The following is a 72,089-nucleotide window of genomic DNA, read 5'->3' on the forward strand; positions in this document are numbered from 1 at the left end:
GGTAGGGGAATTAAGGGTAGTCGGGATAGTGCAGGTTGGTGGAGCTGTGATCTTAATGAATGACGGAGCAGGCTTGACCAAATGGTCTACTCCTGCTTCTGTTACTTTGAATCTGTAACACTGCATTTCCCGCGGCCGGAGTTTTCCCACGGCACAAAGGAGGTTTTATATAGTATATTTAAACCCCTTGCTTTGCTTGAACACAAACTGCATTGACTTGGAGGAGAGTGGGATGTGCAAAGTGCCCTCCCCTCCACACGTGCCTTAACTGCAGGACAGCTGTCCGGCCCGCCCTCCATTGTTGACGTCACAATGCGGATGCAGCCCTGTCAGTTTCAGAGTGAAACTCCCTCCCTCTGGGCAACATCTGGGAGTAAAGCAATGTCTCCCCCTTTCCATATACCATCCTCCAGCAGCGAGGGGGAAGGGGAGGTAGGGGTGGGTGAAACACTGTTCACTTGTAGCAACTGGAGTGAATCCTGGGAGGGAGCAGACACTCCAAAGGTGCTCAAATACTTTCTATCTCTCTTAAAGCTATTTTCATAGAACATAGAACATAGAACATAGAAGAATACAGCGCAGTACAGGCCCTTTGGCCCTCGATGTTGCGCCGATCCAAGCCCACCTAACCTATACTAACCCACTATCCTCCATATACCTATCCAATGCCCGCTTAAATGCCCATAAAGAGGGAGAGTCCACCACTGCTACTGGCAGGGCATTCCATGAACTTACGACTCGCTGAGTGAAGAACCTACCCCTAACTTCAGTCCTATATCTACCCCCCCTTAATTTAAAGCTATGCCCCCTTGTAATACCCGACTCCATACGCGGGAAAAGGTTCACACTGTCAACCCTATCTAACCCCCTAATCATCTTGTACACCTCAGTCAAGTCACCCCTAAACCTTCTTTTCTCTAATGAAAACAGCCCCAAGTGTCTCAGTCTTTCCTCATACGATCTTCCTTCCATACCAGGCAACATCCTGGTAAACCTCCTCTGCACCCGTTCCAGTGCCTCCACATCCTTCCTATAGTATGGCGACCAAAACTGCACACAATATTCCAGATGCGGCCGCACCAGAGTCTTATACAACTGCATCATGACCTCAGGACTCCGGAACTCAATTCCTCTACCAATAAAAGCCAGTACGCCATATGCCTTCCTCACCGCACTATTTACCTGGGTGGCAACTTTCAGAGATCTGTGTACATGGACACCAAGATCCCTCTGCTCATCCACACTACCAAGTATCCGACCATTAGCCCAGTACCCCATCTTTTTGTTATTCTTCCCAAAGTGAATCACCTCACACTTAGCTACATTGAATTCCATTTGCCACCTTTCTGCCCAGCTCTGCAGCTTCTCTATATCCTGCTGTAACCTGCCACATCCTTCCTCACTGTCAACAACTCCTCCGACTTTCGTATCATCCGCAAACTTGCTCACCCAACCTTCTAACTCCTCTTCCAGGTCATTTATAAAAATGACAAACAGCAATGGTCCCAAAACAGATCCTTGCGGAACACCGCTAGTGACGGCACTCCATGAAGAAACTTTGCCATCAACTACTACCCTCTGTCTTCTTCCATCCAGCCAATTCCTAATCCAAACCTCCAACTCACCCTCAATGCCATATCTCCGTATTTTCTGCAGTAGCCTACCATGGGGAACCTTATCAAACGCCTTACTAAAATCCATATATACCACATCTACCGCTTTCCCCTCATCAACCTCCTTCGTCACCTTTCCTTGTGTATTCCCTCAGTTTGGCACGTATACAGTTTGCACCCTAGAAAAGGATTGCTCCTTTCCTCATGTTCACAACTAAAAGGTTAGATTCTCAAGGAACTGAGCAGCATTTAAGGGATTGGCACATTGCTCAAAAAAAGGTAGGTCGCATGGGGCCTGTGGTTCGTTGGTCTTGGGGTATGATTCGTGCTTCGGGCCTTCTGGTGCGTGGGCATGCGAGAGATCCCACGCTTATGAACGCGGCAAGGGCAGCACTTATTCAAAAAGAATACGTGCTTTACTTCACACAGAGGGTGGTGGGCGTTTGGAACGCGTTGCCAGCAGACGTAGTCGAGGCAGGCACGGTAGATTCATTTAAAATGCGTCTGGGTAAATGCATGAGTGGGTGGGGAGTAGAGGGATACAGATGCTTAGGAATTGACCGACAGGTTTAGACAGTACATTTGGATCGGCTCAAGCTTGAAGGGCCTGTTCCTGAGCTGTAAACTTTCTTTGTTCTATATGGTGTATATCTGATATTGTTGACTGTTGTAAAAGTTTCTTCGTAATTATTATTCACCTTCTGATGTAGTAATGGAGTTACGTCCTTTTTTGTCATAATTTTTAATTTAATAGGTCAGCAGGAAGTCATTCAGCAATTTTACTGCCTTCCTTTTCTCAAGCAGCCTTAACATTTCATTTTCATATCCTTGATTCAGCTCCATTTCCAGCATCTTTGTAAGCAGTTTGTTCCATGTTATTGTCACTGAAATGAAGTTTTCCTCCATGCACAGCTAAGCCTATCTGGCTGCATGAGGGTTGTCAGGTTTCTGTGGCCTGGATAATATGTGATCAGCAGACATCTCGCAACCTACAGGAATTGCCACCAATGTTATGTTCATTAACTGTACTGACAGTTTTGTGATTTTTCTTTGCAAGAAGACGTGCAGAAAGAAATCTGAAAACAAATGATACATCAACTTCTGACAGAGCCACTTGATTCATTGGGACTTGAATATCAGCAGCCATTCCAATCAAGAAGGTATGTTTGCTTTTGTTTGTTTGAGAGATTTTGGACAGTCCTGTGGCAGGAAGAATACTGAGACATCGAGTGAGGGAGATTCAGTGCGCTGACTGTGAAAAGTGCTTCAAACCATTTACTCAGCTTGGGGGAATCAAAGTCTCATCCCTCAAGGTGGGAAAGGCTATGTACCCGTTCTGATTGTAATTTCAATCCCAGAGCAACACAAGGAAAGCTCCCTCCAAAGGAGAAGCCTTGGAAATGTGGGGTCTTTGGGAAAGGATTCCCTTTCCCATCCCTGCTGGAAACCCACAGACGCATTCACGCCGGGAGAGGCCATTCACCTGCTCAGTGTGTGGGAAGGGCTTCAGTCGGATCAGCCATCTGCAGACGCATGAGTGAGTCCACAAGGGAGAGAAGCCATTCACGTGCCCCATGTGCGGGAGGGGTCTCACTCAGTCAGCTGCACTGCTGACCCACCAGCGGGTCCACCCTGGAGAGAGGCCATTCACCTGCTGTATGTGCCGGAAGGGATTCACCTGCTCCTCCCACCTGCGGAGGCACCAGCGAGTTCACGCGCCATCACAGGGGGATTGAAGGAGCGATGGCCGAGTGCCAAGTGTCGATGCACGAAACGTCGATTCTCCTGCTCCTTGGATGCTGCCGGACCTGCTGTGCTTTTCCAACACCACACTCTCGACTCTGATCTCCAGCATCTGCATTTTTCATTTTTTCCTCGAGGGCAAGGTTGGACTTGTCTTTTATTCACTCATTCACCCCTTACAGCCTGTCCTTTGTTGTGGCCTAACTGCACATACATCAATGCAAGTTTCAGAAAGATTTGTGCAGCTTTTGTTTTGAAAAAAATAACATTCTTCCCGACTGTAACGAAGTTTCTGAATATTTGATTTTAGTTATTCTCAATTTTAAAAATCAGCTATTTCTCACATGCCGTGTTTCCCAGGTAAAGACATCACCATCCATTCTCTCTCTTCGCTGAGAAAGACTTCATACAGCGATCAAAGAGGGCTGAGGCACGAGAAAGGACGATTGTGGGGGTGGAGGGGGTGAAGGGGTCGCTGGTGGTGGTGGAGAAGGGAGGGAAAAGGACAGGGGAACAGACTGGGCTTCAGAGGGTTGGGGGAGAGAATAGAGGGTGCAGTGTGAGGAGAGAGAATAGGCAGGGGGCAGTGGATGGGGAGAAAATGGACAGGGGTCCAGAATGTGAAGAGAGAGACAGCACAAATGCCACCTTCTCCAGGACTCGTGTCAGTGTCCGACGAACTGGAACCCACTCCTCTCACATTTCTCAATATACGCGTGGCTAAGGCAGTGGAACCATATCATCCCTACAGGCCATTCACACCGACTTTCTCAACAGCATTCCACTTAGACTCACTCGTTTACGCTACAGCCCTGCAGTTCCCCATGGCTATTTCCTGACGAAGGGTTTTGCCCGAAACGTCCAGTCTCCTGCTCCTCGGATGCTCCCTGACCTGCTGTGCTTTTCCAGCACCACACTCTCGACCCTAATCTCCAGCATCTGCAGTCCTCACTTTCGCCCAGTAAGGGGTGAATGTTCTATTCCTAGTCTTTTAGATCTTTTAAAATCTTTCCCCCACATCCTAAACCTTTATCATCTAGTTTTGGAATACCTCTACCCTGGGGAAAAGACAGAAACGTTGAGCAGCCTGACAAAATGCAAAAGAAATAAAATGTGGAGGCACAGGGGCAAAAAAATCGGCAAAATAAAATAGCTTCGGCATTTTTCTCTCGTATTCGCATTTGGACGCTTAATATTTGTCATGATCGGGAGGTGCCCGTGTTGGACTAAGGTCTATGAAGTTAGAAATCACACAACACCAGGTTACAGTCCAATAGTCTTGTTTGGAAGCACTCGCTTTCGGAGCGCCGCTCCTTCATCAGGTGGTTGTGGAATATAAGATCGTAAGATCATAAATTCTGAGTCTTACGATGTTATACTCTACAATCAGCTGATGAAGGAGCAGGGCTCCGAAAGCTAGTTCTTCCAAATAAGTCTGTTGGACGATCACCAGGTGCTTTGTGATTTTTAACTTTAAAATTTGTTACAAATTCCTGCACACTGAGCATGCTCTGCGGTGTCAGCAAGTACTGCGCATGACCGCCAGTGTCAGCAAAGCACTGCGTATACTCTTGGGTGTCTGCAGAAATGGCGCGCGAGCTGCTTTCCATGGAGCAGTGGAGAACGTTGGAGGACCGGAAGGAGTCTGGTCCTCCTGCCAATCAGAGCCGGCCATTGTGGAAATGCAGAGGTTGGACCGTGAGCTCTGAAGCTGCTGCTGCTCTTTTCTCCCTGCAAAAGGTTAAACTTCACCCCAGACTGTAACTTCCTTCCTCTGTCTAACATTTGTGAGCACAACAGTGTTTTTCTCACCACGTTTTCATTCTGGGGTTCAAGAGTGAACCGAGGGAGGGGCCAGACTCTGGAAAAGTTGATCCAGGTCTGTGTGTCAACTTGCAAACACATGGCAAATGCAGTACCACAATGTGAAGTTCTAGCCTTTGCAGTGTAAACAAAATAGCAGAAAGGAGGTGCATTATTTAAATGGTGATATGTTGAGATGTGGCGAAAGTGAGATGCTGGAGTTCAGAGTTGAATATTGTGGCGCTGGAAAACCACAATCGGTCAGGCAGCAACTGAGGAGGAGGAGAGTCGACGTTTCGGGCACGAGCACTTCATCAGAAGTGATGTGTGGATAGACAAAGGCCCTCAGTGTCCTTCTACACCAGTCACTGCCAGTTGTCAGAAAGTGTAGCAAGCAATGAACAAAGCATGTGGTATATCACCAAGAGGAATTGAGTTCAGAAGTGGGGATGTCTTCCTGCAGTTAGGTCGGTTATTGAATGTATTCAAGGCTGAGTTCATGTGACTTTGAAGAACAAAGAAGTTATGGGAGAAGGCAAGAAAATGGTTTTAAAACCAGTACAGAACAGTTACAGAGTCGTACAGCACAGAAACAGACCATTCAGTCGAACTAGTCCATGCTGGCGGTGTTCTGAAAGTAAACTGGTCCCACCTGCCAATGATTGGCCTATATCCCTCCGAACCTTTCCTATTCATGTACTTATCCAAATGTCTTTTAAATATTGTAACTGTACCTGCATCCAGCAACTCCTCTGGACATTGATTCCTCACACAAACTACTCTTTATCTTAAAAAAAAGGTGCCCCTCATGTCTTTTTAAAATATTTCTTTCTTCACCTTCAAAATTTGCTCCCTCATCTTGAACCACCCACACTAGGGAAAGAATACCTGCCGTTCACCTCATCTATACCTCTCATGATTTTATAATCCTCTCTAAGGTCACCTCTCAACCTCTGATGCTCCAGTGAAAAAAGTCCTAGCTATCCATCTAGATGCAGGTATATTTATATCCAGTTATGAACTGTTCAATACTGGTGCCAGCTGGAAAGACAAATGACCTATTCCTGCTTCAAATTCTCTCACTGTGTCCAGGACAGCAAGAGACCAAACGACATAGGCGCAGAAATTAAGCCATTTAGCCCATCAGATCTGCTCCACCATTCAATCACGGCTTATACGTTTCTTGACCCCATTTTGAAATATGGATTTTTGAAAGGCAGATCAGGGAAGGATCTGCACATTTAATGGGGAGTGTTGTTGAATAAACATACCATTGAGTGCTGGTTCATAGTGGAGTCGCGGGTTGACAGGATAGCAAAGAAGGTGTTTGGTATATTTGCTTTTATCGGTCAGTGCATTTCAATACAGATGTTGGGAGGTCATGTTGCGGCTGTACCGGACATTGATTAGGGCACTTTTGGAATACTGTATTCGGTTCTGGTTTCCCTGCTACAGGAAAAGTGTTACAAACCTTTGTAAGGATTTGGAAAAGATTTACAAGGCTATTGCCAGAGTTGGAGGGTTTGATCTTTCTGGAGAGGCTGAATAGGCTGCGGCTGTTTTCTCTGGATCATTGGGGGCTGAGGGGTGACTTTATAGAAATTCATAAGGAGCATGGATAGGGTGAATAGCCAAAATCTTTTCCCCAGAGTAGTGGAGTCCAAAACTAGTGGTCATAGGTCTGAGGTGAGAGGGGAAATATTTAAAAGAAACTTTACAGGCACCTTTCTCACGCAGAGGGTGTTGTGTGTGTGGAATGAGCTGCCAGAGGAAGTGGTGGAGGCTGGTATAATTAAAGCATTTTAAAAGGCATCTGGTAATAGGGAGAATTGAGAGGGGTGTGGGTTATGTGCTGACAAATGAGACTATGTTAATTTGAGACATCTGGTCAGCATGGACAATTTGGACTGAAGGAAAGCAGAAGTGTCATTGTGAAGACTGGACTTTCAGAGCAGTTTTCAAAGAAGTTTTGTCCTTACTGGGAGCAGCAGCTACAATGAAATCTTTCATTTGTGAGACAGCGACTGAGTGAGTGAGGACATTCAGGATATTGGTGGAAAGTGGGAATTTGTTGCAATGTGGAGTTGAAGTGATTTAAGTAAAGTGTGCTGAGCAGGGAGCCTAGTGAAGGGTTAGATGAGTTTTTGTTTTAAACTGCTCATTTCTTTCAGCCTCCAACATTGTATTTCCAATGCTGTCCATCAGTGGGAGTGGTGAATCAGTGACTGGTATCGTTAGAAGCCTTACGATTTTCAGTACTGCAGGTATAGCATTGTCTCATTAGCTTTGTAAAGGTTACTGGCAGCAGCGGGAGGTGTGGGCTGGGATTCACTAGAAATGATTAAGCAGTTAGATAACACACGTACAAGAGGGCAGGGTGGGACTTGTCTTTCGATTTGCAGAAGGTGGGAGGTACTGGTGCTGCGGTCCATGGCAAACACAACTGCGGTAAATCATAGAATCACTACAGCGTGGAAGCAGGCCATTGATCCCATCAAGTCCACACTGACCCATCCAATGAGCATGCCACCCAGACCCACCCTATCTAGTCGTTTCTGCCGGTGAGTGAGACTAGGTCACAAGATTTGGTGGCGTAGGTTTAAGACAGAGGAGAAGGAACTGCTTTTCCCAGAGAGTGGTGAATCTATGGAATTCTCTGCCCAAGGAAGCAGTAGAAGCAGCCATATTCAAGACACAGTTCGATGAGATTTTGTATGGTAGGTGAATTTAGGATAGTCAGAATAATGCAGGTAAGAGGAGCTGAGACGATGGATAGATGAGCCATGATCTTAATGAATGGTGGAGTAGCTCAATGGACCAAATGGCCTATTCCTGCTTCTAATACTGCGAATGTATGAACATGCATTTTTCATGGCCAATCCGTATCAAGGCAGGTGAGCAATGTAGTGATGTGGAAATGAACATCACAGAATGATAGAAAGGGACACGGAAAGTAAAAGTCCAAAGATGTGCAGGTCAAATGACCATGCTAAATTTTCCCTAGTGTCAGGTTCATTAATCAGAAAGAAATGGGTCTGGGTGGGTTACTCTTCAGGGTGTCGATGTGGACTTGTTGGGCCGAAGGGCCTGTTTCCACACTGTAGGGAATCGAATCTAATCAATCAAAACTGGATTCTACAGAACACAAGAATTGAAACTGAAGACTGTATGGCTGAAAGTGTGCTGCAATGTAACAAAACTGAATGAATTGGCTGCACACATTGAAGAGAATAATTATGATCTGAGACTGCTTACAGGGACATGGCTTCCGGATGACAAGGATTGGATCTGAATATTGAGGGGGTACGTGGCATTCAAGTTGAATAGGAAGCGAGGTAAAGGTAGAGGGTGGGCACTGCTGATCAAAGCACTAATAACATGGTACTCTGGTGTCAGCTCGGATTTCAGGTCCTGATTTCTCTGTCCTCTTCTCCCTGTTCCCACAGAGTAAGATGTTGTTTGTTCTCAGCTCAGCTGGTTTTCTGCTGAAACCTTGAGCCCCTTTTACACCTTCCAGAGCAATAAAACATTCAGTCGATCAAGGCCCAATCCACAATATTCTCAGCCTGACAACCATCCAGACTGAGAGAGTCATCGGAGCAGGGAATAAAACAAGAAAAATGAAACAAAATTAGACATAAATGCACATTTGGTGCTTAAAGTGTGTTCATTAGATAGTAAACCAGAATTAGGGGTGTCCCAGGATTCTTATCATCCCCTACTTGAGGAATTCTCTCTCCCTAACAATATTTACATCAACAGCAATAAAGCATCGGTTATCAAATAGACATAGAGATATATAGCACGGAAATAGACTTTTTGATCCAACACATCCATGCTGACAAGATGTCCTATATAAATCTAGTGTCCCATTTGCCAGCATTTAGCCCATATCCCTCCAAACCTTTCCTATTCACACATCCATCCAGATGCCTTTTAAATGTTGTAATTGTACCAGCATCCACCACTTCCTCTAGCCTATTTACCCTATCCATGCCCCTCATGATTTTATAAATGTCCATAAGATCACCCCTCAGCCTCCGACACTCCAGGGAAGCAGCCCCATCCTATTCAGGCTCTCCTTATACCACAAACCCTCCAACCCTGGCGACATCCTTATCAATCTTTTCTGCACACTTTCAAGTTTCACAACATCGTTCCTATCCTATAGTAGGGAGACCAGAATCGAATGCAATACTCCAAAAGTGGCCGAACCAATGTGCTGTACAGCTACAACATGACCTCCCAACTGCTATACCCAATGCATTCAATGAGACAAATGGCCTCTTTCTGCACTGCAGCAATTTAATGATTTGATTTTGTATCAGAGTCAATTTCAGTCACTATCTCTGGTTTATGGTGTGTGAGGTTGGGATTGCTGGTACCAGAATTGCATGCATTAATCCAAACGTAGCCTAACCAATGTCTTCTACAGTCCCAACATGACTTCCCGACTCCTGCACTCAGTGCACTGACCAATAAAGGCAGGCATATCAAACACCTTCTTCAATATGCTGTCTATGAACATAGTTTCCCCTTTCAAGGAACTATGAACTTACCATCGAGTCATACAGCATGGTCATGGACCTTTGATCCAACCAGTCCATGCCAACCATAATCCCAAACTAAATCAGTCTCTCCTGCCTGCTGTTGGCCTGTATCCCTCCAAACCTTTCCTATTTATGTACTAAAACAAATGTCTTTTTATTGTACCCGCATTCACAGCTTCCTGAGGTGGTTCATTCCACACATCAACCACCCTCTGTGTAAAATTAGTATTTGAATGGTAAGCATGAGGTTGAATTGAAATGGTTCATTAAAACAAACAGCTTCTACCAAACCCCCAACAGCAGGTATGGTAGCAACTCCAACTCTGGAGTCTCTCAAATCGGTATTTCCATGGAGTGGAGGGGGGAGTAAAGTGTTGGATTCACAGAGGTGGGCGTCTTCTGAGACTGTAAAGCTAAAATTAAACCCCATGCTTTGCTTGAACTCAAACCGCATTGACGTGGAGAAGAGTGAAAGGAGTTTGCAAAGTGTCCTCCCCTCCCCATGTGCCTCAGCTGCAGGGCAGCGCAGGCGCAGTGCGCTCCCCCACCCCATTGTGGATGTCACAATGTGGAGGTAGCCCTGTCAATTTCAGAGTGAAACTCCCTCCCTCTGGGTAACATCTGGGAGCAAAGCAATGTCTCCCCCTTTCCATTCCTCATCCTGGGAGGGGGGAGAGAGAGGCGTGGCGGGGTGTGCTGGGGGTGGACACTGTTCACTTGTAGCAACTGGAGTGACTCCATGGAGGGAGCAGGCTCTCCAAAGCTGCTCAGATGCTCTTTGTCCCTCTCAAAGATATTTTCCTTGTGTATTCCCTCAGTTTGGCACGTATAGAGTTTGCACCCTGGAAAAGGTTTACTTCTTTCCTCATGTTCAGAATTATAAGAGTAGTTTCTCATGGAACTGAGCAGTATTTAAGGGATTGGCACATTGATTTCAAATGTAGACATCTGTTGCTTCATATGGTGTATATCTGATATTGTTGGCTGTTATAAAAACTTTGTGGCTATGATTCTTCACCTTCTAATGCAGTAATAGAGTTACGTTCTGTATGTCTTGTCTCTTTTCTATTTACTAGGACAGCAGGAAATCATGCAGTAACTTCGCTGGCTTTATTTTCCGAAGCAGTCTTGACATTTCATTATCATATTCGTGATTCAGCTCCATTTCCAGCACCTTTGTCAACAGCTTGTTCCAGGTTATTGCGATCTAAATTACGTTTTCCTCCATACACACTTAAGGCTATCTTGTTGCATGAGGGTTTTCTGCATAATATATGGTCGGCACTCATCTAGCAATATACAGGAATTGCCACCGATGTTATGTTCATTTAACAGTACTGACAGTGATCACTCAATTTGTGATTTTTTTTGAAGGAAGACATGCAGAAAGAAATCTGAAAACAAATGATACATCATCTTCTGACAGAGCCACTTGAATCAATGGGCCTTGAATATCAGCAGCCATTCAATTCGAGAAGAAATGTTTGCTTTTGTCTGTGTGAGAGATTTTGAACACTGGTATGGCAGGAATAATACTGAGACACCCGAGTGAGGGAGATTCAGTATGCTGTCTGTGAAACATGCGTCAAACAATTTACTCAGCTTGGGGGATCAAAATCTCACCCCTCACAGTGGGGAGAGAATATGTATCCATTCTGTTTTGAATTTCAAACCCAGCGCGACACAAAGAATGCTCCCCTCATGGGGAAACCATGGAAATGTGGGGACTGTGGGAAAGGGTTTCCTTCCCCATTGGGGCTACAGACGCGTTCTCACTGGGGAGACGCCGTTCTCCTGCTCAGTGTGTGGGAAGGGATTCAGTTGGCTGTGCAGCCTGCAGACACACCAGCGAGTTCACACCAGGGAGAGACCGTTCATCTGCCACCATTGTGGGAGATGATTCATTCAGTCGTCCCACCTGCAGACACACCAGCAGGTTCACAGTAGGGAGAGGTGGTTCTCCTGCTCTCTGTCTGGGCAGCGATTCATCGATGCATCCCACGTCCTGAAACACCAGCGGGTTCACCTGAGGGAGAGACCGTTCACCTGCTCTGAGTGCAGGAAGGGATTTGTCGATTCTTACACCCTGCTGACCCACCAGCAGGTCCACATCGGAGAGGCCGTTCACATGCTCTGTGTGCGGGAAGGGGTTCACTCAGACATCTACACTGTAATCTACCAAAGGGTCCATCTCATGGAGAGGGCGTTCATCTGCTCTCAGTGTGGAAAGGGCTTCACCCGCTCCTCCCACCTGCAGAGCCACCAGCGAGTTCTGGAATTTTTTGAGGATGTAACTCTGAAGATGGACAAGGGAGATCCAGTGGATGTAGTGTACCTGGACTTTCAGAAAGCCTTTGATAAAGTCCCACATAGGAGGTTAGTGAGCAAAATTAGGGCGCATGGTATTGGGGGCAAACTACTGACTTGGATTGAAAATTAGTTGGCTGACAGGAAACAAAGACTAGTGATAAACGGCTCCCTTTCAGAACGGCAGGCGGTGACCAGTGGGCTACTGCAGGGATCAGTGCTGGGACTGCAGCTTTTTACAATATATATTAATGATATAGAAGATGGTATTAATAGTCACATTAGCAAATTTGCTGATGATACAAAGCTGGGTGGCAGGGTGAAATGTGAGGAGGATGTTAGGAGATTACAGGGTGACCTGGACAGGTTAGGTGAGTGGACAGATGCATGGCAGATGCAGTTTAATGTATGGTTATCCACTTTGGTGGCAAGAACAGGAAGGCAGATTACTACCTAAATGGAGTCAAGTTAGGTAAAGGGACAGTACAAAGAAATCTGGGTGTTCTTGTACACCAGTCAATGAAGGCAAGCATGCAGGTACAGCAGGTACAAGAAAGCTAATAGCATGCTGGCCTTCGTAACAAGAGGGATTGAGTATAGAAGCAGAGTTTCTTCTGCAGCTGAACAGGGCCCTGGTGAGACCGCAACTGGAATATTGTGTGCAGTTCAGGTCTCCAAATTTGAGGAAAGAGATTCTGCCGATTGAGGGAGTGCAGCGTAGGTTCACGAGGTCAATTCCTTGAATGGCAGGACTATCTTATGTTGAAAGATTGGAGCGACTGGGCTTGTATATCCTTGAGTTTAGAAGACCGAGAGGAGATCTGATTGAGACATATAAGATTATTAAAGGATTGGACACTATGGAGGCAGGAAACATGTTTCCGCTGATGGGTGAGTCCCGAACCAGAGGACGCAGCTTAAAAATAAGGGGGAGACCATTTAGGACAGAGATGAGGAGAAATTTCTTCATCCAGAGAGTGGTGGGTGTGTGGAATGCTGTGTTCCAGAAGGCAGTGGAGGCCCAGTCTCTGGATTCGTTTAAGAAAGAGTTGGATAGAGCTCTCAAGGATAGTGGAATCAAGGGTTAAGGAGATAAGGCAGGAACAGGATACTGATTGAGGATGATTAGCCATGATCATAACGAATGGTGGTGCAGGCTCGAAGGGCAGAGAGGCCTACTCCTGCACCTATTGTCTATTGAGTTCATGTGCCATGCAGGGGGATTGAAGGAGCGACGGCCGAGTGCCATAATCGACTGGATTATCAACCCAGTTCCGGGGATTCCCGGGGTTTGAATCCCGCCGAGGCAGTTGGTGGGATTGGAATTCGGTCAGAAATTTGGAGTCCTGAATCTAATAATGAAACCATTTTTGGGGGGACAAACTGCCATCTAATTCATTCATGTCCCTTTTAGGAAAGGAAACTGTCATTGTGGGAAAGGGTTCACTCAGTCATCTCAACTGCATTCTTTATCCGGTCTGACCTACACCTGACTCTAGACCCACAGCAGCATGGTTGACTCTTGACTGCTCTACCCATGTGAAATGAGTGGGAGTAACTTAAATGGATACAGTGTGCGGGTTGAAATTGCTGAGTGAGGCAATACTTCCTTTAGCTTAAGGCTGTACCAAGGATCCAATTATAAAGGGACAACTCAGCGCTGACCAACAGTAAAGGAAGTGGAGTCGGGAGGAGTGTGTGAGCTTTGAGCTGTTTTAAAAAAAAGCTTCTTTTCATACACTTTTTTTTGCTGGGGAGATCTGAAGCTGTAACAAAGTTGGGTTGCAATTAAGGTTACTTGAACTTAACCCCAGTCTCAGACTGTCAATGAAAGCTATGAGATCCAATAGGTTTTTGTTTTAAAGCTGCTCATTCCTTTCAACCTCTTGGACTAAGTTTCCAATATCATGTATCAGAAGGAGCAGTGAATGAGTAGCTAATATCGTTAGAAATTGTAAATTTTTCATCTCTGCAGGTATTGCATCATTTCATCGACATTGTAACGTTTACTGGCAGCACCGGGAGGTGTGGGATGTATTCATGAGAAACAAAGTTAAAAATCATACAACACCAGGTTATAGTCCAACATGTTTATTTGGAAGCACTAACTTTCGGAACACTGCTCCTTCATCAGGTGTTTGTGGAGCAGGGTCATAGGAGAATTTATAGCAAAAGATCGCAGTTTCATGCAACAGAAATGATATAGAACAAACATAGATTGTTGTGAAGTCTTTCGTCTTTTAGAATGGGTTGCAGGTTTTGGTTCATTAATATGTAAATCCCAGAACTTGTTTGAAGACACATTCTCGAGACAACTTAAGGTCTGGATCCCAATCTTGATTGAGACTGGTTCTATTTCCAAAGTAGGAATTTATAAAATCTCACATGGATTGACTGCCTGTAGATTGTATTTTGCTCAAAAAGCGCACAATGTATCTGCAAATATAATTCTGCAAATTCAAAATCACACAAAAGACTTATATGTAAGTGTGTGAGTGATAGAGTATCAGCCTGTGAGAGGGTGTATATGTGTGTGTGTCTGAGAGAGTGATCTGTGTGAATGTGAGCGTGTGTGAGAGTGTGTGCTTTGTGTGGGTGTGAGAGCGCGTGACAGTGAAGTGGGGTTACCTGTCATGTGACATGAACCCAAGATCCTGGTTGAGGCCATCCTCATGTGTTCTAAACTTGGCTACCAGCCTCTGCTGGGCCACTAAAACTGAATAAGCAGTTACATAGCACACATTGGAGAGGGCAGGGTGGGATTTGTCTTTCGATTTGCAGAAGGTGGGAGGTTCTGGGTGCTGGAAACTAGGGAAAACACATGCTGGAGGACCTTCGGCTCAAAGAGATGCAGCTGGAAGCCAGGCTGCAGACACGTTGGGGGAATCATCAAACCCCCTACACTGTGGAAACAGGCCCTTTGGCCCAACAATCCACACTGACCCCCCCTCAGAGCATCCCACCTAATAACCTCCACAGCTAATCCCTGAATTTAGAACGCCCAATCCACTCTAAGCTGCACATCTTGGGACCTTGGGAGGCAACCAGAGCACCCAGAGATGGGAGGGGGGAGGGTAGAAAAGTGCAAACTCCACACAATCACCATGAGGGTGGGATCGAACTCAAGTCCCTGGCACTGTGAGCCAGCGGCACTAACCACTGAGCTGCTGCCACACCGCCCACACTCTTGGATTGAAGGAATCGATTGACTTCATTCCAGGATTGAAGGAATCGATTGGCTTCATTCCAGTCCTGGTGACACTCCGGCCCGTTTGGGGAATTGAATTTGCTTCCACACAGTTTCCACGGTGCAGGGGTCATTGCGTCTCAGCAGCTTCGACGATCCAAAGAAGGGCTCGTCTACAGCGAGAACACTAGTCCACATTTCGCTACAGAGTTAAAGTTCTCTGCACAGTCAGAACCCTGAACACTCCCACGCAGGCTTCGTGTAATCACGGGGCTTCTCAAGTCACGTTGATGTTTGAAATAACTTCACCTCCTGGATTTAAACGCTGCTGACATTCAGGCCCTGAGTAAATTTCTTGTGCACGCCTGAACAGCAAATCCTCCTCTGCTAATACCTTGAGAAAACAGATCATTGCTGTCAGTGCAGGGCAGGAGATAGGATAAGAGAATTCTAGTTTGTACCGAACAGCCTTCCCTATCTCCTACCCGAAATCTATGTCTCCCATTTCCTCCACCTTTCAATGGATTCCAACTCGAATTCATCCATCCATCCTCCTGTTTTTCCCCAGCTCCCCTCATCGGAAAGCGTTGACTCTCGGTTCAGTTTCTTAGTCACTTCTTGCCATTCCCAGTATATTGCCCACATCGTTATTTTGTTTTTAAAACAGAAAGGCAGTGATTTGCTGATGCCAGGATCTGAGGGTAATTGCACTCACGCTCCAGATTCTCTCTTGCGTCATTCACAAAAATCTGCACTGCACATGTGCAAAGAAGGGGATTCTGGGAGTGGGTGGGACGCATTCACCAACTCCCCTTTCAATCAAGATCCAATCATGCCCACAGCGCCCCCTGTCTATTCTCTCTCGCTATCCCGAGCTTCCGCCCTCTCACACACATGCCATCCTCTCCGTCCATTCAATCTCCATACCCTCTTCCCCCTGTCTGGTCCAGTCTCTCGTCCACCCTCTGCTCCCCTCCATTCTCTCTCTTTCCCCACCCTCTGCTCTCCATCCATTCCCTCTCTCTTCCCCCACCCTCTCCTAACATTCATTGTTGCTCTCTTTCTCCCCCACCCTCTGCCCCCTTGCATTCTTTCCCCACGCACTGACCCACGTCCATTCTCTCTCCCCACACTCTGCACCCCCATTCTCTCTCTCTGTCAAACGCTCTTCCCCCACCCTATGCACCCCCTGTGTTTGTCTAACTCCAATGCTCTGTCCCCGGGTCGATTTCTCTCTCTCTCTACCCCCAGCCTCTGTTTCCCGTCCAATATTTCTACCTGCACTCCATTCTCATCCTTTCTTGTGCGTCGAGCCCTCTTTGATCACTGTATCAGCCCTTCTAAGGATAGAGAGAGCGTGGATGGTGATGACTCTACCTGGGAGATGGGAGGGTGTGGTGTGAGAAATGGCTGATCTTTAACATTGAGAATCGCTAAAATCATATTTTCAAAAACATAAGTAAAGTTTGAAAGCAAATTCAATTTTTTTTAAAAGCTGCATTTTTCTGAAACTTGCATTGAAATCTGTGCAATTAGGCCACAGTTGAGGACAGGCTGTAAGGATGGAATGGTCAATTCCACGTCTTGCGAAGTTGGTTCAGATTAATTAGAAATAGAGTCATAGAGTTGCAGAGCAGGGAAACAAACCTTTCGGTGCATGCCAGCCACATATTCTAAATTAATCTGGTGATCCATTTGCCACCATTTGGCCCATATCTCTCTCAACCCTTCCTATTCATATACCCATCCAGATGCCTTTTAAATGTCGTAATTGTTCCAGCCTCGACCACTGTCTCTGGCAGCTCATTCCATACATATACCACGCTCTGCATGAAAATGTTACCAGTTCGGTCCCATTTAAACCCCCTCTCACCCTAAACCTATGCCCCTCCAGTTTTGGCTTTCCTCTACCCTGGGGAAAACACATTCAAAAATTGAGCAGCCAGACAAAAGGCAAAAGGAATAAACTGTTGAGCCCCCGGAAAACAAACAAGTCTGACTCCAGCTTTTTTCTCTCTCTGATTGGCAGTTGGACCAGCATCTCCACTGGGCATACTTCGCATGCTTCTCGATGTCAGGAAGCATTGCACATGTACGCTGGTGTCAGCAAAATACTACGCATGCTCTTTTCTGTCAGCGGAAACGGCACGCAACATTCTTGATCGACCAATGGGAAGCCCTGAAGGACGGGAAGGAGTGTGGTCCTCTTGCCATTGAGAGCCGCCCCACTATTGTCAGAATGCGGAAGTTGGACCATGCGCTTGTGAAGGTGTTGCTGCTCCTCTCTCTATGAATGAAGATTGAACTTCATCCCAGACTGCAACTTCTTTCCTCTGTCCAACATCTGTGAGTACAACACATTCTTTCACCCCCTTTTCCATTTTATTTTTTCACTCTGGTGTTCAGTTCTTGACTTGCAGCAAAGTTGGTTCAGGTATGTGTCTTAATTGGCAAACACATGGTAAATGTAGTAACGCAGTGTGAAGTTATAGCCTTTCCTATGAAATAAAAACAGAAAGGAGGTACATTGTTTAAATGGTGATATATTGGGATGTGGAGAAAGTGAGGACTGCAGATAACGGAAATCAGAGTCGAAAATTGTGGCGCTGGAAAAGCACAGCTGGTCAGACAGCATCCGAGGTGCAGAACAGTTAACGTTTTGGGCAAACGCCCTTCATCAGGAATGATGTGTGGATGTACAAACATGCCTCAGCTACCTTCTGCTCAGGCTTTCTACTCCAGTCAATGCCAGTTGTCACATAGGTGCAGCAAGCAATCAGCAAGGCAAGTGGTATATTAGCAAGAGGAACTGAGTTCAAAGTGGGGATGCCTTCCTGTAGTTAGGGAGATATTGAATATATTCAAAGCTGAGTTCATCTGACCTTTGAATGTCAAAAATAGTTATGGGGGAAGGCAAGAAATTTAAAAAAATATATACTGTTCTTAGAAACTTTTTCAAATCTCCCACAGCACCTCCATATACAAAAAAGAACAATACCAAAATACAGAAACATAGCAGTACAACAACGTCATATTATGATACTATTAATAATGAGCTACCTATTATTCTACTGGAACAAACTTAGCTTAAACTAAACTATAATCAAATTGAATAAAAATAAAATTAAACATAATTTAAATTAATTTGAATTCTATCACATAACTTTATTCTATTTCACTCACGACACCTCCATTAAGGCTCCCATCCATGGGAGCACCAGTTATTGCACCCGTATTCCTTTCACCCAGCCTTGCCCTCCCATGGCCCCATGAGCGCCCAGACTGATTCCCACAGCTATACCACGGCTCTAATTAATATTGCTGATCAGTCTGCATCAATATAATTTAGAAAGGGCTGCCACGTATTGTAAAACTACTGTTTTGTGGTGCACCATATTTGTGAGGTCATCTTGGGGGGTGGGGGGGGGGGGATGCTCCATCACCAGCATATGCCACCCCATAAGCCCTGGGGGTTTTCCAACGTCCAATTAATTAAAATGTTCTTCCTTGCACAGTGAATGAGAATGTTACAATCTGTTCCCGTGTTCTCCGAGAGAAGGCAAATTTGGCAACCCCAGAAGAAGAAATACCGGATTCACTTTAACTTTAATCCCCCAGGATGTCCTTCAGCTCCCTTACTATAGCACTCCAGTATCTCTGGATCTTACAACATGACCAATAGCAGTGTGTGAGTGCCTATACTAATTTTACATTTGGGACACCCTGGTGATGTGCCTATCTTGAACTTAGCTAGCCTCTCTGGCACCACATAAACCCTATGTAAAATCTTCAATTGCATGCCCTGTGCTTTGTTACATATTGAAATTTTCCTTACATTTTCCCATATATCTTGCCATGCTTCAAATGAAATATCCTATCCTAGCTCCCGATTCCACATCCTAGAGAGTCCCTCCACATCCCCTAAGGTACGTCCCTTCTGTAAATGATACAACGTACTAACTGAAAGAGCACTTGAACACCAGAGTACTCTTTATTCCACATTTGACCTGTCATGCTGAGCCAGGAGCGTGGTATTCCTCTGTATATAATCCGTTGGCTGAAAGGACCGGAAAAGGTCCCTATTAGACAATACATATTTCTGACTTAGCTGGCGAAATGACATCAAGACCTAACCCTCGAATAAATCTCCCAGACAGAAGATTCCTTTATTCTCCCATGACTTAAAGCCAGAGTCCATTGCCCCATGTTTAAATCCTTGGGCTGCCACCAGTGGGGTAATCAGTGAGGTCTTCAACCAATTGCCCTTGTCTTGCTTCATTATCCTCCAGGCTTTCACTGGATTTAGAATGATTGTACCCTTACACTGCTCAGTCTCGGATTTCATCTGATCAATGAATAATAGATTAACTAGGGGACATCTCGACTGCAATGCTTCAACGTCAAGCAAAATCGACCCGAGTCCCCTCGTGCCCAGTCACACACACATGCTAAGAAAGCGCTTATTTGATATCTCTTCAAGTCCAAAAGGTCCACTCCTCCTCACCCTGTGAGAGCTGCAATTTGGTAAACTTAATTAGGGGGCGGCTGCGACATCAAATAAAAGAGCCTAGCCAACCATTGAGCCTCAGTAATACTCATCTGGGTAGCAACAACAGGAGCATTCTCATGGGGAACAACAGGCGAGGAAGAACATTCATTTTAATCAGAGCTATTCGGCCTAACCATGATAACGGTAATCCGTCCCACCGCTGCAAATCCTGCTTTATCCTCTCGAGTAATTGTACATAGTTAGCTTTATACAGCTGGTGGAATGCAGGGGTAATAAAATTCCCAAATACAAAAACCCTTTTGACGACCATCTAAACAGGAACTGCATTCCATCCTTCAGATCAGGGACCTCCACTAATTCTTCCCCTACCCCATTGGCATAGCTTCTGATTTTGTAAATTTGATCTTGCATCCCGAAAAACTGCCAAATAAATTAATTATTTGAATCAATCGAGGAACGGACTCCTTCAGATTGGCCAAGAACAAAAGGACATCATCAGCATATAGGGTAATCTTATGTTCCCCCATTCCCACTCCTGGCGCCACTATTTCAGGGTCTCTCCAGATAGCCTCAGCCAATGGCTCAATTGCCAAGGAAAATAGCAGCGGTGAAAGAGGACACCCTTGGCGACTACCTCTCCCAGGTTTTAATTTATCTGACTTATTGCCGTTGGTGATGACTGCTGCCTGAGGATCATTATACAACACCACCACCCATCTAGCAAAGGTTGACCCCAGACCAAAGCGCTTGAGGACCCCAAACAGGTACAGCCATTCTATCTGGTCAAATGCCTTTTCTGCATCTAGGGAGGCCACCGAACCCAGGATCAACCTTTGCTGGCATACCTGCACCATGTTCAGTACCCTCCTGATATTGTTGGAGGAGCTATGGCCCTTAACAAAACTCATCTGATCTTCTTTCACAATACAGAACAACACCTTTTACAACCTCAGGGCCAGCGTCTTGGGTCGAATATTAAATTCTACATTCAACAGTGAAATGGGTCTGTATGAAGCACATTCTTCGGGCTCTTTCTCCTTCTTTAAAATGTGGGAGATATTAGCCTCCCTAAGAGAGGGCGGAAGATAATCCTGTGCATATGAATAGCTATACATTCTCAGAGGTGGCTCCACCAACACATTAATGAATTCCTTATAGAATTCACTTGGGAATCCATCTGACCCCAGTGTTTGCCACCTTGGAGATGCTTTATTGCTTCCTGCACCTCCTGTATTGTCATAGGCCCATTCAACAGGAAACCTGTTCCGCGTTTATACTAGGGAGGTGCAGGATCTCAAAGAAGGCCTGCATTCTCGCTGCACTGTGTTCATCTCCCTCCGACCGATATAACTCTGCAAAGTACTCCCTAAATCTAACATTAATCTTCGTTAACTCACGGGTAACTGTGCCAACCTTCTATCTAACAGAGATAATAGATTGGGAAGCATTTTTCTTTCTATCCAGATATCTACGTGGCTGATCTCCAAATTCAAACAATCTTTGTTGAGCAAAGCAGACCTTTTCTTTCCCAGTGAGTGCAATGAGTTGGGAGCAGCCCGGAGAGCTGCAGCTTGACCAGTGAAGGCTTATTATAATATATTTCCTCAGCTATCTGCAGCTGGGTCTCCAACATCTGTTGTTGCTCCTTCCTCTCCGTCCTTCTGGTCGTTGAATGAAAAATAATCAGGCCTCATAAATATGCCTTAGTGGCCTCCTACAGTATTTCTGGATTACTGGCCGTACCCGAGTTGATATCCCAGATGGCTCTGAACTCTTGTGATGTACTCAACAAATTTGCTGTCCCTTAACAGGAATGGGTCCATGCACCAGTGCTGTGCATCCATTCCACCACTCTTGATTTTACCATCTAAATACACTGGCACATGGTCCAAGACAGCTATATTGCCAATTTCACAAGCCAATGTTCTGTCCAAGCAATCCAATGGCATTAAAAAGTGTCAGTTCCCATGTGGTACTTGTGTGGGTTGGCAGAGAAAATAAAGTCTCTTCCATTAGGGTGGAGATGCCTGCACACATACACTAATCCCAACTCCTCGCCCACGCCCACCAAGTGCTTAGATTGCGCAGGTGTACCTGCCTGGCCCCTTGGCACCCTGTCTACCTCGGGATCTATTAGGCGATTAAAATCCCTTCCAATGACCATTTGGCGAACCCCAAGACTCATTAATTTAGCAACTGCATCAATTAGAAATTTAAGAGGGTGCACCGGGGGGACAATACAGATTCAGGACGCCATACTCTTCTCCATGTATTCGTGCTTTAAGAATGACGGACAGTCCATGTTTGTCCTTAATTTGCTCAATTATCTGCAAAGGGAGGTTCCTTCTTACCAGGAAAGCCACTCCTCTACACTTGGAGCTAAAGGAGGAGAAGAATACCCTATCATAACCTCCTTGCTGCAGTTTCAGATGTTCCTTATCAGTTAAATGTGTCACCTGCAGCAGGGCGATGTCCACCTTTTCCTTCCTGAGGCTTGACAGCACTTTCTTTCTTTTTAACGGGGGAATGGCTCCCTTTTACATTGCAGGTGCACCATCTGAACGAATCAGTAGCCATGGTCATCCAGGGCAGCCCGTGGTTTCCCAAGAGGAGGAAGCTTATCCGAGGTGCAGTGAGCAACAAAGACATTAACTCTATAAAGTCTAAAAACTGCTCCTATTAAAAACTACGATAAATAAAAATCTAACCACCACATATAACTTAAGCAAACGCTCAAATAACCCCCAATTATGTAGAGATCTCTTAACCCCCTCCCCAAACCCCACCATTGCCACCATCCTGGCTCCTTTCCACTGAGGCTGTGCCCCAAACGCCAGGCAATTCACAGATTGAAAAAAACATGTTATTTACATTCTGAGAGTTAACAATGGTTGCCCATCTCCCCACACCCCTTTCTCCATACATCTTAAGCACAGGTGTGGCCACCCCCCAATCCAAAAACAAAAGGACAGCAGTCAAAGAAAAGGCCCCACACAAAACGTAACTGACCGATATACTAAATAATTCCATTTTTTTGTCAAGGCAGTACGTATAAAGCCGATAACCACAAAAAAGGGGCAAAAAAGTAGCATTGTCTGTAATGATGTCCCTCCCTCCTTCACCCCGACTCGATTTCTTTAATTCAGAGAATTCGCAAAGTCCTTTGCCTTTTCTGCTGAATCAAAACTATATACCGTCCCTCCATGAGTGAAACGCAATACGGTCAGGGACCTCAAGGAATATTGTATATTCAGATCCTTAATTTTCTCTTAACTTCATCAAATGCCCTTTTCTTAATCCAGGCTCCTGAGAAGTCCTGAAAATATATTATTCTTGAGCCTTTGTCCATTAAAGCCTGTGGATCTCTTCCCAGTCTTCTTGCTGTTTCAATCACTAACTGTTTTTCTTTATAATGCAGGAGGTGCACTTGGACCACGCAGGGCTGCGGGTCCGATCCGGACCTACGCATTTCGATCCGGTGGGCCCGCTCCGCACTCAACAGGCCCGACTCCAACTCCAGCCCCAGGAATCCAATAAGGTCTTCGCCTTCCTCGCATTCCGGAAGACCCACGGGCTGCAAGATTTTTCTTCTACTTTAGTTTTCCAGGTCGTCCACTTGCTCCTGAAGGACCCGAACCTGGTCTTCCAGCGTTTGGATCCTCCCTCCTGGGACCTCCGCCGCGGTCTCCGATGCCACGGTCCTCTCCTCCGCTGCCTGTTCTCTTCGGGCCAACATTTGAATTTCCTGCTCCATTCTTTTCCAGCGTGGCAGATAGTGGTTCCACCGCTGCTTCAATCTTATCTCAGAGTTTCGCAAACTCCGAGAGTAACTGCTGTTGTCCCATTAAACCTAAAGGGTCTGCCCTGGGTGGTTGAGCAATGGCTCCAGGCACCCCTGATGCAGTAGGGGAGTGCCCTGCCTGCTGCACCCCTGTCGGCCCCTTTCCTTCATTTGCTTTCATTCTGGTCCTTAAGCTGTCAAACCACAATTATAGCAGCTCCAGACGTTCAGTAAGTTTATATTAGCAATTGTTTTCTCCTACGGATGGTTAATGAGGTGGGGGGAGGGGGTAAAAGTCCACCTTGCTGGGGGTATGGCACAGAGCCCAGCACAGCAGACCACTCAAACCACCGCCATCTTGGATTTCCAAGAAAATGGTTTTAAGACCAGTACAGAACAGCTATAGGGTCATACAGCACACAAACAGACCCTTCGGTCCAACTAGTCTATGCTGACTATGTTCTCAAACCCAACTAGTCCCATCTGCCAGTGATTGGCCCATATCCCTCTGAACCTTTCCTATTCATGTACATTTCCAAATGTCTTTTAAACATTGTCACTGTACATGCATCCACTACTTCCTTTGGACACCCATTCCACACACAAACCAGAGAAAGAAATGGAGCTCTTCATGTCTTTTTAAAATCTTTCTCCTCTCCCCTTCAAAATTTGCTCCCTAATCTTGAACCCCCCACCCGAGGGAAAGGACACCTGCCTTTCACCTCATCTGTACCCTTCATGATATTATAATCCTCGATAAGGTCACCTCTCAATCTCCTCTGTTCCAGTGAAAGAAAACTCAATCTATCCACCTGGCTGTAGGTATATTCATATTCAGTTATGATGTGTTCAGTGTTGGTGCAGGCTCAAATGGCCAACTCCTGCCCCCAATTCTCTCACTCTGTGTCCAGGACAGCATTGGGAGATTGGGAAAGGGGAGGGATAGATATCTTGTTTGTTTTTATTTTTAAAATGCACTTGATTCCCACAAATAAAATCAACAGGTACAAGTACAGCACATGCAGTATTCCTCATTGCAGCTTCAAGGTTTTGTGTCCTCTTCTTCCGCGTTGGCTCCAGCACATTCGGCTTCCTTCCCCCACCCCTCTCCCCATCCCCGCCCTGAGCCGTTGATGCTTCCATTGTTTATAAAATCAAGAGAGGAATGGATAGGGTAAATAGACAAGGGCTTTTCTCTGGGAGTGTAGAACTATAGAGTAATAGGTTTAGGGTGAGGTGGCCCGGGGAGGGGGCGAGGAATTTAAAAGGAACCTAAGGGTCAATTCATGCAGTAGATGGCGGGTGTAACGAAAGAGCTGTCAGAGGAAGTAGTAGATGCTGGTATAATTATGACACATTTAAAAGGCATCTGGATAGGTTTATGAATAGGAAGGGTTTAGAGGGATAAGGGCCAAATGCTGGCAAATGAGACCAGATTCAGTGAGGATATCTGGTCAGCATAGACCAGTGGACCAAAGGACCTGTTTCTCTGCTGTATATCTAGATGACTCTGGTTTGCCACGCCAGTCTGTTCAATTTCTCTCTGGTGTCATAGCCTTGATGTCTCATTCTGAAACTCCCCCACCCCTGTGGGGGCACGTTAACCATTTTGTGTCTGATTGGTTGCCAAGAAGTTGCATTGCATGTTCATCCTGAATTTACACACTATATTTTTACTTCCAAAAATCAGACCTGCTCACTCTCAACAGTATCCCAATGTCGTGGAAGTTATTAATTTTCAGGTGGAGATATCCAAAATTCAGAGAGGTGTCAGTTGTGACTGTTTTGCTCTTCTGTCCCTGTCAGATCCTGAATCAGCACTTTCAGGAGAATTAGAATGGAGTGAGAACGGAGGGAGAGAGAGAGAGAGAGATGGTGCTTTCAGTTTTGTGGAATAACAAATGAAAAGAATATTCTGCAGAAAGTAGAATTGCTTGTTCTGAATTTCTACCCTGGACTGACAGTGATGACTTCTGTAATCTCTTTTCAGAGTATTTGATCTGAAGATGAAGTTTCAAAATCAACAGATGAAGGGCTTATGCCTGAACCATTGACTCTCCTGCTCCTCAGATGCTGTCTGACCTGCAGTTTTCTACTCTGATTCTCCAGCATTTGTGAGTCACTCAATCCACCGGGACTGCAACAATTTTCAACTCTGATCCAAATGGTTCCTGTTTCAGTACGCATCAGTGGGACTGTAAGAGAGACCCTACTGTTGCAGCATCGCACTAAGTGTGGAGCCTGAAACAGTTATCTGGCCTGGAAAGAGGAATTCAAGGCAGGGAGGGAACATACACGCGTTTGTGTGCAACTGTAGCTTCGGCCATGGAGAAACCATGGAAGTATGACGACTGCGGGAAAGGCTTCCGTGTCCCGTCTGCCCTGGAGACACATCGGCGCAGTCACACCAGGGAGAAGCCATTCTCCTGTCCTGAGTGTGGGAAGGCCTTCAGTGATTCCTCCGCCCGGCTGAGGCACTTGCGGGTTCACACAAGGGAGAGGCTCTTCAGCTGCCTCAAGTGTGGGAAGGCCTTCAGTGATTCCTCCGCCCTGATGAGGCACCAGCGGGTGCACACAGGGGAGAGGCCCTTCCGCTGCCCCGATTGTGGGAAGGTGTTCACTCGCTCCTCCCACCTCGTGATTCACCGGCGGGTCCACACCGGTGAGAAGCCCTTCCCCTGCCCAAAATGTGGGAAGGCCTTCAGCGATTCCTCTGACTTGGCTCACCAGCGGGTCCACACCTAGCGAGAGGCCATTCACCTGCTCTGTCTGCGGCAAGTGCTTTACACACTCTTCCGACCTGCTGAAGCACCAGCGGGTCCACACTGGGGAAAGGACCTTCAGCTGCTCTGTGTGCGGGAAAGGCTTTACCCAGGCCTCCCACCTGCTGACACACCGGTGGGTCCACACTGGGGAGAGGCCATTCACCTGCCTCGAGTGCGGGAAGGGCTTTGCTGTCTCCTCCACTCTACTGACGCACCAGCAGGTCCACATTGGGGAGAGGCCGTTTGCCTGCCCCGAGTGTGGGCAGAGGTTCACAATGTCCTGCAGCTTGGACAAGCACCAGCGGAGGCAACAATGCTCCCAACAATCAGATTCTGCCGGTAACGCTGCTGAGGGTCACCCCCAGGACTGCACCTCCTGCCCTATCTGACAGTGGGGGTAGTAGGAGAGTTGGTAGGCTTTTTTGTTTTCTACTGGGGGAGTGGGGGGGAAGGGATGGTCGTGGCTCAGTGGTTAGCACTGTTGCCTCATAGCGCCAGGAACCCAGATTTAATTCCATCCTCATGGTGACTGTCTGTGTGGCGTTTGCATATAATTCCCCGCTGTCTGCATGGGTTTCCTCTGCGTGTTGCAGTGTCTTCCCAAAGTCCAAACGTGCGCATATTTGGGCGAATTGGCCAAGCTGAATAGTCCCATAGTGTTCATGAATGTGTAGGTGTGGTGCATTAGTTAGGGGTAAGTGCAGAGTGATAGGATAGGAAAATGTGTCTGGGTGAGTTACTCTTCAAAGGGTCGCTCTGAACTTGTTGGGCAGAAGGGCCCGTTTCCACATTGTAGTGGCTCTATGTTTCTATGAACCTTGCTTCCAGTGGGCGCTGCTGCTCATTGAGCCCAAGACCCGCACAAACCTACGACCACAAGGCCATTGGAGCAGAAGTTAGGATATTTTGACCCATCGAATCTGCTCCACCATTTATTCGAGACAAAATAAAAAACTGCAGATACTGGAATCTAAAATAGACAAGCAGGAAGCTGGGCACAATAAGGCAGGCAGCACCAGGAGGTGGAGAAGTCAGCATTTCAGGTATTATCCCTCAGGACTGAAGAAGGGTTCTACCCGAAACGTTGACATCTCCATCAGAAATGATTTATCAGGATGTTGTTAGAACTAGACGGCATAGGTTTAGAGTGAGAGGGGAAGGATTTAAAAGGGACCTAAAGGGAAAACTTTTCATGCAGAGTGTGGTGCGTGTATGGAATAAGCTGCCAGAGGAAGTGGAGGAGGCTGGTAGAATTACAGAATTTAAAAGACATTTGGTTGGGGACATGAAGAGAAATGGTTAGAGGGATTTGGGCCAAGTGCTGGCAAATGGGACTAGATTAATTTAGAATATCTGGTCCGCGTGGACGAGTTGGACTGAAGGATCTGTTTCCGTGCTGTACCTCTCTATGACTACCGGTCCTGATGTAAGTTTAGAATTGAGTAACTTTGAATAATTCAATCTTGTTGAATTCACCTCCTGAAAGGTTTCAAATGAACCCCTCCAAGCGATATGAGTTAAATACGCCGAGTTGGATCAAGTATCCCATCAAGTTCAACACGAATGCGCAGTTGAAGAAGTCAGAAGTCATACAACACCAGGTTACAGTCCAACAGGTTTATTTGAAATCCCAAGCTTTGGGAGCATTGCTCCTTCATCAGTGCTGCTCCTTCATCACTTCACCTGATGAAGGAACAGTGCTTCGAAAGCTCATGAGTTCGAATCAATCTATTGGGATTGTCACCTGGTGTTGTGTGACTTCTGACCTGTCCACCCCCCGCACCTCCACATCAGAGTTGACGAATGAGATTAGATTTTATTCAGCATGATTTAGTGAGATATTCATCTGTATGTCCTTATGCCTGAAACATCGATTCTCCTGCTCCTCGGGTGCTGCCTGACCTGCTGTGCTTTTCCAGCACCACACTCTCAACTCTGATCTCCAGCATTTGCAGTCCTCACTTTTTCCTGGTTCATGTGGAAACTCAACAGTGTCAAAGTTGCAAAGAGATGCCAGTCATAGAGTACTATAGCACAGAGACAGGCCCTTCAGCCCAAACTGGTCCATGCTGACCAAAATGTTTGTCAACACTAACCTCATTTCCCTGCACTTGGCCCATATCCTTCTAAAGCTTTCCTATCCATGTATTTGTTGAAACGCCTTTTCAATGTTGTTAATGTACCAGCTTCAACCACTTCCACTGACAGCTGTTTCCCCAGGCGAACTACACTCTGTAAATATTTTGCCCCACATGTTTTCTTCCATCTTTTTCCTCTCACCATAAAAACGCATCCTTGCTCTTGAAATCCTCCCCCTAGAGAAGAGACAGCTACAATTAAGCCAAACGCTACCCCTCATGGTTTGAAAATATTGCCTCTTAACTTCCTCTGCTGCAGTGTAAAAACATCCCAGCCTATCCAGCCTAAATTCTAATTTGATAATAATGGCAGTGATGATTTTGGCTGTGTGTAGTCAATGATCTCTCATTTCTAAGCTAATGCTGTGCCTCTTAAGTTCACCTGATCTTAAAACGAATGGCACCCCATTCATTTAAAATGTCCATGTTTTCTGTGTAAAGTCGGTCCTGGTCGGGAAATAGGCAGTGGTGTCTTATATTCCCGTAGACTTCTTGCGACCGGGTTCATATGCTCTGTTTTGAGATGTATGAGTAAATCTTCAGAACAAAAGATTAATGGAACCTTTATTCATGTCTCATTATTAAAAACACTTTCTCCATTTACAGATGTGATTGAGAAGCTTCTCCCAATGAATCTTTGACTGATAACCACATTTGTCAGGCTTTTGAAAGTCACTGCAGCTCTGTCATAGCACAGGGGAGGGCTCTTTCAGACACAACGCGTCATGCAGAAAATTCTCTCACATTAGTCGAGCAAAGTAGACGTCTTTTTAAGACATTGTGAAATTTGGAAGGGTTCAGAAAAGGTTTGGAAGGATGTTGCCAGGGTTGCAAGGTTTGAGCTACAGGGAGAGGCTGAATACGCTGGTACTATTTTCCCTGAAGCTTTAGAGTCAGTCAGAAATATCTGTTGAATCAGAAAACATCTCTTCCGGCAGCAGCTTCAGACAGACTGCTTGCCAAAACCAAAACCAGGGGAAAAGAATGGGACAACTGTCCTTTCATTGTAGAAGTGTTTTAGAAAAATAAAATGTCAAACCCTTTTCCTGGATTGTTGCCTTAGCCAGTATCTGTTAACGATTAGCGAAAACCTTAATCCTAGATGAATGGGAAGCCTTTTCCAACCCCTCCTGAAAATAAACCAACAACGTAATCTTCTTAAAGGAGCAGCATGATCACAACAAAAAGCACTTGAACTGAAACATTTGTAACAAAAAGGCTGTACAGTTAGTCGGACAAGAAAACAGGTTTTCAATTTCACCAATCAATTTAAATCAGCCCCATTGGCTACCAAACATTTATTAAATTTAAATCCTAAAGTTTTGACAACAGGACCAATTCTATCATAAAGAATTGGCGCTCTCAGACATTTGTTATTCGATAAAGCATCATTTAGAAAAACAGAGAAGGACATTCCTGACAGAGGAATCGGAGGAGGCATCCCCGACAGAAAATGGCGCAGAATATTCCGGAAGACACATAACCTGGTTGTAATCTGAGAGATTAAATTCTATTTTGTGCTATCTGAGTGGGACATGTATTGATTGAAACAGCATACCAGAAGAATCTTGATTTATTCCAGAACACTCAGTAGTTAGGAAGGATTTATTCAGTTTGTTAGTAGTTTTGTTCATTTGTTCACCGTGAGAGTTGGTTAAATAAATTGCTGATTGTCGGTTGCAAAGTGTCAGGGATTTACTTTTAACACTACAGCAGGTTACACCACTTATCACACTGACTTTACAGATTAAAGGGCAACGTGCCACTCTTTGGACGTTTCAGTTTGAGATCTTGGTGAGTGGTGGGGTGGGGGGGGGGGGTGGGGGGGTGGGGGTGTTTCAGCCTTCGCTTTGTAACAGTATTGATGACATTCTCTTGAATGCAATGGAGTCAATATTAATCCCAGCCTCTTGGTGTGGTTGTGGGTGAATCACCTTAATTTGGCTCCTGACTCAGAAACCGCACAGAGAATCAACTGCTGAAACAATGATTTGCACTTTATTGCATGTAGCAACCACAAATAAAACCTCTCAAGTTCATTCAGCTTCACTCCCCAAACTTGGCTATCACCCAGTTGATGGCTGAATTTAACTGGTTTTCCACCGACGGTGCCCATCTCTGGAAGTTCCAGGGGTTTGATGCAGTATTATTCTTCTAAGTACTGCTGCGGCTGCATATTCTGGAGTTGAATTTTCGTGGCGTTTCCTCAATTTCCAATCTGTGGTGTGACTTTTGTTTTTAAGACTCTAACATCACTTCACATTGCTGGAGACCTCAGGTCGACAGCTTACCTTCTTATCCTTGAGGGTTAGCTGTCTGTTTGAAACAGCCTGCCCTGCAATTAACCCCTCTATGTCAGGGCTTTCCTTCTACAGGCAGAATTAATTGTCCTTTTGTCACACCATTATTAAACAACATTATCTTGCCTGTCCCAAGAAACAACTTATTGTATTGCCTCCTTCTTCCCATAGATGTTAACTAGCAGAAATTAAGCCATTTATCGTATTGAATCTGCTCTGCCATTCAATCATGGCTGATATTTTTCTTAATCCCATTCTCCCTGTAACCTTTGAACCCCTTGATACTCAAGAATGAGTGAATGGTGGAGCAGACTCAATGGGCTGAATGGCCTAATTTCACTTCCTGTGGTGTCACAGTTACTCGTCGGCCCTTTCGTTTCTTGGTCCAGAAAGAGTTATTGTTGACTCGTGAAGTTTGGGAAGCTCTGGAGTTTACAGGTGCACACCACTCTCCTCTCTGCCTCCTCCCAGAATAACGATTCCTCCTGAGATACTGGCAGTTCTTGAGATCCCTGGATGTCCCGGAATACATATCAGTGTGTCTGGAAGTCTCTGCTGCTACCCTGGAACAGAAGGATTATGGGGAGAATATTCAGAAATCCGAAGAGCAAAGAGACTTGGGACTTCTAGCCCAGGATTCTCTCAAGGTAAACTTACAGGCTGAGTCAGTAGTTAGGAAGGCAAATGCAACAATGCCATTTATTTCGACAGGACCTGAATATAAAAGCAGGGATGTACTTCTGAGGATCTTTCAGGTTCCAGTCAGGCCACAATTGGAGTACTGTACACAGTTTTGGGCTCCATATCTCAGGAAGGATGTACTGGCCCTGGAACATGTTCAGAGGAGGTTGATGAGAAAGGTCCCAGGATTGAAAAGCTTAACATATGAAGAACATTTGAGGACTCTGGGTCTAAACTCAATGAAGTTTAGAAGATGATAAGGGAACTAATTGAAACCTATAGCCTACCGAACAGCTTAGACAGAGTGGATGTTGGGAAAATGTTCCCATGGGTAGGAGAAACGAGGACCCGAGGGCTCAGCCTTCAAGTAAAGGGAAGACCTTTTGGACCGGAGATAAGGAGAACTTCTTCAGACAGAGAGTGGTGTATTTATGGAATTCACTGCCCCAGAAGGCTGTGAAGGCTAGATCATTGAATATATTTAAGATGGGGATAACTAGGTTCTTGAGTATCAAGAGGATCAAAGGTAACGGAGAGAATGGGGTTGAGAAACTTATTAGCCATGATTGAATGGTGGAGCAGACTCAATGGGCTGAATGGCATAATTTCTGCTCCAATAATCTTATCATATGCTGATGTGTGGAGGGGTGAGAATGGGGGAAAAGAGATAAAGAGTGGAACACAATTAAAGTGAAGCTGGATACAGATACATAGGAAATACAAGAATTGTACGATAAATTTCAGACCACATAGAAGCACTGGCATACAGAGGGATCTGGCTATATAGATCTCCAAAAGTGGCAATACAGGCGGGTAACGTGATCATGAAGGCACACAGCACGTTTGCCTTGAGTGTAAGAGTTGGCGAGTTATGTTACAGCTCTTTATTCCGGTCACATTCAGAATATTGCGTGCAGTTCTGGTCCCTACACTACCAGAAGGACATGGATGCTCTGGGAGAGGGTACAGAGAAGGTTCACTAGGACACAGCCTGGTCTGGAGGTCTCATTATGAGAAGAGAATGGGATAAACCTGGATTATTTTCACTGTGAACATGGGGCAGAGAGATGACCTCAACAAAATGATGAGACACACAGATTGACTGGACGGGGGCGGCGTGGTGGCTCAATCATTAGCACTGATGCCTCACAGCGCCAGGGAAACTGGTTCGATTTCAGTCCCAGGTCACTGTCTGTGTGGAGTTTGCACATTCTCCCTGTGTCGATATGGGTTTCCTCCGGTTTCCTCTCACAATCCAAATGTGTGGGTTAGGGTGGAGTGGCTATGCTAAATTACTCCAATGCCCAGGGATTGGCAGGTTAAGTTGGATTGTCCGTGCTTAAATTGCCCCACAGTGTTCAGGAATGTGAAAGTTAGGTACATTAGTCAGGGGTAAATGTCGAGTAATAGGGGTAGGGAAATGGGTCTGTGTGGATTATTCTTTGGATGTTTGGTGTTGGGCCAGATAGTCTGTTAGATAGTCAGAGGCTTCCCCCACCCCACCACCAGGGTGGAAAAGTCAACTACAACAGGGCACAAGTTCACGAGAGGGGGACAGTCTGGGGGAGAATTGATAGGGAAGATTTTTCACACAGTTGGATGGTGGATGCCTGGAATGAACTGCCAGTGGACGTAGTGGAAAGAAGCACCTTAGCAACACTTAAGGTGTATCTGGACAGACACATGAAGGGGAGGTGAATACAGGGACAGAAACCATGCATCGGCAATAAATAGCAGGTCTAAGTTAGGATTAAGAATTGGCACAGGCTTGGGCGGGGAGGGGGTAGGGGGTAAAGTGAACTTTCAAAAAGCATGGGATACCTGTATGCTGATGAAGGGGTGGGTAGAGGCTCGGGTGGAGCATAAGCACTGATAGTGGCCAATTGGATCGACTGTGCTGGAGACTCAATGGGACAGAGACAAATGCATCTATTTCGGATCTACTTGCACTTCAGCCGTTTCTGTGGACTGTTTCCGTAGGGAAGGTGCAATCCCAGGCTCAGAGAGCATCAGCCCCCACTGGAAGTAAAGTGGGTGAGAGAGCGGCCATTCAGCATAAAGGAACCCCTTACCCCTCCCACTTCACCCACTAAACAGGGTTCATGGTGTGACTCTCAGCAGCGGTAACAGCAGAGTCCAACCCGAATCCCTGCGCCATCTAACTTGTGAAGTTGCTGGTGTCTCCACAAGTTGCACGACTGGGTGAAGCCCTTTCCATACACTGGACAGGTGAACGGCCGCTCCTTGGTGTGGATATGCTGGTGTTTGCGCAGGGTGGAGGAATCACAGAAGTCATTGCTCCACACGGGACAGGTGAACTGCTTCCCCTCAGTGTGGACGCGGAAGCTGAGCAGCAGGTGATACGACTGGGTGAAGCCCTTCCCGTACACAGAGCAGGAAAACGGTTTATCCCCGGTGTGCATCCGCTGGTGCGGCAGTAGGTGGTGTGACTGAGTGAAGCCCTGCCCACACACGGGGCAGATGAACGGGTTCTTGCTGGTGTGGACACACTGGTGGGCCAGGAGGTGGTGTAACTGAGTGAAGCCTTTCCTGCACTGAGTGCAGGTGAACAGCCGCTGCCCGGTGTGCAAACGTCGATGAATTTCCAGTGTAGATGGCGAAGGGAAACCATTCCCACACTCCCCACATTTCCACGGTTTCTCCATGGTGCAGGTGCCCTTGTCTGTCTCAGACCATAACAATCAGTTGAAAGCTCACTCACGCTTACAGCATGTGTGTGGTGTTACTGGTGAATCCTCTGATAATTGGAAAACTCTCATTCAGTCTGTAAAGCTTGTTCCAGTCACTACTCTGGTGTGTGGGTATGTGAAACTCTTAGAGTTTCCAGTCACACTGACGTTTAAAACCTAACTAAGCAGACAGACCTTTTCCCCTTTGTTTTCAAGGCCATCAATATCCACGTCCTCGTGAATCAAGTGACTGTCAGACCTTGATGTGATGTTTGGTCTGAGATTTCTGCCGCCAAATCTTTCTCTTGTAATATTCCAGTGAAGTGATTGCAAAGGTCATCACAGTCAGTCCATGATAGAAAATCTGAACGTAATTCTAGTTACTGTGGAACATTCTTTCCTCTCAATCCCAAAGATCTTTGTGTTGATGTATACGTAACTGTAAACCAACAGGGTTATGGGGCAGACTGCATACCTCCACGAAGAGTTCACATGGACTCAAGTTGCTGAATGGACCTCTTTCGTGCAGTATTGACACTTTTACTGAAGATCTACAATATGCTGCAGTACGATATTACAAGCCCAGGAACAACTGCAAATCAGACACGGTCTTTTCAGAAGTTGGACCATGAACTTCTGAAGCTGCTGCTGCTCTTCCTCTCCCTCTCTGAATGAAGATTGATCTTCACCCAGACTGCAACTTCCTTCCTCTGTAAAAATATTTGTGAACACATCCCTTTTTTTGAAGGATGGCATGTTTTCTGATCATCACAATTAAAAGAGTGTCTTCCCCTTGATATGCAAAGTGACAGTCAGTCAGGGGAGGGCAGGGTCACGTCTTGTTATTGTTGTGTGGAATCTGTGACAGCTGCAACAATTCATCCCAACTCCTGTACTCAGTGCTCTGACTGATGAAAGCAAGCATGCCGAAAGTCTTCTTCACTGCCCTGTCTACCCATGACTCCACTTTCTAGGAGCTATGAACCTGCACCCCTACATCTCTTGGTTTGAAATACTGCATATGAAACAGATTTGGTGTTTGTTGGTATGTGATATTATTTGGTGCTTATCTCGGCTCTAATTCGGTATTTTATACTGAATGCCATGACTGATGAGGGCCAGTGTGCCAAAAATTTCTACCTGTGACTCCACTTTCAGAGAACTGTGAACATGTACTCCAAGATCCCTCTGTTCCACTGCACTCCTTAAGGTCCTACCATTCACCATGAAATTCCTACCTTGATTTGACTATACAAAATGTAAGACCTCACACTTATCTATATTAAACTCCATTTGCCATTAACCTTAAACCTATGCCCTCTAATTTTGGACTCCCCCACCCCAAGGGAGAAGACCTTGCCTATTTACCCTACCCATGTCCCTCATGATTTTATAAATGTCTTTAATATCACCCCTCAGCCTCCAAAGCTCCAGAGAACATAGCTCCAGTCTATTCAGCCTCTTCCTGCAGCTCAAACCCTCCAACCCTGGCAGCATCCTTGTAAATGTTTTCTGACCCTTTCAAGTTTCACAACACCCTTCCTGCAGCAGAAAGCACAGAATTGAGTGCAGTATTGCAACAATGATGGGACGAATGTCCTCTGAAGAGGATTTTAAAAGAATATTTATAACTACACGCAAATCAGGTTAGTTGGGCATGACTTTCCCATAGCAGTTTGTTTTGGTTGTCCTTCATTAACCTATGCTTTATAATATATAAGAAAATATTTTGAGGGATGGGATTGTTGCTCGCACGTCCAACATTTTCTCCCCATCCCTCATGGCCTTTGGACTGAGCAATTGGCTACATGCTAGAAGGCAGTTGAGAGTCAACCACATTGTAGTAGGTCTGGAGTCACGTCATGTGAGCGTGTGCACGCGTGTGTAGGGTTGTGAATGGTAGATTTCCCTCCCTAAAAGAACATCTTCACAACACTCTGTAATGATTGGACAAAAATAACAGTTCTGGCAGCATCTATGAGGAGACGACAGTGTTACTGTTTTGAGTCCGGTGGCCCTTCAAAATTAGGATTCAAAACATTAACTGTTTTCTTTCCACAGATGCTGCCAGACCTGCTGCATTTCCCCAGCAATTGTGCCTTTTGTTGCTGATCTCCAACAGCTGCAATTCATTGTCTGAGCCAATAATGGTTTCCTGGTTGCCAGTACAGAGACAAACTCTCACTTCCAGATCTTTTTAATCGTTGAAAATAAAGTCCACTAGCATCCATGATGGGATTTTAATTTTTGTTCTCAGAAGTCCGAGATCTCTGTGCTACTTAACCAGTATCACGAGATCACAATCTTCCCTTCACTGACAGTGATATTGACAATCTTGTCCTGAATATTTTTCTTTATTCATTCATGGAACGTGACACTTGGTCTCCCAAAAAATAACCAAGTGCCAATTCAGAGGGCAGTTAAGAGTCAACCACATGACTTTGGATTCACCAAACTGGGAAAGGACTGAAAATTTCCTTCCTTAAAAAAATGTTATTAGTGAACAAGATAGGTACTTATGACAATTGATAAGATCACCAAAGCAGCGATAAGTTAATATTCCAGATACATAAATTGATTTCAAATTGCATCGGGGCCATAGCAGCATCAATTTGAAACTCCAGATGTGAAATTCAGTAACAATGCCCACATGCCACCAACTCCCTCCAATCTCGAGGCTTCCCAACACTGACTGGTCTGTAATTGCCAATTGCATCCTTTTCCATCTCACTATTTACTATTCAATTCAGCCCACTGAGTTGACTCTGCCATTTATTCAGATCACGATTATTCTGGGAAACATTTACTCCATTTTGCTCCATTTCCCCATATTCCTCAATTCGCTTACTGATTAAAAAAAAACTATCTCAGCCTTGAATGCACGTAACAACCCAGGCTCAACAGCCCTCTGTAGTATCAAGTTCCACAGATTTACTGCCCTCAGGAGAAATTCCTATCTGTCCTAAACATGCAGTCTCTTATTTGGAGGTTACTTCCTCTGGTCCCAGACTCACCCACTTTTCCACGTCTAGCCTGTCAAGTCTCCTCAGAATCATGTACGTGACAATAAGGTTACCTCTAATTCTTCTAACTTCTAATAAGCACAGGCCCAACCTATTCAGTTCTCCTCATGAGACATTCTTTCCATCCCTGGTATCATCATGGTCAACCTTCCCTGGACTGCCTCTAATGCCAATATATCTTTCCTCAGGTAAAAGGCCCTAAACTGTTCACAGTATTCAGTTGTGGCCTGACTAATGCCTTACATAGATTCACTATAACCTCCCTACATTTCTACTCTATTGAAAAGGCCAACCTCCCATTTGCCTCCCGATTACTCACTGGAATTGGATGAAGAGATTCGTGGTTGTGATTCCAAATCCCTCTATTCTGAAGCTTTCTCCATTTGATATTCAGTTCTTCACCTCTTGACAAACTGCATTACCTCATTTTCCCATCTGCCAAGCTTTCGCTCATTTGCTTAACCTGTCTATATCCCTCTCCAGATATCTAATATCATCCTCACCACCTGCTTTCACATCAACTGTCTCTTCTGCAAATTTAGCAATAGTACCTTCACTTTACTTATCCAAGTAATTCGTATATATATATTGTTGGCCCCAGCGCTGATCCCTGTGGTACACCACTAGTTACAAGTTGTCATCCTGAACATGCCCCTTACCACTACTGTGGTAGTTAACCAATCCTCTATCCATGCTAACATACAGCCTCCCAACACTGTGGGCTCTTTGCTTACTATTTCATGAGATGTGAATATCATTGGCTGTGCCAACAACTCTTCCCAAACACACCTTGAAAAGGTGGTGCTGAACTGCCTCTTAATTTGCTTCACAAATATGATGTGAACTGCAGCAATGTTCAGGAGTGATTTCCAGCATTTTGGTCAATAACAAAGAAACAATGCGATACATCTTGCAGTCGGAATCCTGTGTTCACACTTGTCTGTTCTTGGTGGTTGAGGTCATGACTTGGAAGGTGCTTTTGAAGAACCACCACTCATGCAATCAAGCCAGACTGATAGATTGTGGCCCGAGACTCTGCCATTTTGACTTCCCTCATCAATCTACATTCTTTCCAGCGAAGTTTCAGTCTCAAACCGCCACGCAATGCCATCTGTTACGGCTTAAAAGATAAGAATACACATGATTACCAACCGTATTTTGGGTTGTATAAATCTTTGCCTGCCAGAATTATTTTCCAAAAGACTTTAATTAAACTGGGTGACTGCATGAAATGTTTTGTTGGTCAGACTATAATCATCATCCTCAAAGGAGACAATGCCAGTAATACCATTGAACTTGTCTTTTTGTTTAAAAAGCACAAGTTCTTGATTTATTTTTACAACTTACTAGCATTCACACCTGCATATTCAATATCAAACTCAGGCAACATAAATGAAATTACACCATTAATTTTGTTTTACAACAATCCAACAGATTAATTAATAATACACAGTGAATACCAAGGCTGATTAATGTGAAATTAAATTTGACTGAAAATGTAAAATCGAGATGAGAGATAACAAATGGGGGAAGGGCAGAAGGCAAGAAATGCAGCATCACAGAAGGTGCTCCTCCAGGGAGTGTATTTTACCAACTACAACTGCTAAATATAAACAAACACTCTGACATGGTCCTCCGGTTTTAATGTAAACCTTACTCCCATACAATTGGTACCATTTAGTACGTTAATAGATACAAGCCTTGAGCAAATCCAGCATCCAGCCGGGCCCCCCGCTTCTTGGAGCTCAGAGAGGGGTTCCCACTCATTCATTCAACAGGAGGCGGCTCAATTTATTGTAATGGGCACGGAGGGTACAGTGGTCGTGTATCATGTTGTGGAGGAAGCTGTTTCCTCTCATTCAACAGAAGAGGATCTATTTACTAGAGTTTTTTGTGGTGCAGGTGTAGTCTCCCATAGAGCCCTGAGTCTCACGTTCAAATCCCACTGCTCCAGTGTGTGTAATAACATTACTGCCCAAGCCACGTGCCAATTGGCAGAGGGATAAGAAAATTAGGGAAGTAAACACGTCAACCTGTTCAATGCTATCTCCAATCATTTCACTTCCTATCCCAATCGTACTCCAGTAAGCCCAGCCTCGTTTCACGAAGGTTCTTTTTGAGAAGTTTAATCGGGCATTTTTGCACAAGTCAAGTTAAGAAAGCCGGGATCCCTCGCATGACTGCGCGGTAGACAACAATTGTAATTCGAGGCGGGGAGGCTGAATTATGAATTCACTAATAACCTCCCCTAAGCGATGGTGGAGGCAACGCCGCCACCTCTCTCTGTGGCGCAATTGGTCAACGCGTTCGGCTGCTTACCGAAAGATTGGTGGTTCGAGCCCACCCAGGGGCGGTGGGTTCGCTTGGCTTCGAAGCTGAATGCTTTTAATGGGGTCAGGAAAATGTTCCCCAAACGGAAATCCTCTCCACAAAGGGGTTTCTGAATTGAATTAATGTCTAACATCAGGGACTGTGGATGCTGAGAAGCCGAGACAAAAAGAGAAACTCGGCAGGTTTGACAGTACCTGTCGGAGAAAACAGAATTTTGAAATGTTGTCTCTGATTCTCTTTCCACAGATGTTGCCTGACCTGCTGAGTTCCTCCTGCAATTTCTCGTTTTGTTTTTAACGGAAAGTTCATTTCATCTTTTGGGATGAACACCTAGACTCGCCATGTGCAGATATTTAACCCTTTCGAATCACTGTGAAGTGATTAGATTCAAACAAACTCTGCGATGATTCACTCTTTCGCAGCTCCACAGGCAGACAGACCTGGGAAGTGAAGTTGTCAGTGTGGTTCTGTATTCGTGGGCCGAGTGGTTAATGCGATGGACTTGAAATCCATTGCGGTTTCCCCACGCAGGTGTGAACCCTGCCGACTATAAAATGAGAAATGTCGTCGAAAAGAAAGGGAGCTTGCTCCCCGGCTTCTTCTTTAAGATTCAAATCAGTGGAGGGGGAAAAATATTTCACTCACATTGGGACTGGTGGGAATCTGCGACCCACTGCCTGTTCGGGTGGAACAAGCAGATACCCACAGAGCTTCGTTTGAGGCTGTGAGCAAAGTGTTTGGAAATGAGACTAGAACAGTGAGGGGCTTGAAATCGTGATCGAAATGAAGCAGGCACCTGAGGACAAGGGTGTTTCCTTTGCCAGTGAAAGATACAGCTTCACAAAGTTAGGCCTGTGGAAGGGAATCAGTGACGGTGATTATCTTTGTTTGTTCACCTTGTGAAGGTTCCCATTGCTGCGCATGTCCGTGTTAACGTCAGAACTCTGCAGGATTGTGGCGTTAGATACGCACCGGGCCGGGGCACAATGGAAGACGCATCTGACTCCACCTACCTGTTTGAAATGCAGCTCACAGCTTCTTCACACACCCCAATTAATCTTTCCCATTGTCCTGAAGCCGGCATACGGTTTGAATTCTCGATCTGTGGGAATGGGAATCTTTTCACTGTCTCCCATCAGTCAATGTCCCTGAGAACATCGGAGTCAAGTCACAGCGCTGTCAGATGAGGGGAAGCTGAAATAGCCCCACACGCTGCTCACGGGCACGTTTTACTTACCCCAACTCAATGCTTCAACCACTGCGGCTCCTGGGAATGGAAAGGAAACAATCACCAAAACCCAGTCTTAGCTTTGTGAATCTTCAGAAAATCAGCAAACGTTCATCCCTTCGGATTTTCTATCCTGGGCTGAGAGGGAAGGGTTTTGTCACTCTTTTGTAGGACATTGCAAGTGGATGTTTTGCAGAACAGTACCACAATGCAATCTGATTAATCAGGACCTGGATGTTTTCGGCCTTTGAATGTAAGTGTTGTGCTCAAGAACTTTGTTGTTCACAGTTTATAATACTTATCTTCCCAGTCCCCTGTATCACTTATCAAAAATGTTTAGGTTGCGTCTTGTAATCCTTTCACTGTCTGCTAATGAGGATAGCGTTTCCGTGTTTTACCTAAATTATCTTGACCTTGCATACCTCAAGCCTCAAGCTAATTTCACGAGAAACCTTCTCCAGTTCAAAAGCCAACTGTTAATGATGGCTCTGTTTCTTGTCACGTATCCAATTTCAGATCGATGTTGTTAATGTCCCTTTTATTCCTTCAGATCCAGGTTTCGCTCACAGGGCTAGAACAGAACTGTCACCAAATACATTTACCAATCTACGTTCATCCTACCGATTGTATTAGCATCATCAACACTTCTCATCAAAATAACTCGAGAGACTTTCATCACAATTTTCTATGAACAGGTTCTACATTAGCTTTGCTGAATGATCCCCAAATTTCTTGAAGTGGCTCCTTATTTTCGGCCCTGATGATTAATCTCTCTATGCATGGGAATGGATCCTTCCCACCCGTTCTATCACTCATCAATGTGTGTAGTTCAGTTCGATCTCCCATCAGCCTCCTCTGTCCTGATCAAATCCAGGGGAACAGAATACGTTGGGACTATGGCGCGGACAGGAAAAGCCCAATACTCACCTTTCCTGTTAGAACCATTCCATGAGAAATTTTAGACCACAACCTTGCGCGTGTAGTTGTGGCCGAACACTTAAAGTGCTGGCGTAGAGATCCTTTGGGGCTCCCCCGCCCAGGGTGGTAACCTGCTGACTATGCTTTCTTCACTGGCGATTTTAAATGACTTCCTGTTGGCTGCATTATCGCTCAAACTTCACAAAACCCGTCTCGATAAAATCCAGTTTTCTCATGTCTGGGAATTGATTGCCATGCAGGAAAGTCGGGTTGTGAACAAACAATGTACCAGCCTCACAACGTCAGCTCTGTTTACCTTTCCACAGATGCTGCTCGACCTGTTGGCGTTCTGCAGTATTCTCTGTGTTTATTAGGCACAAGTGCTGCTTTTCATTCAAGAACTTCAATCTCTGTCCTCTGGTAACTGACTCTGGTCAGTGGCAATTGATTCTTCTGATCAGTAATCTGCCCATTCCCACCGCTTCTTCTCCCATCATGATCAACAGCCCCAGGAAATCTCCAGTCAACCTTCTTTGCTCCAAAGCGAACATTCCCAACCTTGGGAATGTCTCTCCAAAATGGAAATTCCTCATCCCTGGAAATGAATCATGGCGTATAATTGGGAAGAGGTTTTGGCAAAATATTGTCAGTTACGAAATGGAAAAATGTTCATGAAGCAAAACAGAAATCCCAGTCTCCAGCTTTGTGAATCTTTAGAAACTCTTTGGGAAGCGGATTCAGAGGAGAATGAAGGATGAACTGTCCGACTCAGTAGACACAGTCCAGACACCGTCCCCTTGTTGAAGAGGCCGGGAGATTGACACTGATGTTCTCGGGACATGACCTGATCTGAGACATTGAAAGAATTGTCGTTCCTGCACATGAGGAATTCAAACCCCTTCTCGCCTCCGAGCCAATGAGAGAACTCGGGAACAGGCAAAACACTGAATGGCTCGAAGGGTGACGGCCCGGAGTAAGAAAGCTAGTTCCTCCTGACATGGATGTGTCTCCAGCCTGTCCCCGGTGTCTCCACAATGAATGTCCCAGGCTTTATTATGGAAAAGTAAAACTGATAGACGACAACTGGAATTCGAGGCCGGGAGGCTGAATTATGAATTCACTAATAGCCTCCCCTAAGCGATGGCGCAGCCCATGTCATCGCCTGTCTCAGTGGCGCAATTGGTCAACGCGTTCGGCTGTTAACCGTAAAGGTTGGTGGTACGAGCCCCCCCAGAGGCGATGTGCTTCTGGTTGCCTGTCACTTTAACACGCCACCCTGTTCCCGTGGCCCACATCTCTGTCTCAGGCATGCAGCAGTGTTCCAGCAAAGCTCTGCTCCAGATGGAAGACCAGCGCCTCATTTTCCGTTTGGAATCCTCCAGTCTTCAAGATCGAGTTCAATATTATTTGGACCCGAACTCCCCCATGCCCTTGATCCCTTCCACACCCACACGAGGCCGTGTTATCACATCGTCTGCTGTTACACACGACTTATTGTTAGCCAGGAATAGTCTCCATGAACAGTTCGTCACCCTCCGACACAGATCGTTATTCTCTCCTTTGTCCCTCCAATGTTCTCCCTCTGAACTCGTGGCAAAGAGAGCAATGTGGATTGATATCCCTGAGCCAGCTCTTTGTCCCATCTCCAGGAACCGGGTTCTCTCCACTGGCGGATAATTAAACCACTTTGTTGTTGCGTTGACGTGAGGAGATTGTATAAATATAAACTTTTCTAAATCCCCACCTTCCGTTGATTGAACTGTGAGTTCACTCTGAATCACAACACGTGTCACAGCGCAATTTGAGGCCCACATTAGCTCTGCTGGTTCTACACAGCAAGTAAATGAGAGTCTCTATTCGTATCATTCTCTTGCCTTCGCCCTGTAAATCTCCACATTGTTACTTTGGACATGCCCACCGAATTCCCTTTTGTGTTCTTGAATCTGCCTCCTTGTCACGGTCAGACAGGGACAAGAAAGTGTTCTTCCTAATGTCACTTTTACTTTTTTTTCCAAATGCCTTGAAATCTCTGCCAATTTTTGGGAAATTGAAAGGATTCTCATTCCTGCACATGAGGCTGAATTGATTTAATTTCTAACGTAGAGGACTGCGGATGCTGAGAATCAGAGACACAAAGAGGAGCTGCTGGAGAAACTCAGCCGGTTTGGCAGTACCTGTGGGAGAAAACAGAGTTCTGAAATATTGTCTCTGATTCTCTTTCCACCGATGGTGCCTGACCTGCTGAGTTGCTCCTGCAATTTCTGTTTTTGCTTTTAACTGAAAGTTTATTTCATCTTTCGTGATGAAACAACCAGACTCGCCATGTGCAGATCTGTAACCCTTTCGAAACCTGTGAAGTGATTGTATTCAAACAAACCCAGCAATAACTCACTATTTCTCAGCTCCACAGGCAGAGAGACCTGGGAAATGAAGCTGTCAGTGTGGTTCTTTATTCGTGGGTCGAGTGGTTAATACGATGGATTTGAGATCGATTGCGGTTTCCCCACGCAGGTGTGAACCTTGCCGACGACAGTTGAGAAATGTCGTCAAGAAGAAAGGAAGACTGTTCCCCGGTTTCTTCTTTAAGATTCACATCAGTGGAGGGGTTGGAAATCTGCAACCCATTGCCTGTCAGGGTGGAACAAGCAGATACGCACAGAGCTACTTTTGAGGCTATGAGCCAAGTGTTTGGAAATGAGATGAGAACAGTGAGGGGCGTGAAGTCGTGATCGAAATGAAGCAGGCACCTGAGGACGAATGCGTTTTCTTTGCCAGTGAAAGATACTGCTTCACCAAGTTGGGACAATGGAAGGGGAGCAGTGACGGTGATTATCTTTGGCTGTTCCTCTTGTGAATGTTCCCATTGCTGCGCATGTCCGTGTTAACGTCAGAACTCTGCAGCATGGTGGCGTCAGGTACGCACAGTGCCGGGGCGCAATGGATGACGCATCTGACTCCACCTACCTCTTTGAAATGCAGCTCACAGCTTCTTCACACACTCCAATTAATCTTTCTCATTGTCCTGAAGCCGGCATACGGTTTGAATTCCTGATTTGCGGGAATGGGAATCTTTTCACTGTCTCGCGTCAGTAAGTGTCCCTGAGAACATCAGAGTCACGTCACAGCGCTGTCAGAGGAGGGGAAGCTGAAATCGCCCCACACGCTGCTCATGGACATATTTCACTTTCTCCAACTCACCTCCCCAACCACTGCAGCTCCTGGGAGTGGAAAGGGAACAAACACCAAAACCCAGTCTCAGCTTTGTAAATCTTCAGGAAATTAGAAATCTGTTCATCCTGTTGGATCTTCAATCCTGGCCTGACAGCGTTGATTTTAAATGGCTGTCCAGTCAGTGACGATTCGTTTTGGCTGAAAAAAATCTTCCTTATCTCATCCCAGCATTTCTTGCCACAGAGAACTGTGCGGCAGAGTTCATGTATATATTTCCTTGTATTTTGTAAATAACATTCGTCTGCTGGTTGTTTGTATCGGGTATTTCAGGTTTATTAACCGCTGTTTAAGTGTGTTGGTAGGTTTGTGGGCTACCATGATGCTGAGAGCGTTGAGTTGTCTGGACATCATTTCACAGATGTCTTTTATGTAAAGTAATGTGGCTAGGGTTTCTGCACACGTTGTGTCTGCTTGTGTCAGTTTGTTGATGTGAAATCGACATACTGGGTTTATTGGGTAGGCAAAAGTGCGGATTGCAGATGCTGGAAACCAGAGTTTAGATCAGAGTGGTGCTGGAAAAGCACAGCAGGTCAGACAGCTTCCGAGGAGCAGGAAAATCGACTTTTCGGGCAAAAGCCCTTCATCAGGAATGGAAGCAGGACGCCTCCAGGGCGGAGAGATAAATTGGGGGGTGGGGGTGCGCTGGGCCGAAGGTAGCAAAGAGTACAATAGGTGAATGGGGGTGGGGATGGAGGTGACAGGTCAGAGAGGAGGGTGGAGCGGATAGGTGGGAAGGGAGATTGGCAGGTAGGACAGGTCATGAGGATAGCACTGTGCTGGAAGTTTGGAACTGAAGTAAGGTGTGGGGAGGGGAAATGAGGAAACTGGTGAAGTCTACATTAATGTTCTGGGTTTGAATTTATCCGAGGCGGAAGATGGGGCGTTCTTCCTCCAGGCATCGGGTGGGGAGGGAGCGGCGATGGAGGAGGCCCAGGACTTGCATGTCCTCGGCAAAGTGGGAGGGGGTGTTGAAATGTTGGGCCAGAGGGCGATGGGGTTGATTGTTGCGGGTGTCCTGGAAATATCCCCTCAAGCGCCGTGACTGGACTCTGCGAGGAGTCTCCAGCCTCCCCAATGTCGAGGAGACCGCATCGGGAGCAATGGATACAAGAAATGACATTGTTGGATGAACAGGTGAAAGCTTGCTGACGACCGCGGCCCAGGCTCGATTTCCGGGCAGGAAAGTAATTTTTAGGAGCGCTGACAAGCAGGATCTACATCTCCCTGGTGGTCTAGTGGTTAGGATTTGGCGCTCTCACTGCTGTGGCCCGGGTTCGATTCCCGGTCAGGGAAACCATTTTCAGGGGTGCAGGCTACCCATTCTTCTTAAATGCGCTGTGTAATTATTTATCGTCGTTCCTGGGTGCTGCAGTGTGTCGTGGCTCGTTGAAATAGTGTCCTGATTCAGATTTGTTTGTATGTGGAGGGATGATTGCTTCTGTAGTTAAGTACTTGGTTCGTGTGCGTTGTTTTCCTGTAGAGGCTGTTTTGAATTTACCATTGACTGTTTGCTCTACTGTGACATCTAGAAATGGCACTTTGTTGTTGTTCTCCTCTTTTGTGAATTTTATGTCAGCGAGGATATTGTTGATGGTGTTGTAGGTATCCTCTAATTTGTTTCAGTTTTTGATGACAAAAGTGTCATCACTGTAGTGGACCCAAAGTTTGGGTGGATCGTTGGAAGGGCTGTTTGTTCGAGTCTCTGCATTATTGCTTCTGCGAGGAATCCTGATACTGGTGGTTTCATGGGTATTTCGTTGATTTGTTTGGAGGGCTTGTTACTGAATACGAAGTGGGGGGTAAGACACAGTTCTACGAGGTTGACAGTGCTATCTTTGCTGATGAAGTTGGTGCTGTGTTTGTGTCTCTGGTTCTTCGAGTAGTGTCTTCAGTTTTCTTTGGCCAAGTTGATGTTAATGGATGTGAGCAGGGCTGTTATGTCAAAGGACAGCATTATTCCATACTCTTCTATCTTAGTGTCTTTGGTGTTCAGGAATTCTTGGATGGAGTAAATGGAGTGGCGTGAATCTTCGACTTGGTGTTTTCAGTGGAGGCCTTTGACTCGTCTGTATATTGGTGTTCCAAATGGTGAGGCTTTGGGCATGAGGGGGGCTCCTGGTTTGAAGAGGAGAACAACAACAAAGTACCATTCTTAGATGTCACAGTAGAGCGAACAGTCAACGGGGAACTTCAAACTAGCGTCTACAGAAAAACAACACACACAAACCAAATACTTAACCACAGAAGCAATCATCCCAACACCCACAAACGTTGCTGCATCAGGACATTACTTCAACGAGCCACTACACACTGCAGCACAGAGAAACTACGAAGAGCAGAAGAGGAATACGTATATAGTGTATTTAAGGAGAACGGGTACCCAATAAACCCAGTCCGCCGATTTCTCAGTGATGCTTCCAAGCTGACTTTCAAAAATTCGGTTTGTCCCTCCATTCTTTCCTGTTTGTTTTTTTGTGGGCTTTGAAAGCTTTCGCAATCCTCTGACTGAGTATTGGAGTTGGGATGTTATGTTGTGGCTGTACAGGACATTGGTTAGACCACTTTTGGAATATTGTGTGCAATTCTGGTCTCCTATCAGAAGGATACTGTGAAATTTGAAAGGGTTCTGAAGCACCAGTGGGTCTACAGAGGGGAAGAGGCGCTTCTGCTGCCCTGAGTGTAGGAAGGCCTTCAGTGATTCCTCTGCCTGCTGCCGCACCAGTTGGTCCACACCGGGGAAGGCTGTTCTCCGGCCCCAAGTGCGAGATGGCCTTCAGCAGTTCTTCCCACCTACTGAGACACCAGTGGGTCCACACTGAGGAGAGGCCGTTCTTCTGCCCCGAGTGCAGGAAGGGCTTTGCTCTTTCCTCCGACCTGCTGGCCCATTGGTGAGTCCACATGGGGGAGTGGTCGTTCAGTTGCCCTAAGTGCAGGAAGTCCTTCAGCAATTCCTCAGCCCTGCTGAGGCACCAGTCCGTCCACACCGGGGAGAAGCCGTTCTCCTGCCCCGAGTGTGGGAAGGGCTTTATCCGCTCCTCCACACTGCGGAAGCACCAGCTGGTCCACACGGGGGCGAGGGGGGGGGGGGGGGGCGGGGAGGCCATTCTGCTGACCTGAGTGCGGGAAGTCCTTCAGCAATTCCTCCACCCTGCTGAAACACCTGTGTGTCCTTCAGCAGTGGGAGGCCCTTCAGCTGGCCCGACTGTGGGAAGAGGTTCATGTTTGCTTGCAACTTGCGGAAGCACCAGCGGGGGCACTGCTGCTCATTGAGCCAGGGACTGCACATTGCCAATGAAATGATCCAAATAAACCTCAGACCGCAAGACCATCGGAGCAGAAGTTAGGCCATTGGGCCCGTCGAGTCTACTCTGCCATTCGTTAGAGACAAAATTAGTGCAGATGAGATTAGCTACAGGAAACAGGCCATTTGTCCCAACAAGTCCACACAAACCCTCCGAAGAGTAACCCATCCACACCCATTTCCCTCTAACCAATGTACCTAACTCTATGGGCAATTAAGCATGGCCAATCCACATGACCTGCACATCTTTGGTTTATGTAAGAAGACAGGATCACCCAGAGAAAACCATGCAGACACTGGGAGATTGTGCAAACTCCTCACAGACAGCTATCCAAGGCTGGAATCAAACCTGGGTCCCGTGCGCTGTGAGGCTGCAGTGGTAACCACTAAGCCACTACATATTGCAACCCGAAGTTGCAAGCAGGAGGTTGGGAGAATACAGCCTCAGAATGTGGAGTAGTCAGCGTTTTGGGTATTAACCCTTCTTCAGGACTATGAGAAACGATTTATGGGAATGATGCTGGGGGTTGTAGGGTTTGAGCTCCAGGGAGAGGCTGAATAGGCTGAGCTGTTTTACCTGGAGCATCGAAGGCAGAGGAGTGACCTAATAGAGGTTACAAAATCTTGAGGGGCATGGACAGGGTAATAGACAAAGTCTTTTCTCAGGGGTGGGGGAGTCCAGAACTAGAGGGCATAGGTTTAGGGTGAGAGGCGAAATATATTAAAGGGACAACGTCTTCATGCAGGGGGTGGTACATATATGAAATGAGCTGCCAGAATATATGGGATGGAAATGTGTTGCTGGAAAAGCGCAGCAGGTCAGGCAGCATCTAGGGAACAGGAGAATCGACGTTTCGGGCATTAGCCCTTCTTCAGGGCTAATGCCCGAAACGTCGATTCTCCTGTCCCTAGATGCTGCCTGACCTGCTGCACTTTTCCAGCAACACATTTCCATCTCTGATCTCCAGCATCAGCAGACCTCACTTTCTCCGCCAGAATATATGGGTCAGGTGCTGTCAAATGGGACTAGATTAATTTAGGATATCAGGTCAGCATGGACAAGTTGGACCGAAGGGTCTGTTTCCATGCTGTACGTGTCTTTGACTACTGGTCCGCATGTAATTTTAAAATAGAGTCCAAGTAACTTTGAATAGTTCAATCTTATTGAGCTCACTTCCTGAAAAGTTTCAAATGAATCATCTGAGCGATACTATTTAAACATGCTAAGTTGGACAAAGTATCCCATCAAGTTCAAGATAAACACAGAGTTGAAGAAGTCAGAAGTCAGAACACCAAGGAGACCAAAACTGATCACAATATTCCAGGTGCAACCTCATCAACGTCATGTTTCACTACAACATAACTTGCCAACATCTATACTCAATTCCCTAACTGATGAAGGCCAGTGTGCTGAAACCTTTCTTCATTGCCTTGTGTACCGATGTTGTCAGAGATATAGGACCTACTTTAAACTGATCCACAATCCAGCTGCTGGGAGCCCAGAAGCAGAGTAGTGCTGCGTGAGTGTGCTGGGCACATAACCCAGAGGTCGATGGGTAAAAACCATGTGATGCTATTGCCCAATGTCTTCGTAAGCTGCTTTCATTTACAAAGGTGCTCTGTTCTGTAAGTTGCCTTTGCATCTGCTTCCCAAAGCTTCTTCAGTGGAGGAGTGGCAGCTGGAGCCCAGGAGTTCAACGACCCGCCGGAGCTTGAGGAAGGTCCAAGCTCCAAGAAGCGGGGGGTAAGGCTGGAAGCTGGATTTGCTCAAGGCTTGTATTTTTAACTCATTTAAATGGTACCTACTGTATGGGGCTATGGTTTACATTAAAACCGGAGGATCATATCAGAGTGTTTATATTTAGCAGCGGTAGTTGGTAAAATACACTCCCTGGAGGAGCACCTTCTATGATGCTGCATTTCTTGCTTTATGCCCTTCCCCCATTTCTTATCTCCCAGCTTGGTTTTATGTTTTTTTGGTTAAATTTAATTTCATATTAATCAGACTGGGTATTGACTGTATGCTATTAATTTGCATCTTCGAATATTGAAAGTCAAAATTAATGGTGTAATTTCATTTCTGATGTCAGAGTTTGACATTGAATGTGCAGATGTGAATACCAGTAAGTTGTGAAAATACATCAAGAACTTGTGGTTTTTCACAAAAAGAGCAGTTCAATGATATTCATGGCATTGTCTTATTTGGGAGTGATGATTCAAATCTGACCAATAAACCGTTTCATGCAGTCACCCAATTTAGTTAAAATTTTCTTTAATTTAATTAAAGAAAAGAACTCTGGCAGGCTAAGATTTATGCAATCTATTTATAAGATTATGTCCATTGCTTGCAATATGGTCTCATCCACATTGGGGAAACTGGACGCCAACTCGCGGAACGTTTCAGGGAACAGCTCTGGGACACTAAAACTAAACGACCGACGCCCTGTGGCTGAACGCTTTAACTCGCTCTCCCATTCCGCCAAGGACATGCAAGTCCTGGGCCACCTCCACTGCCAAACTTTTGCTACCCGACGCTTGTAAAAAAAACACCTCACCTTCTGACTTGGGACCCTCCAACCACATGGTATCAATGTAGATTTCATCAGTTTCCTCATTTCCTCTCCCCCACCTTGTCCCAGATCCAACCTTCCAATTCGACACCAACCTCTTGACCTGTCATACCTGTCCACCTTGCTTCTCACCTATTTGCTCCACCCTCATCTCTGACCTATTACCATCAATCCCTACCTCCATCTACCTATTGCAATCCCAGCTGCCATTCATCCAGCCCCACTTTCTTCCCATTTACCTCTCAGCCCCCTTGGGCCACCCTTTATTCCTGATGAAGATCTTATGCTCTAAACCAAGACTGTGATGAAACAACATTCTCAACAAATAGGAAATAGCTCCCAAATCAGATTTCATTCCCTCTTCTGTTTCCCAGTTCTTTCAGAAACAAGAAATGTCTTTTTCTTCTACTAGAAAGTGATCTTCCACTTTGCGCTGTCTGAAGTGTTATGCCACATTATTACTTCAGCCACCTTTTAAGAATCCTTTCAACCTGTTTTTCTAACAATTGTGGAGGTGACCAAAAGCAAACATTTCACTCCTCCTCAATGTCCCATTTCTCCTCCTATGAGCCATTTTGTCATGTTGTCGATGTTGCAAGCAGCCGAGTGCACTTGGTTTCTGAACTGAAATTTGGCCATTGAAGTGATCAGAATTAATATATATCGATGGTTAGCTATGTTTGCACTAACTGTAATTATCCACCAACACGATGTCGTTTGTTCCACCAAAACTGGAAACAATGATTTATGTTTATATTTCAGTCTCTGGCCACAATCGATCTGTCTGGCTTGATTATATGAGTGGCGGCTGTTCAAGAGCAACTTTCACTCCATCACTTCAACCAGCAAGAGGAGATAGGTGTGAACACAACATTACAACAGTGCCATATACGCATTGCTTCGATGTTATTGATCAAAATCCTGGAACTCGCTCCTGAACCTTTATTATAGACCACATCATATTTGTGAAGTAATTTAAGAGGTAGCTTACCACCACTTTTTCAAGTACAGTTTGGGAAGACTTGCTGGCAGAGCCTATGATATGCACATGATATTGGAAACAGTCTAATCGTATGGATAGATGATTGGCTAACCAATGATACAGGAGGGATAAGGGGCATGTTCAGGATCGCAACTTATAACTAGCAACGTTCCACAGGGATCAGTGCTGGGGCACAAAATTATTTACTATATGTATATGAATTACTTGGATAAGTAAAGTGAATGTACTATTGCCAAGACTGCAGTAGATACAGTTGATTAGAATGCAGGTGGTGAGGATGACATGAACTCTTCATCCAAGTTCAGTGAGTAATCGGGAAGGCAAAAGGGAGATTGGCCTTTAAATGGAATATAAAAGTAGGGAGGTTATAGTGGAGGTTTTGATTGAAAGTGCAGTGAAGATTCAACCAGCTGACAGTGGATCTGAATCACATGTAGATCAGACCAGGTTTGGACAGCAGGAAACCAGATACGTTTTTACAACAAACCACAACGATTTCATCATTAGACTCTTAATTCCAGATTTATATTGAATTCAGATTCCACCATCTGCCGTGGCAGGTTTTGAACCCAAGTCCCGTGAACATTACCTGGGTGAATGGTTTGGTGACAATAAAGTGGCCATCGCCTCCCCTGAACACATTGGCATATTGTGTTAGAGGTAACAAAGGAGCAAGAGGTTTCAGCAGCTGCTAAGTTGTTGATATTACACAAGGGAACATCAGCACTCTCAGTAATGGCACATACTGAAGCCAGGGCCCTGTATCAGAGGTAAGGGCTCGGTATCCACAAGAAATAGGAACAGCAATACGCCATTCAGCCTCTTGAGCCTGCTCCTCCATTCAGTAGGATCGTGGCTGATCTGGCATTCCCCACATCCACTTCCCTGCCCTTTTCCTGTAACTGTTCATCCCCCGACTGATCACGAATCTATCGATCCTAGTTTTAAATGTGACAAGAAGGATGTCAACAGAGTTACTGGGGTTGGGGGAGGGGCGGGGGGTGCTCAGGTCGAACTTGGGGACTAAAACAATGGCTTCACACTTCACAATATTTAACTAAGGGAATGTTTATGGTTATCCAATGCTGGAAATTGGGCAGGCATTCAGATGAAATTATTGGTAAATTATGAATGACAGAGAAGTCGGGAGAGAAGTGGTGTTCAGGCACAGTTGGATATCATCAGTATAGATGCCAACACCAGCAGCTACGGTTAAACAAATAAGAACGGAAGACGCGAAAAGCAGACCCTCCCAGAGGATACAGCGATGTTGGAGAGGGTCAGTACTGTCATTAACTCTGATCAAGGCTGTCCGCAGGTCGACGAGGGAATGTTCATCCCTGTCACCATAACAAAGGATGTCAAATATGACCTTGATAAGAACTGTTTCAGGGGTAGAAACCAGACTCGAGGGCTTTGAACAGAGAATTCTGGAAAAGCTGGGAATGGCTTATTCAACAATGTTACATCCAAACCAACACTTCCTTGGTGCGATAATTATAGAAGTGTTTTGGTTTTTATTTAGATAATTCTCAACAATACTGAGTAAGAAGCAACAAAATTAACACAAAAAATATTGCAATTGCTACAATATGCCTGCTCCCAATAGGAGGCCACCTGGTGTTCACTTAACTGTCTGCAAGGCGCAATATTGGAAAGGAATGACCCAGTTCATAGCTATAAGAAGGGAGACACAGACTGCTTGATACAAAGGGCGGGAGTAGGCCACTCGGCCCTACGAGCCTGCTGCAACATTCAATAAGATCATGGCTGATCTGAATACAACCTCAGCTCTACATTCCTCCACATCCCCGACAATCTGTCACCCACTTGGTTAGCAAGAACCTATCTACCTCTGCCTTAAAGATATTGAATCCACTGCCTTTAGAGGAAGTCACACAACCATCAGAAAGAAAAAAAAATCATCCTCATTTTTGTCTTCTACTTTTAAAATATGACCCTCTATTTTCAGATATTAAGATAGGGATACAAGCTGCATTCGAATAATATCTGTGGTACAGTTAACTATCTCAAAGTGCTTCACGTGAACATAATGTGAATTTCTTTAAAAATCACAAGAGTGGAGCACAGATTAGGACAGATGACCAAAGACTTGGTCAAAGGGGCAGGTTTAGGGCAATCTTTTAAACAGGTTCAATTTCCCAAACATCTGAGGACAAAGACGTAAAGAGCAAACACAAAATAGCAAAGGATGGGAAACAACAGTGTGGACATAATGTCACAGGATGAGTAATCCAGGGAACATGAGTTCAAATCCCACCACAGCAAGAGGTGAGATGTGAATAATTCAAATCATAAATGGGGAACACAAAATTAGTCTCAGTATGGTATCGATGGCACTGACGTCAATTGTCATAAAAGCCCATGTTCACCAATGTCCTTTCAGGAGGGAAACTGCCATGCTTACCTGGTCTGGCTTACATGTGACTCCAGACACACAGCAATGTGGTTGACTCTTAAATTGCCCTCTGAATTGGCATAAGCAAGACACCTTGCACTTAAGGATGGATAACAAACATCAACCTTGTTAAAGTATCAGAACAGAAATTGCTGGAGAAACTCAGCCAGTCTGGCAACACCGGTGGAGAGAGAGAGAGAAAGAAACAGAGTCAATATCCTGGCCTTCGTCCAGAACAGTTGTGAAGAAGGGTCACAGCACTTGAAATGCTAACTCTGCTTCTCTCTCCACTTGTGCTTCCAGTCCTATCGAGTTTCTCCAGCAATTGGTGCATTTTTGTGTTTCAGATCTCCAGCATTGCAGTTCTTTATTACACTGACTAAGGGAAGCTCAAATCCGATAAAAGAATAAAGCAGAAGGGCTGGAATTACTCAGCAAGTCTGGCAGCAGCTATGGAGATAAAAACAGTTAGTTCTTCGGGTCATTGAATGAACTGACATCGGGGACAAACTTTTGGCAAGCTGCAAGAGTAAAAGGCACTGGTGTAACTTCAACATCTGGGAGAACTCTCTCAGCCATGGAGGTCAGACTGACTCAGCATTCTGGTCCTGCTCATTACCTGTTAACTTCTCCATTTGTTGTTCTTGTTATATTTCTACATGGTTGACACATTCCTATGTTTTAAAATGATATTCCAAACTGACAGGAATTTTCCATGTAAGTAATCATACATTAGCGGGTTTGGAACGTGAATGTAACTTTTAAACAAAAAGTATTTATTCATGCATGGGGTGTGGGCATCGCTGGCAATGCTTGCATTTATACCATCCTTAACCACCCTGTGGTTGATTGGCAAAGTGAATGAAGGTGTCTGAGAGTATCTTGATCAGCACAGCAATCTCAAAGATGGGTGTGCTCAGGTAGAAGTACCCTCCACTCCCACAGCAAGTCTGCATTCACTTCAATTACAGATGCCATCTCACACTCCCAGGACAAGGACAGCATGGGATTACAATCAGAATAAAGCTTCCTCTACTCTTAAATTGAAAGTGAAGCTACCTCAACACTGTCCCCAACAAACACTGCCAGGACAGAAACAGCATTGGGTTAGATACAGAGTAAAACTCCCTCTACACTTCCCCATTCATTCAGTCTCTGGGCAATGACAAAGGGTTAAATAAACAGTACAGCTTCTTCCATTATGACTGACACTTAGTACGTTCTACACCAATCCTCAAGGATAATTCAGAACTGAGCCTATTATCTGGTACTGAATTCACACACCCTAATGGGAATGACAGCGACAGAAAATCAGGTAAAACACACACAATGTACAACAAAACTAGACTGTTATTGGGATCTAAGATATTTAAATGAGAGGAGACATGATCCCTGCAATGATCTGAATGTGAGCTGAACAACTTTCTCACTTGAACAATATTCTCTGGGAATGCAATGTCCACCTCACTGCTGTCTATTCAATTCCTCTGCTCTCGTTCAGGGCTGAGTTGCGGCTGACCACATGGTGGCGTGGGCATCAAGAGGTTAGACAATTAATGTCAACTTGGATTGAGGGCATCCTGTGTCATGCCAGTGAGGTCGAGGGTCGCTGATTTACTCAACTTATAATCGGGGACAAGGGGATGTCAAGCTGGGCTTGTATCAGTTTGAGTTAGGAAGAAACAGATGATCTGATGAAGCTGAATAACATCTGGAGAGGAGTTAATGTAAATGTAATGTCCACTCATTTCTAGCCAGAGATTAGCCTCTCATTTAAGATAGGAGAGTTTTGTTTTTCTCTCAAGTGTTCCCAAGTCTTTGAAATTCACTTCTTTAGAGAGCAGGATGTGGTGGTGGCACGGTGGTTAGCACTGCTGCCTCACGGCATCAGTGGCCTGGGTTTGATCCCACCCTCGGGCCGACTCTTTGTGTGGAGTTTGCACATTCTCCCCTTGTGTCTGCGTTGGTTTCCTCTGGTGCTCTGGCCTCCTCCCACAGTCCAAAGGATGTGCAGGTGAGTGTAGATTGACTATGGGAGATGCAGGGTTACAGAGATAGGGAAACGAACTGGTTTTGGGTGGGACGGTCAATCAATGTTGACTCGATGGGCTGAATGGCCTACTTGCACGCAATTGACCTCTATCAATCAACAGTATACTCTTGCTTTATGGTTACCGACATCAAATTACATTCGTGGTTTTGGTTATTTCATCTCTTACGTCATCATATTCAACCAACTGCAGCATCTCGAAACTTGCTTAATTACAATATCCAATATCAGCAGAGTACTTTTTCTTTTTGTCACGACCATTATCTTGAAATCTGCCGTGTGACCTCTTCATTGCTGTCAAAGTTCCTTATTTGTCCCTACATTGTCATGGTTTTACTTTGTCGAATGACTTCCTGGCTTTTGCATTTAAGACCCTATATTCTGCCCTCGTCAACACTTTCCCTTCCAATTCTGTACTAAAGATTTCATGAAAAACCTCAGAGTGTGGTGAGACTGTGGAACTCACTCCCAGAGTGAATAGTTGGGGTGAAAGACATTACAACTAAGGGTAAGCAACCAAATACAAATGAATGTCACTCTCACCAGATTCACAACAGAGTGAAATTAATACATGCAATGTCCCTCAATTTCTCAACTGTTCCTAACCAGACTTGATGAAGAACAGATCTTGCACATCAACATTATAGTTTAAACAAAAACCAACAATTATAAATACGGCAACTTTTCTAGGCCAAAGTTAAGTAGATATTCTAATTAATAGCAATGATTTAAACCCTTTGATCAAGTCCCCCATCATCTCAGAGACAGAAATTTAAGCGGCAAATTAAGAAAGAATTGTTTTTAAAAACTTACCAATTCAAACAAACAGTTTCCAACAATGTATTGCCAAGCCTTTGTGCAATACTTGGACTATGAGTTTTTCACAGACACGTAACTGTAAATCCAATTTAAAAGTCACTGCTGAATGTGACGAGACACCCCAAAGTATTCAGCCATTTCTTACAGGCTGGGACTCATTCCCAGAATGAGCCAACAATTCTTTAACTGGACAGTAGAATCTCGAGAGAACAGCTCCTGGGCTCAACAAGCAGCAACGCCCAATGGAAGCAAAGTTGGCGGCGGGGCAGGGCGGGGCAAGGGCATAAAACAAAAAAGCCCACTGACTCTCCCACTGCACAAACACACTGTCAGAATGCACAGGGGCTCAGTCCTGGGAGTGACCCACAGCAGTTTCATCAAGAGGGCCACACTTGATGAACAGATCTTGCACACCAGAATTATAATTTAAACAAGAATAAACAATTATGAATACCGCAAATTTACTAGGGCAAAGTTAAACAAGATAATCCAGTTAAAAGCGATGATTTAAGCCTTATGATCAAGTCCTCCACCATCCCATAGACACAAAATTAAGGGGTAAATTAAGGAAGAGAATTTTTTAACTTATCAATTGAAGCAATCAGTTCCCAACAATGGATTGTCAAGCCGTTGGGCAATCCTTCGATGATGAGTTGTTCACAGGCACATAGCCGTAAATTTAATTTCAAAGTCACTGCTGAATGTGAATGGACACCCTGAAGTATTCAGCTATTTCTTACAGACTTGGGCTCGTTCCCAGACAGAGCCAATAATTCTTTAATTGGACAGAAAACACTAGAGAGAACAGCTCCTGGTCTCAATGAGCAGCAGCGCCCACTGGAAGCAAAGTTGCGGGGGTGGGGGAGCACGACGGCATAAAACAAAAAAAATCCGACCGACTCTCCCACTATAAGCACTGTCAGAATGGGCAGGGGTTCAGTCCTGGCAGTGACCCACAGCAGTTTCACCAGCGGAATCAGATTGTTGGGAGCACTGGTGTGCCCGCTGGTGCTTCTGCAAGGTGCAGAATGATGAGAACCTCCGCCTGCACTCGTGGCAGGTGAACGGCCTCTCCCCGGTATGGCCCTGCCTGTACCTCAGCAGGTGGGAGGAATTGCTGAAGGCCTTCCCGCACTCTGGGCAGGGGAAGGGCCTCTCCCCCGTATGGACCCGAAGATGGGATGCCTGGGTAAAGCCCTTCTCGCACTTGAGGCAGGAGAATGGGCTCTCCCCGGTGTGGACCCGCTGGTGCCTCTGCAGGCGGGAGGAATTGCTGAAGCCCTTTCCGCACTCGGGGCAGGGGAAAGGCCTATCGCCTGTGTGGACCCGCTGGTGCCTCTGCAGTCCAGAGGAATTGCTGAAGGTCTTCCCCCACTCAGGGCAGCTGAAGGGTCTCTCCCTAATGTGGACCCGCTGATGGCTCATCAGGTGGGAGGAATTGCTGAAGACCTTTCCGCACTCAGAGCAGGAGAACAGTCTCTCCCCGGTGCGACTGCGCCCATGATTCTCCAGGTCAGATGGGAAACGGAAGCCTTTCCCACAGTCGCCACACTTCCACGGTTTCTCCACGGGACGGGATTCCTTAGGTTTCTCCATGACCGAAGCTTCACCTGCACACAAACGCGTGTACAGCACCTCTCTGCAGTGAATTCCTCCTCCCAGTTTGTATAACATTTTCTGGCTCCACAGTCAGAGTGCTGCAACAGTAGGGTCTCTCTTCCAGTTTCACTAATGTTGAAAACGTACTGAAACAGGAACCAAAAAGCTTGGTTCCTTCTCACAGAATCATAGTCGAAAATTGTTATTGTCCCGATGGATTCAGTGACTGTCAGACATTGACGTGAAATTGAGGACTGCAAATGCTGAAAGGTCAGAGTCCATGTGCAATGCTGGAAAATCACAGCAGATCAGGCGGCATCTGAGGAGCAGTCGAGTCAATGTTTCAGGCAAAGCCCTTCAGCTATTGATATTGAAACTTCCGTCTTCACATCTTCAAATAATCTGTAAAAAGAGATTACAAAAATCATCACTGTCAGTCCAGGTTAGAAGTTCCAAACAAGCAATTCTACTTTCCTCAGAACATTCTTTTATTTTTCCACAAAATTGAAAGCACCGTCCCACCCCCTCTCACCCCTCCATTCTCACTCCGTTCAAACTTATTTTCCCCATGGTACTGATTCAGGATCTTACAGAGACCGAAAAGTGAAAACATCAAGACAGACATCTTTAAATTTTGGATACATCCACCTGAAAGTTAGTGTCTTTCACGACATCTAGGAGTGAGTAAGTCTGATTTTGGGAAGCAAAAAAAAGTATCAATTCAGGATGAACCTTCAATGCTTCTTGAGAAACAACCAGACCGGAATGGTTAACATCTGGGGAGGTGGAGGAAATGAGATATCAAGGCATTGGCACCGACACCAGACAGAAACTGAACATACAGGCATGGCAAACGTTACGGGCAAGCCAGAGTCAGCCTCTGGTATACCGGGGAAAACAGCTCAAGCAATGCACTGCGTTTACTTTTAGCTTCATACTCGCTGAAACTTCCTCCCGTGTAAAACATTGTTTCCCTCCCCAACACTGTCCATGGGAAAAGCCAAGAGTGCTGAGACTCTGGAGTTGGGGGAATGCCACGTAGAATTCCCACAATGTGGAAACACGCCATTCCGCCCAACATGTCCACACAAACCATCCTAAATGTAACCCATGCAGACACTTTCCCCTCTCCCATTACACTACACTTACTGCACACTATGGGCCCATTTAGTATGGTCACTTCTCCCGAAACTGCACATCGTTAGACTTCGGGAGGAAACCAGAGCAGCCTGTGGAAACCCACGCAGACAAGGCAGGGCGAATGTGCAAACTCCACACAAACAGTCGCCCCAAGGCTGGAATCGAACGCGGGTTATTGGTGCGGTAAGGCAGCAGTACTCACCACTGATCCATCGTGCTACTTTCCTGTGCAAAAAGAGGTGGGGACTGGCTACTTTGTTAATTGTACCACACAGTGGATTGTTGAGTCAGGTTAAATCTCATGGGATCCAGGGAGAGCTAACCAACTGGGTACAAAATTTAGAAGCGCGTTGTTGTAGATGCTGGAATCCTTCCTGAAAACAACAAATGCTGAAGATCACAGTGGGTCGGGCAGCGCTGTGCTACTCTATGACTGGATAGTGTGGATGAGGAGATGATGTTTCCACTAGTAGAAGGGTTCAGGATGCCAAGTCAATGAGGGCATTTAAGACAGAGATAGGTTCTTGATTAGTAAGGGGTCAAGGGTTATGAGGAGAAGGCAGCAGAATGGGATGGAGAAACATATCAGCCATGATCGACTGGTGGAGTAGACTCGATGGGCCAAATGGCCTCATCCTGCTCCTGTGTATTATGGTCTTAAAGCGGAGCAGTAGTCTTAAGAGGTTCTCACAAACTATTTCAGAATCCTGAAGAGGAGTTGTTGGATTGGAAACCTTAACTCTGCTTTCTCTCCAGTCCTGCTGAGTTTTTCCAGTCTTGTCAGTTTTTGTTTCAGATTTCCAGCATCCACAGTTCTTTGTCTTATTTATCACAGTCATTTCTTGCCTTTCCCAAGTGTCTGGAACTTCATCTCTTTGATCTTCAAACTGTTCACTTACCCTAGAAATGACCACTCCCTCCTTATCAGAGTAGATCCCTTTGTTGCAAAATGATTGTTCAATTCTGTGACCAAAATAATTGCATTGGTAATTACTTACACCAGGGACTCTCAATATCTCAGGCAAGAACATAGCCAGATTATTTCAGACAGTACATCTATGTGATTTGATACAATTCCCTATTCCCTACTTTACCAGCGTGCTGCTGGGAATGGAGGGTTTGAGTTAAGAAGAAGCTGGGACATTTTTCCAACGAAGCCCAGCAAGTTGACAGATAAATTTTTAGATTTTAGATTAGATTAGATTACAGTGTGGAAACAGGCCCTTCGGGCCAACAAGTCCACACCGACCCGCCGAAGCGAAACCCACCCATACCCCTACATTTACCCCTTACCTAACACTACGGGCAATTTAGTATGGCCAATTCACCTAACCTGCATCTGCACATCTTTGGACTGTGGGAGGAAACCGGAGGAAACCCACGCAGACACGGAGGAGAACGTGCAAACTCCACACAGTCAGTCGCCTGAGTCGGGAATTGAACCCGGGTCTCTGGCGCTGCGAGGCAGCAGTGCTAACTGCTGTGCCGCTGTGCCACCGTGCCGCCCACAACTTTATAGAGTTTTTTTTAAATCAGGAGGGGTATAGAAAAGGTGTCATTTCCAGGAGGTTCAGAATAGTTTATTGCTCCAGAAGGTGTAAAATGGGGTCAAAGATTCAGCAGAAATCGAGCAGAGCTGAGAACAGACATCATTTAACTCTGTTGGAACAGGGAGACCAGAGGACAGAGAAATTAGGACCTGAAATCCGAGCTGACACCAGACTACCATGTTATCAGTGCTTTGATTAGCAGTGCCCACCCTCTACCTTTTCTGAGCCTCTCACTCGACTTGAATGCCACGTATCCCCTCAATATTCCGGATCCAATCCTTGTCATTCTGAAGCCATATCTCTGTAAGGAGTCTTAGATCATAATTATTCTCTTCAACGTATGCAGTCAATTAATTCGCTTTTGTTACAATGCAGCACACATTCACATACTGAGCTTTTAGTTTTATTTTTGGTGATGATTAGAATCCAGTTTTGATTGCTACTACATTTATTCTCCTTGTCCCTTTCTATCATTGTCTGATATTTGGTTTCCATATCACTGCATTGCTCACTGGCCTTGATTTGGATAGGCTAAGCAAAATTGCCCAGTGTGCAGGGATGTGCAGGTTAGGTAGGTTAGTCATGGGAAACGCAGGGTTATAGTTTCAAAGTAATAGAAGGAGTAGGCTATTTGGCCCATCGACCCTGCTCTGCCATTCATTAAAATCATGGCTGATCTATCAATCATCTCAGCTCCTCCTAATTGCATTATCCCAACTACCCTTAATTCCCCTACCACGCAAAAACCCATCCAACAGTGTCTTAATAAAGCTGCCTCCACTGCGTCCTTGAGCACAGAATTCCATTAATTTACCATTAACCACATAGGTCCAGCCCTGATTTGCCTCATCAAAATGCAACAGCTCATATTTGTTTAAATTAAACTCCATCCACTACTCCTTAGCCCATCGGCTCATCGGATCAATTATAATTTATATTAAACTTTCTTTCCCATCTTATTCCCTAAAAGCTGAAAATCTCCATCCCACACACTCACCCTCCATTCTCACTTTGTTGAACCTAATCCCGGCTGTCCTCATCCTGAAGGGTTTGGTTCATGCTGATTAACAGACCCACAGACAAGGGGGATCTAACTGAAACGTACAGAATATTGAACGGCCTGGACAGAGTGGACATTGGGAAGATGTTTTCATTGGGAGGAGAGACTAATACCCATGGGCATAGCCTAAGCACAAAGGGAGAATGGAGATTAAGAGAAATTTCTTCAGCCAGAGAGTGGTGAATCTATGGAATTTATTGTCACAGAAAGCTGTGGAGGCCAGGTCACTGAGTATGTTTCACACTGAGATCGAGTATCAAGGGTTGAGAGTTGCATGGAGAAAATGGGAGAATGGGGCTGAGAAACGTAGCAGCCAGGATAAGTTGGGAGCAGGAGTAGACCACTTGATTTTTCCAGCCTGCACCAGCATTGAACACTTCATAACTGGATATGGATATACCTACATCTAGGGCGGATATGCTGGAACCTTTCTCACTGGAACATAGGAGATTGAGAGGATTATAAAATCATGAGGGATACAGATGAGGTGAACAACCGGTGTCCTTTCCCTCATCTGGGGGTTTCAGGATCTGGGAGCAAATATTTTGAGGTGAGTAGAGAAAGATTTTATAAAGACAGGACAAGGATTGTTTTTTAAGAGAGTGGTCTGAGTGCAGAATGAATGTCCAGAGGAAGTCATAGAGTCATAGAGATGTACAGCACAGAAACAGACTGTTTGGTCAAACTTGTCCATGCCGACCAACTATCCCAACCCAATCTAGTCCCACCTGACAGCACACGGCCCCATATCCCTCCAAACCCTTCCTATTCATATACCTAACCAAATGCCTTTTAAATGTTGCAATCGTACTAAACTTCATCACTTCCTCTGGCAGTTGATTCAATAAACGTACCATCCTCTGCGTGAAAACGTTGCCCCTTAGATCTCTTTTGTATCTTTCCCCTCTAACGCTAAACCTATGCCCTCTCGTTCTGGATTCCCCCACCCCAGGGAAAAGACTTTGTCTATTTATCCTATCCATACCCCTCATGATTTTATACACGTACAGTTACAACGTTTAAAAGACATTTGGATAAGTACATGAATATAAAAGGTTCGAAGGTTTATGGGCCAAACACTGGTGGGTGGGACGAGTTTAGTTTGAGAACATACTCAGCATGGACTAGTTGGATGAAGGGTCTGTTCAGTGCTGTCAGACTCTGTGACTGACCTGTACTGGTCTTAAAACCATTTTCTTACCTCCCCCCATAACCATCCACTTCTTTGTTGTTCAAAACTCAGATGAATTTAGCCTTGAATATGTTCAAATACCCCACTTCTGAACTGAATTCCTCTTCGTAATATACCACTTGCCTCGCTCATTGCCTGCTGCATCTGCCCGACAACTGGCATTGACTGGTGTGGAGGGACTCTGAGACCCGTTTGTACATCCATACATCATTCCTGATGAAGGGCTTGTGCCCGAAACGTTCACTGTCCTGCTCCTCAGATGCTGCCTGACCTGTTGTGCTTTTCCAGTGCCACATTTTTCGACTTTCACCTCTAGTCCTCACTTTCTCCACATTCCAATATATCACCATTTAAACAATGCACTGCTTTTTTTTAAACAGCCAAGGCGATAACTTCACATTGCGGCACTGCACTTGCCATGTGTTTGCCAATTGAGATACAGACCTGGACCAACTTCGGGAAGAGGCAAAACACTGAGTTCTGAACAAAAACGGTAGCACACTCAAAACGTTGGCTCTGTTTACCTTTCCACAGATGCTGCTCGACCCGTTGGCTTTCTGCAGTATTCGCTGTGTTTGAACTGATAGAAGACAATGGTAATTCTGGGCGGGGCAGGTTGAATTATGAATTGAATAGATGCTTCCTCAACGAGACTGTGGGAGTGATTCCCGGGCCTGTCTCTGTGGCGCAATTGGTCAGCGCGTTCGGCTGTTAACCGGGAGGTTGGTGGTTCGAGACCACCCAGGGACGGGGTGTTTGTTGTTCGCGCTCCTACAGCTTTCTTGTCTGCAAAGATGCGCGTTTTTAATGGTGTCAGGAAAATATTTCCCAAACGGAAATCTTTTCCACTGAGGAAGCACAAAGGTGTTTCTGAATTGATTGAATTTCTAACGTAAAGGAGTGCGGATGCTAAGAGTCCGAGACAGAAGGCGAAAGTGCTCTAGCAACTCAGTAGGTTTGGCTGTACCTGGATGAGGGAAAAAAAGTCCTGAAATGTTGTCTCTGATTCTCTTTCTGCAGATGCTGCCTGACCTGCTGAGTTGCTCCTGCAATTTCTGGTTTTGTTTTTAAATGAACGTCCATTTCATCTTTCGGGATGAAACACACAGACTCGCCATTTGCAGATATTTAACCCTTTCGAAACCTGTGAAGTGATTGGATTCAAACAAACTCTGCAATGATTTACTCTTTCTCAGCTCCACAGGCAGAGAGACCTCGAAAATGAAGCTGTCAGTGTGGTTCTGTATTGGTGGGCCGAGTGGTGAATGCGATGGATATGAAATCCATTGCGGTTTCCCCACGCAGGTGTGAACCCTGCCGACGACAGTTGAGAACTGTCGTCAAAAAGAAAGGGAGATTGCTCCACGGCTTTTTGAAAGATGCAAATCAGTGGGGGGGGGGGGGGGGGGGGGGGTGGGGGGGGCGGGTTGAAATATTTCAATCACATTGGGACTGATCGGGAATCTGCAACCCACTGCCTGTCAGGGTGGAACAAACAGATACCCACAGAGCTGTTTTTGAGGATATGAGCCAAGTGTTTGCAAGTGAGACGAGAACAGTGAGGGGCGTGAAGTAGTGGTCGAAATGAAGCAGGCACCTGAGGACAAAGGTGTTTTATTTGTCAGTGAAAGATACTGATTCACAAAGTTGGATCGATGGAAGGGAAGCAGTGACGGTGATTATCTTTGGCTGTTTACCTCTACCTCAAAAATTCGGCAGAATTTTAAAGTCACAATGAAAAGAAGTAAAAGTGACATTAGGAAGAACGTTTTCGTACAGGGAGTGGTAGGGTCAGTAAGTCCCTGTATGTCATTGACAAAGAGGAAGATTCAATGGACACAAAAGGGAATTCGGTGGTCACGTTCAGATGTGCAGATTTACGCTGAGTAGGCGAGAGAATGAAACGAACAGAGACACACGTTTACTTAAGTGTAGAACCAGCAGAGCGAAGGTGGGCCACATGGCCTCCGTCTGCGCTGTGACACATGTTGTGATTCAGTGTGAAATCACAGTTCGACCAACAGAATGTGGGAATTTAGAAATAAGTTTATATTTACACAGCCTCCATACGTCTGCGAAACAGCATATTACACGGCAGCAGTGGAGGTCTTTGACATCAGGCTCGAACGTGCCTGCCGCGTGCCAGACGAAAACCTGAAGTGTTCTGTGGAAGGGGCGTCGCGTGCGGCAGCAGAGTGGCGCAGCGGGAGCGTGCTGGGCCCGTAACCCAGAGGTCGATGGATCGAAACCATCCTCTGCTATTATTCAATGTCTCCTCGAGCTGCTTTCCTTAAGATCGGTGCTCTCTTCGGCAAGCTGCCTGCCTTTGCGTCTCCTTCCCGAGTGTCCAAATGTAGCATATCGATGCACTCGCCAAATCCACTCAACTCATGTGGCAAGATTTTAGAGGTCTCAGTGGTAGTCTGTACTTCGTCTGTTTCCTCTGAACTGAATCGCAAACCCAGTTCTCTGCGATGCCAATCAGCTGGTAAAGTTGAAACACATGCCTTGCGGTTTCGTCCATTCCTTGCAGTAATTCGCCACCCTGATTCAGACGAGAATGACAAGCATGTCAGAAGCCGCATTACAACTCAGACATAGTCCCCTACAATTAGGACGTATTCCACCGATTGTGAATAACCTCAGAGAGAGAGACAAGTGACAGACAGTCGTCGTCGACTCAATGGGCTGAACGGCTTCTGTCTGCGCGAGAATGATGCTACGTGTTTATGCCGTCCCACTGCCTGTCTCTGGGACAGAGAGGCTGAGGGAGCAAAACTGGTTCATTTTTAACCGTCCCTTCCGTGTTGGACTGCCTGCAGTCCCTCAGCTCAGAGCGGTGGGGATGACTCTCAGTGAGTGAAGGTTTCACTCGGATTCTCTTCATCTGGGACACTTTGGGGCTCAGATGTTAACTGCTGAAATGGACACCGAGGACTCTTCGCCCAGGTAAATTTACATTGTTGTGCAGCCTTCTTGGTGTTCAGAAATCGTCTTCACCCAGCAATCTTACGGAAAGTCTATTGCAAAGTGGGCATCGCTTTCTTTGCTGCGACAGCACAGCAGTTAACATCTGAGCCCCAAGTGTCCCAGATGAAGAGAATCCGAGTGAAACCTTCACTCACTGAGAGTCATCCCCATGGCCCTGAGCTGAGGGACTGCAGGCAGTCCAACACGGAAGGGACGGTTAAAAATGAACCAGTTTTGCTCCCTCAGCCTCTCTGTCCCAGAGACAGGCAGTGGGACGGCACAAACACGTAGCATCATTCTCGCGCAGACAGAAGCTGTTCAGCCCATCGAGTCCACGGCGATTCTCTGTCACTTGCCTCTCTCTGAAGTTATTCACAATTGGTGATCTGTCCTGATCGTGGGGGAATGTGTTTGAGTCGTAATGCGGTTTCTGACAAGCCGACCGTTTTATCATTCACGTCCGAACCGGCATGGCGAATTACTGCAGGGAATGGACAAAAACGTAAGGCATGTGTTTCAACTTTATCAGCTCATTGACATCTCAGAAAAGTGGTTTTACAATTCACTTCAGAGGAACTCGACGGAGAACAGGAGAAGACCACTCAGACCTCCAGAAGCGAGTCACTTCGCCTGCGTGAATTTGGCGAGTCGATCAGTACGATACATGTCACTCAGACACTCGAAGTTATGGGGAGCAGATGCAAAGGAAAGATATAGAACAGAGACTCACGACAAAGGAAAGCTGCTCAAGGAGAGTTTGAGCAATAGCAATCGAGGATGGTCTCGAGCTATGGGCCTCTGGGTTGTGGGGCCCGCACGCTTTCGTTGCGTCACTCTGTGTTTCGTATGCCGTGCGTTTTCTCAGAACCCTTCAGCTTTTCGACAGGCATCTGGCATGCACGTTCCAGACTCATATCAAAGATCTCCACTGCTGTTATGTAATATACTGCTGCGCAGAGGTGTGGAGGCTCTGTTAATATGAACATTCTGTTCGTCGAACATGACCACCGAATTCAATTTTGTGTCAATTGAATCTGCCTCTTTATCACTGTCAGACAGGGATTTACTGACCCTAACCATTCCTTGTACGAAAACGTTCTTCCGAATGTCACTTTTACTTCTTTTCCTCATGAATTTAAAACGCTGCCGAATCGTTCTCGATCCTTTCAGGCGTGGGAACACTTTCACGACATTGTTTCCAATCTCTAGTCCCCTCATGACTTGCCACGCCGGATTTCAAACTTCTGTTCTCCGAGGAGAGCTGTCCCAATTTTCCAAACTACCTTCATCGCTGACCTTCCTCAAACACGGGACCACTCACGTCAACCTGTTCAACGCTATCTCCAATCATTTCACTTCCCCGCTTCCTGCCCCATTCGTACTCCAGGGAGCCCAGCTTCGTTTAACGAAGGTGCCTTTTGAGAAGTTTAATCGGGCATTTTTGCACAAGTCAAGGAAGCCGGGATCTCTCGCAAGTCTGCCCGTTAGAAGACCCAATGCGAGAATCATACCCCTAGACCAACGAGCCACAGGCCGCTGGCTCTAGCACCTCCTGAACCAGCTGAGACTTGCTCAGTGTGAAATACATTCGCCATTGTTTTCAGAATTGCAAGCAGCAAAAGAGTTTCCAGAACAGTGCTTCTCATTCTGTCTCCCTGCTCATTTTGTTCATTTTCAAATTAACAAAACCAGCAGGTCTAGTCCATCTGTGGAGAGAAAGGAGAGATAATGTTTTGAGCCCAACGATCCGTCTTCGGAACTGATGGAATGAGTGGGCGGGTAAAGACCGTGGAAGAAGGTGGACAGGTTCTAAAATGATTGAACTCGGCGTTGGGTCCTGAAGGTAGCATGGTCTCTCAGGAGAAAATGAGGTTCCGCTCTTCCAGCTTGCGCTGTGCCTTGTGGGAGCACTGCAGCAAATCAGAGACTGAAATGGTGTCATGGGAACACAGTGGGAAGTTGAACTGACAGGAAACTGGAAGCTAACGGTCTATGGGAGAAAGGACACAGAACGGGGGATGTGCTACAAAAGTGTACAGAAAAGCCACACCCCCAGACCAGACCCTGAACTACAACCATCAAAACACAGACAAGAGAAGCTGCATTAGGACGCTGTTCCAAAGGGTGACTACACACTGCAGCACTGCCGACCTGTGAAAGGAAGAAGAACACGTCTACAGAGGCTTCACCAGGAACGGATATGCCCGCAACTTCATCCACAAGGGCCGAGCAGACAAACAACGGGACAAGGATCTGCCACGACCCAACACACTCACCACTTTACCTTATATAATAAACCTCACAGAACTAATAGCCAGACATCTCCGACCACTCGGATTCATGACAGCCCATAAACTGACAGCCACGCTCAGACAACAACTCACCAGAACAAAAGACTCAACCACATCACGTGGAAAACAAATATAGTTTACAAGATTCCATGCAAAGGCTGCACGAAAAGTCGACAGTACAGGGCAAACAGGCAGACAACTAGCAATCTGTAACCATGAACAACATCTACCCATGAAACACTATCTCTGGTACCCACACAAACACAGATGACAAGGACGATAAAATCGACTGGGACAGCACAACGGTCATAGTACATCTAAACAGAGGTCAGCCAGAGAAATTCAACAATCACGGCACTCATCCACGGACTCCACCAATAAACACATTGACATATGCCTATCACTGCAGCGAACAATCAGAACGGTCAAACAAAAGCAGCAGAAACAGAACCAAAAACATTCCAGAAGACACAGGACAGCAGCGCTTCACAGGTGGCTCCAACGCACTGAAGATGTCAACTAGACAGAGGATGTAACGCCTGCAAATCAACTTCCCAGCTCGGCGAGCTGCGACAATCGGCAGCCGAGCGACAAATCTTTCCGCAAATGTTGAACGGAAGTGTAATTCCAGCCGAAATTTGAGAGCATCCTGTTTATGTCACTCAGTTCCTGCAAGCAAAAACTTTGTTGTGATTCTGTTCGCCGAGCTGGGAATTTGTGTTGCAGACGTTTCGTCCCCTGTCTAGGTGACATCCTCAGTGCTTGGCAGGCTCCTGTGAAGCGCTTCTGTGCTGTTTCCTCCGGCATTTATAGTGATCTGTATTAGATTAGATTACTTACAGTGTGGAAACAGGCCCTTCGGCCCAACAAGTCCACACCAACCCGCCCAGACCCATTCCCCTACATTTACCGCTGCACCTAACACTACGGGCAATTTTTTTTAGCATGGCCAATTCACCTGACCTGCACATCTTTGGACTGTGGGAGGAAACTGGAGCACCCGGAGGAAACCCACGCAGACACGGGGAGAATGTGCAAACTCCACACAGTCAGTTACCTGAGGCAGGAATTGAACCCGGGTCTCTGGCGCTGTGAGGCAGCAGTGCGAACCACTATACCACTGTGCCGCCGTGCCACTTCCGGTTGTCAGTTCCAGCTGTCCGCTGCAGTGGCCGGGAAATTGGGTCCAGGTCGATGTGCTTTTGATAGAATCTGTGGATGAGTGCCACGCCTCTAGGAATTCCCTGGCTGCTCTCTGTTTTGGCTTGTCCTATAATAGTAGTGTTGTCCCAGTCAAACTCATGTTGCTTGTCATCTGAGAGAGATCCCGGGTTCAAATCGCCGTTTCGGACGTGAATGACAAGATGGTCCGCATGTCAGAAACCGCATCCCGGGGACAGAATGACAAGCAGATGTTCTGAAAACTCTTTGCTGCTGGCAATTCTTGGAGCAATGTGGAATGTATTTCACACTGAGCAAGTTTCAGCTGGCTCAGAGTCTCCAGTGTACATTGCTCTCTTTCCCGCCAGCTCTTTTCTATTCACTCAATGTCGGCTTTAGCAGCATTCCCGTATAACGGCGCACTGTTGTGCACCTCGCCTTCTCATCTGCTTCCCAAAAAACCTCGACGTAAATATTTCACATTGATGCACAGGCCCAATGTGCACAGTTGAGATGACACACTCGTGGAGGTCTGCGGGGTCTTCTCCTGTTCTCTGTACCCGATGTTGAGGAGGGCAATGCTTGTCACTGGTCACTCCGGTGTCAGAGAAAAGTTTAGAAAGAAAACAGTTTAATTTTCTGCCAGTAGAGAGGGCCCGGTTCCTGGGGACGCGCAACCGGCAGCAGAGAGACAGAATGAGAAGCAGCTGTTCATAGAGTCATAGAGATGTAAAGCATGGAAACAGACCCTTCGGTCCAACCCGTCCATGTCGATCAGATATCCCACCCCAATCTAGTACCACCTGCGAGCACCCAGCCCATATCCCTCCAAACCCTTCCTATTCATATATCCATCCAAACGCCCCTTAAATGTTGCAATTGTAGCAGCCTCCGCCACTTTCTCTGGCAGCTCATTCCATACACGCACCACCCTCTGCGTGAAAATGTTGCCCCTTAGGTCTCTCTGAAATCTTTCCCCTCTCACCCTAAATCTATGCCCTCTAGTTCTTGACTCCCCGACCCCAGGGAAAGGACTTTGCCTATTTATCCTATCCATGCCCCTCATAATTTTGTAAACTTCCATAAAGTCACCCTTCAGCCTCCGACGTTCCAGAGAAAACAGCCCCTGCCTGTTCAATGTCAACTATACTTCACTCTGATCAGACTCAGCTGGTTCAAGAGGTAGAGCGGGGGCGCAGGCGCTCTGTCTTTGTGGCTCGTTGGTCTAGGGGTATGATTCTCGCTTTCGATCTTCGACGACGCGGCCGTGCGAGAGATCCCGGGTTCAAATCCCGGACGACCCGCGTTTCATGACTTGTGCAAACGTGCCTGTTCAATTTTCTCAAAAAACACCTTCGTTAAACGGGTTTGGGCTCCCTGGCGAACCAATGGGACAGAAAGCAGCGAAGTGAAATGATTGGCGATACCGTTGAATAGTTTGACGTGAGTGGTGCGGTGTTTGAGGGCTGTCAGCGATGAGGGTCGATTGGAAATTTGGGACAGCTCTCTTCGGAGAACAGAAGTTTCAAATCTGGCCCGATTGAAGCTTTCCAAGTCATGCGAAGTCGAGACAGAGAAAGTAATGTAGTCAAAATGCTCCCACGCCTGAAAGGATCGGCAATGTTTTAAAGTCATGAGGAAAAGAACCAAAAGTGACATTAGGAAGAACGCTTTCGTACAGGGAGTGGTTGGGGTCAGTAAATCCCTAACTGACACTGACAAAGAGGCAGATTCATTAGACGCAAACGGGAACTCGGTGGTCATGTTTAAAGTAACAATGTGCAGAATTACATGGAGAAGACAAGAGTATGTTACGAATAGAGACCCACGTTCACTTACTGTGTCGACCCAGCAGAGCGAAGGTGGGCCGCATGGCGTCTATTCAGAATGAAATCACAGTTCGACCAACAGAATGTGGGAAGTTAGAAAAAGTTTATATTTACAAAGCCTCCATACGTCTGCGCAACACCATATAAGACGACAGCAGTGAATATCTTTGACATCAGTCTCGAACGTGCATGCCACGCGCCAGACGAAAGGCTGAAGGGACCTGTGGAAATGGGCGGGCATAAGAGCAGAGTGGCGCAGCGGGAGCGTGCTGGGCCCATAACCCAGAGGTCGATGGATAGAAACCATCCTCTGCTATTGTTCAGTGTCTCCTGGAG

General features: G+C 45.9%; 3 non-coding genes and 1 pseudogene across 3 annotated transcripts; all 4 read left to right on the top strand.

Annotated features, from left to right (window-relative positions):
- The first annotated feature begins 17,274 nt into the window (after positions 1-17,274).
- LOC122545265 (uncharacterized) lies at positions 17,275-26,648 on the top strand (annotated as a pseudogene).
- A 19,372-nt stretch (positions 26,649-46,020) lies between these two features.
- Positions 46,021-46,092, top strand: trnae-cuc (transfer RNA glutamic acid (anticodon CUC)). Its single transcript has one exon. It is a non-coding gene; the product is annotated as a tRNA-Glu (tRNA).
- Positions 46,093-64,178: 18,086 nt separating this feature from the next.
- On the top strand, positions 64,179-64,252 carry trnan-guu (transfer RNA asparagine (anticodon GUU)). The gene has a single exon. It is a non-coding gene; the product is annotated as a tRNA-Asn (tRNA).
- A 1,439-nt stretch (positions 64,253-65,691) lies between these two features.
- Positions 65,692-65,763, top strand: trnat-cgu (transfer RNA threonine (anticodon CGU)). Its single transcript has one exon. It is a non-coding gene; the product is annotated as a tRNA-Thr (tRNA).
- The last annotated feature ends 6,326 nt before the right edge of the window (positions 65,764-72,089 follow it).

The sequence above is a fragment of the Chiloscyllium plagiosum genome, unplaced genomic scaffold, assembly GCF_037043375.1.
Source record: "Chiloscyllium plagiosum isolate Xiang-an unplaced genomic scaffold, Cpla_swu_hap1 HiC_scaffold_27, whole genome shotgun sequence".
NCBI lineage: Eukaryota > Metazoa > Chordata > Chondrichthyes > Orectolobiformes > Hemiscylliidae > Chiloscyllium > Chiloscyllium plagiosum.